Below are 72,089 nucleotides of genomic sequence, written 5' to 3' on the forward strand. Positions count from 1 at the left end.
GGAATACATACTGGACAATAATTTATTTTAATAGAGGCACTTCATTTGGAATGAGGGGGGGGCATATAAATTTCAGAAAGGGGTCATTCAACATAAAATCAAAATCAAAAGTTCAATTACCCTTTTTAAGAGTCAATTTTGAAAGCAGGGTAACTACCCCCCCCCTCCACACCCTCTTTTCCTCAAATGCGCCTGACCAAATTTTTTATATAGCTATTTTGTAAAGAATATTCAAAAGATCAGATAAAATAAACTACGGGGTCAATACAACCCCGGGAAGAGTTTTATAAGCGATTCCCCAGGGGTGTATAAGGTTTTATGGAGCAAACGGTCGTATACATTTTGGAAAAGTTTAATTTGATTGGATATTGAAAGTTCTAGCTCCTTTTTTAATAGTCAAAAGTTATCAAAGGGCAACCAGCCTCCCCAAGCCTACTTTTCCCAAATCGCATCTTGTCAGAATTTAGACATAACCATTTTGTTCAAAGTTTTCCAAAGCCGAAATAAATATGCTTCCAGGCTTGAGCCCCCCCCCATCCCCAAAGCAAGAGCCATAATTTATACAAGCTGCTTATTGTTGCTTAGATACTTTATTTACTTTGATTTACTCATTTACGGGGTGGCTTTGTTTTACGGCGCAAGAGCTGTGAGTTGTGCAAGTTACTTATTGTTACTTTGGTTAATTTGATATTGTATTTGTTTTAATACTTTGTTACTTTGATATCATAAGTTTGCCGCTATTTTTTATTCTCGGAAAAATATTTTTTTTTGAGAAAAAAGATGTTTAAATATTACGGATATAATAATAGTATAATATTCTATGTCCTCAAATAGGAATCAATAAAAAAAGTCTCCAAAAAGAATTTTTTACGAATAAATTACCTATTAAAATTAAGAAAAGCACTATTATATTAATAGACGCAATCAAACTCAAAACGACAAAAAGAGTAAATTTTGGAGAATTAATAAAACCATCAAAAAACATAAATAAAGTATATACTCATGGGAAATAAAAATAGAATAGTCAATAGTGTAAATGAATAAATTAAGATTAAAACGAGTCAAACTTAAATTAAATATACAAATCAAGCTTAAAACCAAAAAATCACCACAAACAAGAGTCATACTACTACCCCCGTCCCTAACTGTAAGAGTCTAAGGCCATGACACTGACAATTGTAAACTAACTAAATAATTTTTGTTTGGACAGAAATTCCAAGTTGACTATTTAAAAAAAAGAAGAACATACGGAGCCATTTCCAAGAAAAAAAATTATTCCTACATACGTAGATGAATCATACACTTTTACCAGTTTAAAGATCTGTACAGTATGAACACAAAACAGGAAATGAATTCATGACAAAATTTCTTAGTTCAGCTGAAAGTACTGATTTGCAAACCCCTGACTTGGAAAAAAAAGAATATAACAGTGATTATGCAAAAATGTAATATAGATGAGTTGTAGGACATTGGCATTAGAACATTCATCGTTGTTACAGAATTAGGTAACAATGCAATTAAGAGAAAAATATAAAAATTAGGGAGCATCTAGGAAAAAATTTTTTGGTATCTCTGACGTCAAGTAAAATATTGCATGTTTAAGAATGAATCCAAACAGCTAAGGCAAAAGGCATAGAAAAATGGCCGAGGTAATGAAGCACGAAAACGAAACAAAACGAGAATGTGGCTAGGAGACATGCGACAATAAGTATCACAACGAGTCCTAAATGAAAATAATGGACGAACAAATTTATGGGTAAAATATATGCGATAGTAATAATCACATCAATTAGTAAACGAAATCTGCAGTTAGAAGAGAAGTCATATTAATCGGATGATTCTTTGATGCATTAACAAGAAGAAGAAATTGAACTCACGCTAGGAATTCTTAATTCAGTTGATATTTCTGATTTGTCACCTCATTACTTAAACTAAAGAGTAAACTAAAGAATTTTGATACGTTAAGACAGGATGATGGTATGGTTGTGGGACCTGGCAGGTCAGTCTTAATAAGTTAAATTTTCTTTCTTGTTTTTACACCCATATATATACCAATTCAGGGTAGCCTATATATTCACACATTAGGGGGGGGGTAGACCTTTTATTTGCATCAGAAATAAACTTTACCCCTTCCCCCTAATATGGAAATATCTAGGCTACCCTGAATCGGTATATATAGGGGTGGGGTAAAATTCATTTCCAACAAAAATGATAGTTACATTTTGAAAGAGTATAAAAAAGGCATCAAGTGGTACGTTTATTTCATTTGTAAGTCAATAACATGAACTGCCCAAAATTTACCTAAAAATCTCCTTTATCATTAATTATCACAGTTGCAACAGCATCTGTCATAGACCTCATTTCATTTCATTAAGGTGTCTCATCTAGCCTAGTGAAGTGACAGAAAGATTTGACAGTAAAGGTCAGGAGTTGTTGGGACAAAATCAGGGAAGCTTGTAGGGGCTTTTCTGCCATTACTGCCTGTTTGAAATATGTTTGGTATAAATGGAGAAAGACAGAACAGCCTAACTTTGTTAAAGCGTAGGTCCCTGCACCTGGACACCAACTGCAGTAAGTAAGGTCCAAAAACTACTGAGGTGAGACCTGTACTGAACATAAAATGATAAACGATGTTTGTCTTACAGATAGAAGATTATTTTACAGAACATTACCTTTTTTGAGAATTTAATGAGCTTTTTCTTTAAACATCACAATTTCCAAACGCTATCTATTATGTAGCGTCATAGATTTCTGTTAATATTGGCTTGTTGTTTAGGGGCTGGTGAGTGGTTGAAGACTACAACTATTTAGTTATATTTAGCACACCAAATAACTATTCTGTTTACCAACAATACCGCTTCTTCTGTGTCAAGAGCTATTACCCAACATTAGGGCCGTTTTTTCACTCATCAAAGTGCTAAGATCTTAAATCTTTTGTCAGAAAACGCTTAAAAGTGAAATATTTGAACAAAGATATTACATCTTTGGTCGTTTTTGTGCAAACGTCTTTCATCATTCTGCTCTGATCAGCGGTCTGAGAACAATGATGAGCATATCGTCAAAGTTCTCTCATCATTGTTCTATATGACAGAACAGTGGCAGTCTTCACACTTTTTGCTAACATCAGTGAGCTGTAAGATCTTAAAACAAAGATGAGTTAAAAAACGATAATCTATGCAGAAAGATGTAAGATTTTAGTGCTAAAAAACGGGCCTAATGATGAGTAGATCATCAAAGTTCTCTCATCATTGTTCTATATGGCATAAAGATGGCCTCTTTCAAGCTTTTTGCTATCATCAGTGAGATGTAAGACCTTAGAACAAAGATGAGTTGAAAAAACGATAATCTTTGGAGAAAGATGTAAGATCTTAAATGTAAGATCTTAGTACTAAAAAACGGGCCTATTGCTAGCAAGCTATTGAAGGGAGAAAAAACAGGAATTGCTTTCAAATGTTTATTTACATTATTCCTAACTGACAGAAAACTTATATACAATTTGCGTGTTTTGCATGGCCCCTTCATCGCTAACGCTACGTTGCTTACGCTCCGGAGATTAAGTTGATTGATTTTGCATTGAAACGTTGTGTATCACACCTAAACCTTCCTTAACTTCCTTACGAAAAAATTGTGTATACATTATTTGACTCTGAATACGAAGATGATTAAACAATATTTCAATATGCTTTTATCTAACAAAATTGGGAAGGTGTCTATGCTGCAGCTCATCTCAGACCCAATTGGCGAGCATTCACTGACGCCCTAGACGCCCCTGGCGGCTCAGGAGGATCTACGGTCTAAGGTAATCTAACAAAAGGATAACTCTGAAAAGAACGGGATAAAGAAATACTTTATTGACTCAAAATAAGACAAAATAATCGGCAAAAAAACAAAACCCCCCCACAAGGTTTTGTGGCCGGGAATGCGGAGAAAAAAAACAAAAAAAAAAACAAAAGACGAAACTTAATATGATTTAGAAAATCATATTAAAAAACCAGAGAAAACATTTTAGTTTTAAAAATTGTATTTTAATGTGAGTTCTTTTATATTCTTCGTTTTTCTTTTTCATTTTTTTTGCTGACGAAAACCCTTGGATATATGGTCAAAATATTCATTTAAAGTTGCATTCCATTGTCTTATATAAAAAAATTCCCTATTTTTCTACTTGTTGTTTAAATGTTACAACACACTTTCTGAAAATAAATTTACTTTTCGGAAATAATCTTTCGTTGTGTCCTTATGTTCAAACGAACCTTGTTTAAAGACACGCCTCATAGCTTGATTCTATAGAATAGACATTTATAAATCATCAGATCCCTCTATAACATAACTATACGCCTAAACAAAAGGAATTCTAGGTATAGGTCCTCATAAGTCACAAATATCAAATACAATTACGGTTTTTAAGAATTAAAATGAAGATATTTGTTGCATAAGGCATCTGTTTTCACTGTATGTTTTCCACGTGTATTTGGAGCGAAAACTGGATCTGTTTACATGAATCACACTTAAACAGCCTTTCCCACAAGAGGTATTTGTTGTCTAGATATATAGAAACTTCTGAAACCTTTCTCACTTATATCTCACTTTAATATTTTTTCGTCTTTATCCGTTCTTTGATATTCTAAATAAGTGACACTTTCGAGTGAATTTTTTCTGACACATATCACACTCAAAAGGTTGTTCAAACGGTTATTTTGATGCTCGTATAGAAGAGACTTCTTTATGAATCGTTTTTCACAAAAATCACACACATGAGGTTTCTCCTCGGTGTGACTTCTTTGGTGTTGAGACAAATTAGCACTAGAAGTGAAGCTTTTTTCACATATGTCACACTCGTAATGTTTTTCCCCAAAATGTATTCGTTCAACTCAGATAGTTCAGGGCTAGAAATGAAGCAGTTTTCACATACTTGACACTTGAAAGGCTTCCTAATAATGTGAATTCTTTAATGTATTGTTAGGTAAAAACTTTGATGGAGGCGTTTCATACAAATATACTACATTATCGGGTTGTTTCCTGAGCTACCTCTTTGATGCATATCCAAACCCCACTTTTGGGTGAACGTTTTCTTACAAACATCACATTCAAAAAACTTTTCTCTGGTACGAATAATCCTTTGTCTTGTATGAATCCTCATGTGTATTGACAAACGCCCATTTGGGTAAAACTTGCAACACACTGGGCACTTATATAGCTGCTTTTGGCTCGGCAATATTTTTTCCATCACATTTCCAACGTCTTTTGGCTCCTGCTCAGGTTCCTCCGGCTTTGAGACATTGTACTCATCAAAAACGGTGGTGCTAACTCTTGACTCACATTTGTAGTCTGATTCTATCCTTTGTTCTACACAAACATTTGAAAAGCCATGCACATAGAGACCAGCATGTGCTTGTTTGGATGGATTAATCAAGGGTGATGATGCGTTAGTGATACCTAGAATAAAAAATGTTCAACAAATTTAATTATAAATTTCAGTAATTTTGCTGTATATAATTTTACATACTTTTATCCATAATTTTTCCTTTCAAATTTACAAAGTGTACAACAGAATCAATTCAAAATTATCTATTTTCAAGTGATAAATTTAGGGTAGGTAGGGTAAAAGGTAAAGGATACGGCACTAGACCCTTAAATTCCAAACCGGCGGTGCTGATCTCAGTCTCAAGGCCCTTCAGCAAGGATGTGGAATGGGGGATGTAGGCCAGCCATCCTGTGCTTTTGCACACCCTTCCTGGGTCTGCGAAAAATTTAAGGTGACAAATTAAACATTTAATCTTGATTTTATCTACAATTTTTTTGCACACTCAGTCCAATAATTTTTCGAGTCATTAACCCAGAAAATGTCATTATTTTGGGGCCACTAGTCACTGAAAATTATTGCAGTTTTAGCCTCATACATCATCATAAATTTGAATCTTGAAGAATGTTAGGAATTCAAATATCAGGAAAAAACTAAAAACTAATTTTGCTTCAGAATGGTTCTTTGATCAAAAATAAAATGAATTCTAGTTACATTACTTAATTTTATTTTGATGACTTAGATATAATTATTCTTAATTCAATGGAAACCTGAGAACTTGTTTTTAGCCACCGTGTCACAAAAATTATAAGTAATAGTAAATTAATATTCACGAAAACTGACTTCTTGAATATATGCCCAGTCTGAACAAAGTGTCTTGACTTAAGTCTAAAGCTAAAACCATTCCTTGACTAAATTCCAAATATCAATACATTATATTCTGTTCTAGGATGGTCAAACTGAAAAGACTCATGAAAAAGACGAGGACTTCATGTTCTGTGATCAGTTGTTTTAATAAGATCAACGAATGCAACAGGTCTACTTGAATAGATAGTCATTGATGGGTGATGAATACCCAAGGTGTCCTCCAACTTTACTCAAACTTGATCCCAATCACTGAACACATAATTTGTGTCCTGTTTTTGGAATTCCTAGACCATTCCATGTTCTTCCAAGTAAAGAGGTAAGTTACATTAATCTATGTCACAACTTTTCTTCTTAAAAAAAGCTCTGGATACTTAATTTTAGGACAAAATTATAGTTTAAAAGAGCACGAAGCAGATTCAAGCAGTAGAGATATTTCTGGGCAAACAACCAAAACAATGACATCCCAATTAGGTGATTAAACAGGATTTGTTGTTCCAAAATTATCTTTATAATATATAACAATATGTTTCAAAGTCCTCAGAGAATATTACAGCTACAAATTTGACAAGCCCTTGCACATATTCGACGTTTGAACATAATTAGCGGTTGAGAAAGAAAATGTACTTCTCATGTCTGTGACCAAATCCTTTTACCTTACTTAATTTAACTTTCGAACTAAATTTGTGAATGTTTTTATAAAAAAAATTATTTAAAAAGTACCTTATATTTTCATTTCAGGTCTGTTGCTGATCGAAACTATACTGCTATGAGTTATAACAAATCTCAAAGTTATGTAAGTGAATTTTCTGGTAGTGCTATATCTTATATAAAACAAAAGACTAAACTTTTTACTATATTTTGGGTACAACTTTTCCGCGTCACCTAAACGTTTGACTTTGCCTTTGCCAATTAAAATATCGATAGACACAACATAATTTTCTCTTGGTATCACAAATTATTCAATAAAAATCTCTCCTTACTCTCCGGACAAGAGTTGAGTTTCAGAGGGTAAGAGTCAGGATCAAGGTTTTCAAAAATTCAAAGAGAAAAATCAAAACTGTTTCTTCCTGTTAAAATTTTTAAACAGAATTATTGCTTTCAAAAATCTCTTTATCATCATTTGAAACACGGCTTTCACTTTTTGAAAACAATTCTGAGAAAAGTAAAAATAAGTCGACTATATAAAACTTTGTTTAACATTTCGGAAATAAACTATAAGCCCTGTGAGCAATTTCCCTATGGACATTTATATGAGCATTTTCATTTATTAATTGGATTAACTTTTGTTCGTTTTTTTTACAGTTATGAATTCCCTTGGGATAATTCGCTTTAGCTCATTGTTGCAAATGCGTGGTTGCCAACAGAAGATTTATAATTTTTTCCGGTGAATCTCAAAGAAATTCATTCAAATAGCCAGAATAGTATAAAACTGAGCAAATATTCAATCTTTCTCTCAGTTGAAGGTGCATCAATAGTGCCGTGTGGATCTCTTGGGCACCAAACAGAAGAGGGGAGAAAACCTGCCAGAAACGCCGTTGGCACCCACCGGTTTTGAGCCAAATTGAACAATCTACCGAAAAAAGATGGGTAAAGAGAGGTTGTTGAGAAATGTTGCACTGAATTGTGTTTACCGTGCAAAAAAGGCTGGTAACCGACCGGAAAATATTGCGAAAACAGCTACTAATTTTCTCACTGCAGACGATTGGTAAAGCGAAAGATTTTTTCTGGATTTTTACGAAAGCACTGACTCACCCGCAGATAGATAAGAACAAAGTGAAAGAATATGTCCTTTATCTAATACGTTTGATTCGAAATTCTAAGTAAAAGAATACAACACTACCAAGATTTGTAATTTTTCAGACTGACAAAGTTTCCATCATCCTGGGCGGAGTCACAGCCAATCTAAGTCACAGCCTAAGCCTTCTTGTGCCCTGACCACGCTTTGGTATATTCACAATACCCCATCCACTATAAAGCCCACATACGCCGTAATTGTGAAAAAGCCCCTTCAAGTTCAACAACGCTAATGCTCGTAAAGGATACCTCAACCAGATCTGTTGAGGTTCCTCGCAGCCTATACTAAAGTTATGGCCGAGAAAGAATAAATGGCGAATGATACTCGGTGATAAGGTAGCTGCAAATTCACTTATGGAAACGTTGGCTACCTATAAACGACACTGAAAGCTACAATAAGTGGCCCCTTTCACCATGGCATCGTGCGATCTGTCCCCGATAACATTTCTCCAGACACATTGTACTTCATGATTAAGAACTGTGTATCAGATGAGAATATTCATTCTAATCATTCTCATAAGCTTAAGTTTAAAATGAAATCACAATTAAAGGAAGCCATCGAGTCCCCACTTAGATTCGCATATAAAAAGTTGAGGATTTCCGAATTAAGCATCTACCCATGCGATGCTACCATTATCAAACATATGGTCACTCAGCTAAAATTTGCAAGAATCCTGTCCATTATTCACACTGCGGCGATTTACATGAAAGCAACAAAAAGAACCCTTGTAATGGCATGATGAAATGCGCTCTTGCTATTCGGCAGATCATCCCTGTTATAGAGTGAAATGCCCTGTAGCTCTGAATCTTATGAGTCAGTAATGGCAGTCACTGCAAACACCCCTATTGCGTCTTGGAACATTAATAGTGCAGTGAAAATAAGATTTCGCTTATTGAAAGCATTTTGTACTGAAGTGACAGAATATGTCAGCAAGAACAATTCCTTCCGCGCGAATCATTAAACCTACTCCAAATGAGCCATTAAATTGAAGTTCTCGGTACTTCCAGAAGGCCAGGTGGTAGAGGGTGACCACCAGGTGGCGCTACATTGCTTGCAACTAATCAGTTACTTTTTTAACTGTATAAAGAGCGTGGCTTCTTTATAGCATTCCAAATTAAATGATCTGTTTTATTCTCACTGTAAATGCGCACTGATTAACCCGATAAAGCCTCTGAAGAAACATTTTACTGGGCGAGTGGCAGCCTAGCTAGCAGTATCATCCGCTGTATAAATGATAATGTTATATGTATTCTAGCAGACAAAACGAACTGCACACTGTCGACCACAGTAACCCTTGGTCACAAGTGTAACTCCCCTCCTTTTCTGTCTTGACGTTGTTACAGAATGACTCCTGTTTCACATATATCCACGATTCTGGTGAAACATCATCTCTGGATTTTATACTTTGTTCAGAGGAGCCCATGTCCCCTTGCCCTTCGCATATTCACACTTCGATATTTGTTTCTGAGATTTTTCCTATGCTCAACTCTTTCAATATTTATTTCCCTATGCCACAACCACAACCAAATCTGAAGAAATGGACGATTAAGGCCGATTGGGATGGGATTGATGAATTCCTGTACAAAGTCGTGCTTGATGAAATTCTGTCTAAAGTTAAGATACCATTTCAACTGTTGCAGTCTAATTCAGAGTGTCCCAAAAATTAAAACAAGCTTCTGGTCAACAAGAAATGCCTCCAAGATAACAAATGCCCTGCATTGCCCTGAAATGGTAGCTGTGCCTACACGACAAGTGAGTTATGGTTCTGAAGTCTTCCGTTGGTCCCAAAGCCTTGTCCTGTTGGAAGCTAGTAGTGCTTCTACGTTCAAGCATACATTATGGGTTGAGTGCGGTCGGTGTAGGCATGGTGTCCTCAATGACATTCAGCTCTTAACAGAAAGGCAGTTATCGAAGTGTCTTTTGCAGCACACGGCAAAAGTGATCGATGATAATAGCTAGGTTCTGCAAAGCGACCCTAATGCTGTGTTGAACTTTATAAAACGCAGAGCTCCTGATAACAGCCTCTCAAGTAGACCCCGAAGCCACGCCGAAAAGTCGGCGGCGCGCTGCCGAAAAAAGACGGTGGCGCGCCACCCAGCTTGTATCAGCGCACTGACACCGCCACTGATTCTATCGGTGGCGGCGTCACTAATACGCTGCCGCTTTTTTCTCTCTTTTTTTCTTATCGATATCGACCTCCGGGCTTCAACCGTCATCCCAGCTAATCTGTTTCTCAAAAATAAATACTGTGATTTTGGGCTCGCCATGTACATCGGTTCGTAGGAAGAAGAAGAAGAAATTTCTCTTGAAACAAAAATTCTACCTTCCACTTTGAAATTCTGTTAATTATTTCTTTCTTATTTTTTGGACGAAAAGAGGTAGGTAAAAGAGCATTAGGCAATTTAGGATATTTTCGGGAAAAGAGCTAGAGCTAGTATAGAAATATATCTACTGTATATCAATAGAAATGAAATACATTTTTTTTTGCACAATGAGCAGAGCACACTGAAGTTGAAGTAGCCTTAAACTTTGACTTGAAACTTCATAACTTGACCACTTTTTTCAGAAAATGATTTTGGAGGATTATTCAGTGTTGATAAGAAAAGAGGTTAAAGGTGCCGTTTAGTTCCCCCTGTAGTGTAGGGCGCAAAGGCCCTACGGTAAAGGTGCAGATTAGTTCTCCCTGATAAAACAGCTTATTTCAGCAGACACAAGGAAGAAGCCCATTTGCGGAAATCTGTGGGACCCCAAGGTCCAATGGTAGTATGGATTCAGATGCAAAATATATTCTTGGCAGAGATCTTGCTTTGCTGAGTGCACAGGATAATTTTCCTTACAATATTGTAGAAGGAATAGGCTTTTCACAGTTTTGTGCATTAAGTATGACATTGTTGCAGGTGCAGAAGACTTGCCAAGTGAAAGAAACATTGCCATTTCTTGCTTGCAGGACATATATGATGCAACGTTCACAACAGGGAAAAAGATCATTGGCAACAGGGCAGAGTTTAGAAGTGGGGCTATGGATATCTGGACGGATAACCACCGTCGATTTAGCTATCAGTGGCAGAGACTCATGTACATCAGTCCAAAGTTTGAGGTGAAGAATATAAATCTTTCAACCAACTGTTTTGGTGATGAGCGACATACAGCTGACAACCTTAGAAAAGAATATAGTACCTGTGTTATGCTTTTTGACATTGAAGGGAGGGACATAACTGTGGTGCGTGATAGAGGTGCAAATGTAGCAAGAACCTGTAGAATTCTGGATATGAAGTCAATAGGTTGTGTTACACATGGGCCTCACAATCTGATCACAGTTGATGGAGTGTCAAAAGTTACAGAGGTTTGTGATTTTGTGAAAAAGGCTAGACTTATTGTCAAAGCCTTGACTTACAGAGGCTCTAATTTAAGCCGTGAATTCCAAAAACAGAAATCCGAAATTTTTTTTGCGATTGAAGAACTGAGCAAGCTTGATCAGGTTTTAGATGCAGACTCAGAGCTGCCCATTGTTCATTTGGCCAAGGAGATACCCTGCAGTGGAAGAAATGGCCATTACAGGATGCTCAAAAGAGATCTTCTCACGCGGTAAAACGCAACATATACAATGTTGGAAAGTGTTTTAAACCATAAAGCTGTTGTATTGACTCTCCTTTGTCAAATTGGAAAACCTGACTTAGATTTGGACGAAGATGATCTCGAGCTCATGACTGCCTTCTGCTTTTCTTACTACAGTGCAAGCAATTAAGGGTGAGACCTTTCCGACACTGAACGTTGCTTTGTTATGTAGAGGAATGTTAAAGGCACAGATGGAAGAAAAGGGGGATGAAACTTCTCTAATAGCAGAGCTCAAGCAAAGCTTGAGGGCCAAGTTCAAACCAGTCAACAGTGGTTTCATCCAAAATGTGCAGGCATTTCTATTCAGGAGAGAAAACAATGTGGTGAGTGGTTTTGTTTAAACTGCCAGTCCCCCCGTTCCTTGAATAAGGACCCCAAATCAACTTTAACACCACTTTTTCTACCCCCCGGCTCTAAACCACGCTACACGCCCAAGTCTGCCACAAAACCTACAAACGCCGAAATCAGTTTAAAAAAATCAAGCTTGCCAAGTCCCCCCTTGTGTCCACTGTGTTAAACATCAAACAGCTGGCTGATTTCAGAGATAAATACAATTCCCAGTTAGAGAAGAATTCAGAGCATGAAGTAGCCATAGAAGATTTAAAAAAACAAGTTGACATTTTTCTCAATGACCAAAAAATTGGTAACGATATACTCCATGAACGCGATCTGGAAATTAAAAAATTAAGTGAAAATATCAACTCCCATAATTCCCACCGCCTTCTTATGGAAGATGAACTCTACAGTCTAGAAAACAATCAAGTGACCCTTAAATCGAAAATCACCAAATTACAAGAGGACTTAAAAAACAACAAAGAAATTATTACTACACTAGGGAATCAATTATCAGAGTTCAGCAAATCCAGCATTAATTGCAAAGTATCCCATAAGAGCATACAAACACCTAGTTGTAGTATGACTACTGATGACGCCCTTGAGTTCGTGAATAGTCCAGTGACTTCCGGTTTTTTACACAAATAATTAGGTAATAATGAACTAAACAAAGGGATTAACAAGGTTATGGAGAAGTCATTACCAGACGATGACATTGTTATTATTTTTGAAAAAAATTACGAAAGTGATGGATAAAAGTGAAATAAATATAAAAATAAGAAGAAAGGAAAATGTGATCTGCAAACATTTTGATAATGGTTTCTGCAAGTTTCCCAAACAATGCAAGTTCCTACATATTTGTCGTCATTTTATTTCGGAAGTTTGTGTGTCTGATAAGTGTATTTTTGACCATGTTGATATTTGTTCTGTTTTATCTTGTATTGATAAGTCGTGTACTTTTGCTCATGCATCTCCAGGATTGGAGCGCATGTTTAAAACACAACGTTTTTTAGAGCGACGCAGAAAGTATTCATGTCCCCCCCTCCCCTTGTTCGGGTTCCATTCGACTGTCAGTCTTATCCCCCTGCATACCCGATACAGAACAGTATACCACAGGAATCCATACCTCGAAACAATCCTCCGCCTCAAGTACTAAAGCGTGCCCAGTCAGTCCAACCCCTACAATCACTTCACTCAATGCGGACCATCCCCAAACCCCCCTCACTCATATTCCTCCCAAAAATCCACTTCCTTTCGACTCCTTTCTTCTCCGTAGTCCAAGAAGTTACCGGTCGGTTCAGTACTCCACCCGTTATTTGCCGAAACACACCCAACCCCTCCCCTCTCAGACACCCCCACCGTACGTCCCACCCTCAGCAACTTCTTGCCCCCCCCCCATTTAAAGAACACTCCCAACTTGACTTATTCCCAGATCACCAGGAAAACTTTCTCCCTTCCCTTGCACTTTATCCCCCTTGGCTACCCTACCAGTATGACTCTGGTTTAAGAGTAAGCAGGCAGAACGATCCTCTTTTAACACCTCCATGCAGAGTTTCTAAAACTTCAAGTAGTTACCGCTGTTTAGAGTCTCCGCTAGTATCCGCTCAGTTAAATGCAATTATATTTGAAAAAGATGGATTTGATCCCCCTGTCCCTTGTTCTCACTATCCAAGTTCAGCCCCCGTCAAGAATTCCACTGGAACCCCTGACCCCATCTGTGATATAAAAAAAGTAAAGTGTAAAAACTGTACCTTCACAAGTCGCTTTCGATTCCCCAAACTTTTGTTGAGCAACGCAGAAAGCCTTAACTTTGAAAAACTTAATGAATTAGACACCCATTATAAAATATATAGATTAGATGTAATTGCTATTATTGAAGTTCAAGCTCAAAATTTGCACATGTTAAAGATTAACGATTTTTCTCAATTTATTAAACTCAGACCAGAAAACCACCCTCTGGTTAAGAAAGGTGGCGGAATTCTGTTCTTTGTCCGTAATGATTTATACCCAAGTGAAATCCCAATTCCGTGTCTTAATCCCTTTGATGAAGTTATGTGGGTTTGTATCCGACCTAAAGTCTTGCCGTGTCCTTTTAATTTAATTGTCCTTTGTTGCTTTTATTACTCCCCTAATCAGAATCCGCAGACAAAATAAATTTTATTGAAAAATGACATGCAAGTGCTGACTTCATACTATCAAAATACCCAAATGCAGGAATTTTCCTGATGGGTGACGCAAACAATACGTGACTTGATTCTACATGTAACGCTTTTAATTTAAAACAGGTCGTTAATGTCCCTACTACAAAAGGCAATACTACTCTTGATTTAATTTGCACTAATCTTTCGAAGTTTTACAAACCCGTCTCCACTCTGCCCCCTCTAGGGGGTAGTTACCACTTTAGCCTTTTCCTATCTCCGCTGGCTAAAGTTAAACAGTCGTTTTCTATAACTGAAACCGTTTATAGACCTCTCACTGACTCAAGACTTTTCAATTTTGGCTCCTGGATTACTACTGAAAATTGTTCCACTGTGTATCAAACAAATGACGTTGACTACATGGCTTTGTCCCTCCAAAATTTATTGAGGAGCAATTATGAATTCCACTTCCCTGAGAAAAAATTTAAAACGTGTTCTACAGATAAGCCTTATGTTACTGAGTCTTTTAAAAAACTTGTAAGAAAAAAAAATCAATTTTTTTCAGTGCAGGTCGTATTACTGAGGCTAATAGTCTAAGGAAGTTCCTAAAGAAAACATTAAGAAAAGCAGCTTCTAATTATTATAATAATAAATTCAAAGATCTATATTCTAACAAGCCCAAGCAATGGTACAGAAAAATTAAAGAAATATGCGGAAAAAGTCCTTCCGAAATTGATTTTCATCTCCCTGAACCCCCTAATAAGACTGCCAACGATCTGAACTTGTACCTTGCTTCCATCGTGCAAGGTCTCCCCCCTTTCACTGGCTCAAGTCCAACTATTCTTCCCAATACTTCCTTCCCCTTTATTTCTTCCTCTGATGTTATAAATAAAATTCTTAAGCTTGGAAAATCAAGTATTTGTTCCTTGGACATCCCAGTTGACTTAATTAAAGCCTTTTCGGACAAAATTACTGAGCCTTTATCAAATATTTTCAACCACATCACAAAATTTGGTAAATTCCCAAGTTGCTGGAAACGAGGTTTTATAACACCTGTCCCTAAAAAATGCACCAGTCTGACTTTCGCAAACAGTCGCCCCATTACGCTCACTTCTGTTTTTTCCAAACTTTATGAAGGTTTCCTCTGTGACTGGCTTAAGGATAAAATTTGTCCGCGTATTGACACCCGGCAGTTTGGTAACTTAAGGAAAACTGCCACCACCCATTACCTTGTGCACTTAATGCATACCATCGTAAGTAACCTTGATAAACCATACGTTTGGCTAAACCTTGTCTTAGTTGATTTCTAAAAAGCTTTTGACCTGGTTGACCACACCACTCTAATTCGTTCACTATTGGTTAACTTTAAACTTAATCCTCTGTTAGGAAATATTGTTATATCGTTTCTTTCAAATAGACAAATAGATCTCAAGTTGTTAAATACACAAATATTTTCTCTAACCCGCTCCCTATATATTGTGGAATTCCTCAAGGAACCTTATTGGGACCACTTTTATTTCTAGTCATGATTAACGATATTGGTAAGGAGTTTCCCCTAAGGTGGAAATACGTGGATGACTTGTCGATCCTTGAAGTATGTCACAGGAATACTAAAAGTGACCCCCTTGAAATTCTAACCCACATTTCAGATGAAGCTAAGAACCTAAATATGAAAGTAAATTCCACTAAATGAAATATAATGACGATAAATTTCTCGAAATATACCCCCGCCTTCCTTGACCCCATCCCCCCAGATATTTCTGTGTCTTCCTTTAAATTACTTGGGGTTACAATTTCCTCTAATTTAAAGTGGGATATCCACGTGAAAGATATTGTCCGTAGAGCTAATGCGTCCATGTCTCTCCTTAAGCTCTTGAATAAATTTAACGTCCCCTCATCCCATTCTTTAAGGATTTATACTTCCTTTGTCCGCCCGCATCTTGAATATGTTTGTCCAGTTTGGCATCCTGGCATCTCCTGTGATGAATCAGATAAAATTGAATCTATTCAAAAAAGAGTCCTAAGAATAATTTTTAAAGAAACTTTGGTACCATATTCACTCCTTCTGAAAAATCCAAGCTGGAAACTCTTGAGCACAGGAGAGAAACGCTGTGCCTCCGTTTTGCGAAAAATGCAATAATAAACACTCGCACGGAAAACATTTTCCCCAATAGACACTCCCCATCCAGACACCGCCTGCCACGTACTGCTTCTGAGCCCTTCCCTATCTTGTCCCCCATCCGTTACTTAACCTCCAGGTATGAAAAAACCTTTGTCTCCTTCATTACTGATGAAATAAACCACTAGTTTTTTTTTTGTACTGGTGATACCCATGCTTATGTCCGTTTGGTTCTTCCGTTCCCTCCCCTTTTTATATAGTCTCTTTTAAACCTTTTTAACACTATTTTTATCTCAATTTTTTTGGGGGTTTTGTTTTAGTTTGTGCCTTTTTAACTTTCTTACATTTGACACTTTTTGTTTTTTAGACTAATGAATGGCTTTGCCTTTCAGATATTGTAGTTTTTGGCATTTTTTAGCCAGTTTTTTAGTTGTTGTGCTATTTCTATGTTTTTTTTTATTATATGACCCCGAAATGCGAATTCGGCCCTTCGGGGCTTGTGATAGTCATTTTTTGAAATGAATATCTTATCCTATCTTATCTATCCAAGTTTGATAAGCGTTTTCCTCGAGACGATTTGATGGTATCAGCAGTGCTATTGGATTTTGAGACCTTTAGACTAAAAAAATGATGAGCACCTCCTTGAATCGTCTCAAAACCGACGAGATTTACTCTTTGAAAGGATAAAAAAAATTTTGACAGAAAATGAGCTCAAAGAATTTGTTACAGAGATTGGTGATGGGAAAAATGTGGATGCTGCTGGTTCTAGCACCACTACTGCACAAGAAACAGAAAATGAAAACTTGAGTGATGTGGAAATTCCGAACGATAATGAGGCACAATCAGAACCAATTGCGAAAAGGTATATTCATCTGCTGGCACTGAGAAACTGTCCATAAAAAAATTACTCCAACAGATGAACGATCAGGATGTTCATTTACTTGCAGAACACGAAGGGATCAACCTGATAATTCGGCACCAGGTTGATCTTTATTTCTCGTTGGCTGTTGAAGCCAAGTGGTTGAATTTATTTGAAAATAAAAACCAGACATTAACCTTCTGGAAAAATACAGACATCAGATCCCGCGGGTGGCATTTTACGCTCGTCAAGTTCTGGCTGTACCAGCCACAAGTACACCAACTGAACGGCTTTTTAGCACGACAGGACTGATAGTGACTGCAAATAGATCAATGCTGGCTCCAAGTAGAGTCAACAAACTCACTTGTATCCATGACAACAAAAAACATGTTCAGAGTGTCATCTCAGAATTAACCTTCTTGTAACCGTTAATTTTAAATTTGGTGTTGTTAAGACATGGTATCTGACCTGTATACAGTGTTTTTTTGCTGTTGTTATTTGTTGTTGTTTTTTTCACTCCCTTTTCGTATGTATTTGATGAACTGAAGATGTCTGGATTTCAAACTTTGAAGGTTATACACACATTAGCCCAAATCATTAACAAGAAGAAAACATGTTATTTTATAGGAACAATGCGATGCTAAACATAAACACAACTTAGGTTTCCCTGAGTCTAGTGGCTAAAAATGGGAATTCTGCTTGGTCTGATCGACGGTGATCATTTGATCATTTCGACGGTGATTGATTAGGTTTCCACACGGCCCAACAAATTCCTGCATATTCTTCGTGTATGTTTTTAGCCAACCATTTAAAAATCCTTACCATCCATTGGTATAGATCCATTGGTAATCCTTAATCCATTTAAAAATCAAGTTGTGGTTGAACGTGCTAGGTGAAATGGAATTTTTTATTTTTAATCAGAAAAATCAGCGCGCCGCGGCGCGCCGCCGGTCAGAAATCGGTGACACGCCGCCGCCGATACTAAATCCCACATTCGCCACCGTCATGTCGGCGCGGCGCAGATTCGGAGACTACTCTCAGGGCACTCCAAATCAAAGCGATTGATTGAATATTTTACGATCAAGTTTGCACCTCCAAATGGCACCCTTGAGTGCTCAATATGAGTCTGAGCTTGATCAGTGGCTTGGCCTACCGCTTGTCAGTCCTGGTTACGGTGTTACAGTCCCTAGAGTATGTGGTGCTATTCTACTATTCAAAAAGAAGCATTGGAAAGGTATTAATAATCTTTGTGGGCTTCATCATGTCCACGGGAGCTGAAGTTTAGTGTGCCATTCAGAAATTCTATTTCAAATTATTTTTGATAGTCATCTTGCTCCAGATGTATTTTGTGCCAGTTTAATAACTCCTGTCATTAAGAAGGGTAAATCGCCCTCTGACCGTAGTTTGTATCAACCCACTACTGTTTCTGCGGTACTATGTAAGATCACGGAATTGCTTGTAATTAATGAGATAAAATCAGTGTGTTATGCACCTTATTTCCAGTTTGGATTCAAAAAGGTCTTAGTCGTAGCCATGTCTACGCAATCCATGCAAATTTGTTAATTAATGCGACTGAAATTAGAGGAATAATATACCTTGGAGGTAATGATGTGAAAAGGGGGTTTGATTCTGGTATGGACCGATAAATTCTAGTTTTAGCTCGGCAACGTGGTTTATTTGATCTATATTAGTATATCTTTATAGTAGGTATGGACTGCTTCGTGTTAGGCTGAAATTACCTTCACCTTATGGAATGTTCACTTCACAAGTTGTACTACCAGTGGGAAAAGGCCATCAGGGTGCGATTTCTTCGCCACCCCTTTGTAATAATGGCGCTGTGTCTGCACAAAAGAATTATGACAAATTTTATTTCCCGTGGTCTGGATTTATTGTTATAAAATTAAGCGAACGACTTTCTAAGTTTGAGTAGGTCGTTATCTCGAATAGAAGAAGAAAACTAAAATTTTGAGTGAAAAATATTCGTGTATCGTCCTGGAGTTCAATGCGAGTAAGAGGGAAGTAATGGGACTTCCTGGTAACCGTAATGATTATTGGCCGCAAAGTTTTGTACTACGTGATAAATTTATTGAATTTGTGAGTGCAGTGCGTTATCTAGATTTACCGATTTCGTCTTTTCTAAAAAGTGCTCATTCTACACTTCTTGAACATTTCAGTTCCAAAATTAGAAGCACTTGGATCACTTTATAAGATCTAAAGTTCTCTATTATCATACTGTGTTGGCCCGCCTTTATAGCAATTTTCAGATGCAACACGTAGGCTACTGTCTTCAGTGCCATTTTCAGAGCCTGTTTATGGAGAAGAATAAAAAAGTTTTTGAAGTATCCAAGGTTTTTGTTGGGGAATTCCAATTTGGGCTCGTAAACGAAAAATTACCTTTAGATGTGCAATAGCTGACCTGAGTCTCGTCGCATCAGAACGGATGATAACTTTTCGTAATTCGCTTGATCCAAATCATCGTTTCGTCAATGTAGTTCTCTAGATTGTTGTGTATATCTAGGCTAGTGTGATTGTTTTGTTGTTTCTTTTTCTTTATTTTTGTACAACAGAGCGTAACATTTTTATATTTTTAGAGGGTAACATAAGTAATTATTATGCTTCTTAAGAAATTGAAGTCATACTGCTCTTTACTTCTTAGGATGTACTTTCACACTACCTGTGGTAATGGGTATATTTGCTTAACTTTTAAAACATAATATTCAATTAGTATCAACAGACATTACTAAGTTTATTACATATGAAAATACCTGAATTAATTAAAGGCTTAGAAGCCATTTCATAGAAGCCAAATTCAGGGTCTTCCGAAGGCTCTAAAAGGGACAATGTGGCCTTGGGGGTATCAGCAGGATTATGTGGGGAGTTAAAATATATTTCTCCAGAGATATCATCCTCTACTTCGGCTTCTAAAAAAGAATACATATATATAAATACATATACATATATATAGCACTATCATCGCTAAAACTAAATGTTACAAAATTCTTCAATTCTTATAAACCTTCATTAGCTAAGCTGCTTTAATATACAAAAAATCCGTGGCCATTCATAATTACAAATATAAATTGCAAATCAAAGACGTTTTACGATAGTAACTTCACGGGGAATAAAAAACAACAACAAAAAATTGGTTTTTAACAACAGTTACTCCCTGTTTCTGACATCACATTAATAATTATTCCAAATATTGATCAGACTGCTGCTAGCCCAAATCGCTTATTTTTAAAATACAAAATCTGCCGTAGCATGATGGTATGTTGATTTTAGATAATAATCATCCCATTAAAGACTGCCTCCTATGCAATAAGAGAGGGGAGTTATCACCCCAGACATTTTTCACAAAAAGGAGGATGGCTAGATGACAAATGTTTCTTTTCTTTTTTTTAAGATTACTGATTAAAAAAACTTTTCCCAAAAAATAATTTTTTCAAAGAAAAGTAAGGAACTCCATTAAACCAAAAATAAGCAAAAATAAGATCAAATAACCTATCAAGCATGAAACTACCATAAATCAGCATCGATAAATAAATGAAACCCAAAACGAGCAGAAATTACAATAAATAACCGAGTCAAGTTCAAAACGAGCAGAAATTAACATGAGTTGGGCTCAAAACCCCTATGCCTTCCAAAGGCCAGAACATAATTTCCACTTGGCTGAAAAAAATACAAATGAATGAGCATTGTCAGTTTAATATACATATACTGATGTTTAGTAATCAAAATGTCAAGTTTCTACAACAAAGCTTTCAAAAAAAACATATATGCTCCCAGGACATAAACACTTACCCTGAGGGCTGTGGGGGAGTGTAATCCTCTTAGATGTATTTTCCAGGCCTTTCAAATACTTTGAACAAAATGGCTATCTCAAAATTTTGATTGGATGAGTTTGGATAAATGGTGGGCGTGGAAGGGGTGTTAGTTGCCTTCCAATCCTTTTTGACTATGAAAAAGGGCACTAGCCATTTCAATTTCCAATCAGATGAGCCCTTTTTGAAGTTTTTACGACAACAATTTCTACGAAAACCTTATTTTGCCCCAGGGCATAACTTAAAACCCTTGCCCTGAGGGTTGTTGGGGCGTTATTATCCTCAAAGACCTAGTTTCCAGAACTTTCAACTACGTTAAACAAAATGACTATCTCAAAATTTTGATTGGATCTGTTTGGGGAAAAGGTAGGTGTGAGAGGGGCGTTAGTTGTCTTCCAATGACTTTCGACTATTAAAAAGGGCACTAGCCCTTTGAATTTCCAATCGAATGAGCCCTTTTTGAAGTTTCTACGAAAACACTTTCTATAAAAACCTTATATACCCCCAGGGCATAACTTACAACCCTTGCCCCAAGTGCTGTGGGGGAGTGTCCTCTTCAAAAACATAATTTCTATGTGGAAATCAACTACGCTGAACAAAATGGCTACCTCAAAATTTTGACTGGATGTGTTTGGGGAAATGGTGGGCGTGGAAGGGGTGTTAGCTGCTTTCTAATCACTTTCGACTATTAAAAAGGGCACAAGCCATTTCAATTTTCAATCGAATGAGCCCTTTTCGAAGTTTCTACGACAACTCCTTCGATAAAAAGTGCCCTGGTATGGAAGAAAACAAAAAAAATAATGCATTGTGCCAACATCGTTCTTTACTTAGGCAGCGCGATTGCACTACCTATGATATAGGCACGCGATTAGAGACAAATACGCCACCATATTTGAAAGCTAGGTCTTCAAAAACTAGAAGGACTCACAAACAGAATTCAATTTTTCAGCACTAGATAATAGAAATCAGCCTATTGCTGAGGGACGATCTTTTTCATTATTTCCGCTTGAATGAGCCTTTTCACGAAATTCTGCATTGACTAGTTTAATAGATTCACTCTCGGTAAAAAAAAAAAATAGAATAAAAATAAATAAAACGAATAAAAAAATCTTCCAGGAGCATCCTTGTCACTATTTAATTTTTTTTTAACATGTTCAAAGAGAAACGGTTCAAAGGAAAGTCAAAAGCAATATTGAAGGCTAAAACAAACAGGAAGCAAGTCATTTGATAATTCAATCTCTAAACAAATCAGAAACTTCAATTAAGAGATAAATGAATACCAAACAAAACAAGAATTGGCATAATAATCAAGTCTAAATTAAAATGCCAAGAAATTAACTATATATTTATATTCAGTATTATTTCAACACAGAAGAATTTAGCTTAGTACTATACCAAATAACTGAGAAGCTGGGACGTAGCACGTTTTCAACAGCGTAGTCAAAACGACGCAGCTTCTACTTGGCTTCTTTCTGCACCCAGTTATCAGTTCTAATGTAGTTTTCCAATTTGAATTTAGGAAAAATTCAAGACTTAAAAGTCTTTTTTATTGAGTCCATGCATACGAATGGTTATTCAATTAAATGAATATGAATTGAATAGTTTGGTACCCAGTTTCAATGATTAAACTTCCAACCTGTATTGAAACAAATAGAAAATAAGTCTCTTTCAGGGTTTTATGATAGCCCATTCAAGAAATTTTTTATCAAGGTTGCAGTTCTTTTGGAGATGTTGGAAATTCTAGGAAATTTGCTATTTCAGAACTGAATCCGAAAAAAATCAGCCCAAATCCCACTCAAACCTTGATTTAAACAGAAAACTCCATGAGTCTAAAATAGAGAGGGTACAAAGTGTAAACACATCCCTTGTAGCACCCCTTCATTTTCATCTAATTGATATTTGAGAAGAAAATCAGGTACACAGCAACACCCTTATACCAAATTGAACGAATTTCCCATCTTTATAGTTAGTAAACCAAGGTGGGCACATAGTCATTGGTAATTAATTCTAGTTTGACTCGAAAATTCATTTTAATTAAATTTGTTTCAACTTCTCATCTTGTTAACTTTAATTTCTCCTTGAATAAGATTGCTTTTACAGATAGTAATGTCTGTTTGTAGTAACATTGCCTTATTATAAGACTATTTGTGATTATTTAGATTTTAATATTGATCTTTAGTTGTTTTTTAACCTTAGTTTCATTGGAATCCAAGAAACCAGTTGACATTTTAAAACTAAAAATACAAAGACAATTCACCAGATTTTTACTCAATAAAAGAACAATCTATCAATATAAACCAAAAGCAACTAGAAATCTGAAGAATAGAAGAGTTGAACAAAATTGGTAGCTTACCAAGCTTGATAGTAACAAATTCAAGAGGGTTGATCTGTTCTGTCATTTCATCAACTTTGAGAAGTCCAAGTTCCTCTTCAAGTCAAAATATTGCAACAGGTGACTTACAACTTTCAAATATTTAACCAAAAACTTGTTGCCAAAGCACAAAAAGAAACTAGCAAATCCCTAAAAAAAATATAAAAGGTTATGTCTAAGTCTGCATGTAGGATATTCTATGAACTATGCTTATGCTCTGACAAAGATAGTGTGGGCATAAAATATCAAATGATTTCCATTGGTGAACTAGAATCAGGTCTCCCCTCTATCATGAGCTCTTTTCTCCATCTTTATCCCCAAAATCAAAACCTTGCTTAAGCAGCCATTTATTAGCATCAGAGTAGACTTTGTCTCTATTTTTCTGCTTAAGAGTCAAAATGTTGGGTTATAAGTAGAATTACGGACAAAATCTAAATTTGTCATTGAAATTTTTGATGAACAGTAATTTTGTTTAATAAGTTATAAAATTATTCTTACTACGGAAATTTGAGGAGATGGAGATAGTTATCATTGTTCATACAGATGGGTATTCTACTTGACTTTGGATCTTTGATGCAACTGAAGCGATCGCAACCTCTACAATAGGGGTCTTTGATTTTTGAATACATTCAAACATTTTATATAAATTTGAAAACAGGAATATTAAAATTGCTGAAAACAAAGCTCCTATTACCACTTCCTTCCAGGAAATATTTTGGGGAGGTTCATGCTACCCCAAATCACTTTTTCTATCTCTGTACTGGTAGGTATGTAAGCATAATATTTTGTGAGACATAGAATCAGACCATTGTAATGGAAGGGGCACTGTTAGTTTTCCTTGCCACCAACAACATTAATGGTAAAGGCTTAGACAAAGATATTCCCCGAATATAGATAAAATATATAAAGATTTCAAACATCCTCTCCCCTTTACCAAAATTCATTTTACATTTATCCAAATGTTCAATGAGAGTTAGGATATTTGGTCAAGACAGTGTACTTTTGAGCCATATACCCCCCACCAACTGCATAAAAGAATTATTTGCTGTCCTTTCTTAATAACAGCTGATCTGCACTTACACATCACTTTACATGATTTATAAAATATAACACAAATCAGTTTACAATATCTATATCACAGTTTATATAATTATCCAGTATGATCAATCCCTATCTCACCCATTATAAAAACCCGGACCGGGGTGCGAGTGCTCCAGAGAACGTAGAAACATAGGCGGCATCAGATCTTTTCACGGGTAGACTTGCAAAGGTCTATCTCAGTTGAACTCGAAGGCGGAGCTAAGGCGCTCCTTTTGGAGTAGAATTAGCAGACAAACAAGATCTTTAGTTTTGCTTGAGTTTTCAACTAGGGCAGTCAAATCATCAGCATAATCACGGTTGTAGCGACAGCTGCAACCTAGTAAAGAGTGAACCACAGCCCATAGTAATATAAAGTTGTAAAACGGGTTTTCAAAAAAACTGCCTGGTGAGAAAAAATTGCCATCTGACACTGAATCAGGAATGGTAAGTCAGACACGAAACAATCGGAAACAAGTGGAAACCCGCTATTACGAATAATGCACTTAGTAACCATTTCTCATTGATAGACGCAAACACACTGATCCATAACTGCACAAAGAAGTGGGAGGAGCTTTTTGTTCGCACCGAGAACGAAGACCAGAAATGAACTACGATAAGCTTACTGGATAATTAAATAAACTGTGATCTATATATACAATCCATCTACTGCAATTGAGCACCACAGAATTATATTTCAACACAATTGCAAGTGACTTCTTTGAAAATACAGAAGCTTCTGTCTTTTTTTATCTTTGTTCTTTGTTTACATTTAGTGTCAACAACTTCGTTTATACATGTGAAATATCCATGTCATTTTAGCTTGTCTTTTCTTCTACTCATCATGGTCCCATTTGTTTCTTTATCTTGAGATTTTTTTTCTCTTTTTTTTGTCATGGCTGGCCAGTTTGGCTTTAGATCTTTCTTTGCCGAAGAATCTTATGCAATAAGCCCCAAGTCAATTCGAAGTCTAAAACAGTATTTATGAAAATGAAATAATGTTTTCTCAAAGCAGCCCAGATATAAATAATTATATATATATTATTGAAGTTCTCTTATAGCATTCCTTTATCATGTTTTTAATATGGTGATGGAAATCAGGTCCTTGGCAAAGCATGACATCTTGACAATTAATGTGGTTGCCTGAAGAGATTGCGATGTCATGTTAGATTTACATGATCAATAGAGAAATTGATTGATAGCAGATTTGGTCAGTGCAATGGGCAAAATGATTTGAGAGCATTTCTAAAAACAGGGAAAGTGAATTTTATTGCTTTAGCAGAGCAAGTTTAACTGTATTTCCTGTTGTCCAGAGAAATAAGTCATCAGCGTTTTATGTTTTTTATGAGAGGGGTTTATGTCTCAGGGGAAAAAAAGAATAAAAGGCAACTCAGGACTGCACCCTGGGGGGCTTGGTTTGTTGGAGTTCAGTGGAGTAGAAGCCGTATTAATCTGAACAAAAAGGTTAATTTTCAAGAAAAGATTTGATGAAAGATGAAGCCTTGGGTACTGTATTCCAACATTTATAAGACTAGAAATTAATATTTGGCAGTTCACGTCATCATAAGCATCATGAAAGTAAAAAAAAACAAAACAATAATTAGTGTCATTAATGGAACATAATCATTGACAGATTCTGTTAAAGAAACAGAAGCATCAGTGAATGAATGATGTTTTCTGAAACCAGCTGCAGTGGTGGCCTGAACTGTGTTTCTGAAACCAGCTGCGGAGGTATTGTGTTATCGTTCTAAATATAGGAGTCACTGATGGATCATCCTCTCTACGACTTTTCCAATCAATGGGGTTATTATGATGATTTTATGGATGATTTATTATTATAAAAATTTTTGATGATTTACTAACAAATATAATTGGATGTCTTTGAGGGAAAAGAGGTCCATGACAGGGGTATGTTGCCCACCATTATTTTGGTACTTGAAAAGGGCAGTAGTTGATTTTGGTTCAAATAAGATCTCTCCCAATCTTTCAGTGCCATTTATTTGATACGATCATCCCTGGTAAATACCCAGGGAGCACCCCTGGAAAAAAATACATAAACAAACCCATTATCTTTCTTCTAACAAAAAATAAAAAATTCAACATTTTGGTACAGTGGATCTTGAAATCTCTACAGTAGGATTCTCTGATATGCTGAACCTAATGGTGTGATTTTCACTAAGATTGCTGACTTTTAATAGGTATTTCTAGATATAAAAAAAGCAGATTATCTCAGGCTCATAACTCTTAATGGGTAGCATTAAACTTGATGAATCTTACATATTTCAAATCAGCATAAAAATCCAACTCTTTTAATGTGTTAGTTGGTATCAAAATTCCTTTTTTAGACTTTTTGCTACTATGAGGCTGAGTTGCTCCTTACTTAGAGTTTGCTGCCATTAAGTGTTTATAACAACTGCTCAAACACAACAACTGTTTAGATTGAAATGATTTTTTGAAGTACTTCAAAACCTTAGCATAAAGATCAAGAGGGTCACCCCTCATTAAAGAAATAACTTATATAAACATTACTTTCAAATTAAAGTAAGTAGCAGCATGAAAACTTAATCCAAACACCAATAATTCTGTATATGAAGCACTACACAAAGGGCAGGTATAAAACTGCAACACAAAGACCAGGGAGTAGGCTCCTTACTATATGGTTTAATTTCTTTAAGTTCTAAGTTCAAATGTTACGCCTTACTTTCAGTTGAAAAAACCTACTCTTTTTTATTTAATTTCTGATCAGTTTTCAAATCATATTCATGCCTATGAAGATGCGATTGGGCTACTGACCTTGCAAAACCCCAGCTTCTCACTGCTAAATTATACTTATTAACAATCATAAATTGATGTGTCTAATCTTAGAATGGTGGTATAAAAATTTGCAATTTCTCTGGTGCCTAATTTCTTGTACATAGTAAAAAATGACAACAGCAATCAAATGCTTTTGACCAAAAAAGGAATGGCAAACACTTTGCATCACAAAAAAACAGACAATACTGGCAGATATTAAAAGAAAATGCTATGCAACAATTTCTGCATAACTCTAATTTAGGTCCTCTCATATTCTGTCAATTTGTTGAGACAAACTAAAGTTTTTTTAATTTTTTTTTTTATATTGTCCACTAAGCTTATTCAAGCATCACTGGAGAAAAAACAGTCATGTGCCTTAAACAGCCTCACAATAATTTAAAAATTGAAGTTTTAAGGACCAAAAGCTTTAAATTTTAAAGGATCAACAATATTTTGTTTACAAACAACTGTGTTTACATAATTGGCAATCATAGACAGCACAATCGCACTGCATAAGTAAAGAACAACGTTGGCACAATGATTTTTTTTTCTTTCTTCCATACCAGGACACTTTGTATTGATTGAGTTGTTGTAGAAACTTCAAAAAGGGCTCATTCCATTGGAAATTGGAATGGCGTGCATTTAATAGTCAAAGTGATTGAAGCAATAGCCCCCTTCATGCTCACCTTTTCCCCGAACACATCCAATCAAAATTTTGAGATAGAATGACAACACCCCAACAACCCTCATGGCAAGGAATTTAAGTTATGCCCTGGGGGCATATAAGGTTTTCATAGAAAGCTTTGTCGTAGAAACTTCAAAAAGGGCTCATCTGATTGGAAATTGAAATGACTAGTGCCCTTTTTAATGCTCAAAAGTGATTGGAAGGCAACTAACACCCCTTCCACGCCCACCATTTATCCAAACATATCCAATCAAAATTTTGACATAGCCATTTTGTTCAAATTAGGTTAAAAGTCTGGAAATTATATCTAAGAGAATAACACTCCCCCCACAACCCTCAGGGTAAGGGTTGTAAGGCATGCCCTGGAGGCATATAAGGTTTTTATTGAAAGCTTTGTTGTAGAGACTTGAAAAGGTGCTCATTCGGTTGGAAATTCAAAGGGCTAGTGCCCTTTTTAAGTCAAAAGTTATTTGAGGGCAACCAACCCTCCTTTGATGCCGACCTTTTCCCCAAACACTTCCAATCAAAAGTTTTAGATAGCCATTTTGTTCAACATAGTTAAGTTTTAGAAATTAGGTCTTTGAGGATGACAAACCCCTCAGAGCCCTTGGGGCAAGGGTGGTAAGTTATGCCCTGGGGGCATATAATGTTTTTATAGATAGCAGGAGCATCATTTGGTGGTGGCAAGGGGAGCAGTTGCCCCCCCCCCCCAGTAATGTGGAGAAAAAAATATTATACATCCCATGCCCTTTGACTATCCAGATATGGACCCCTCTTGCCCCCCTTCCCTCCCCAATAAGAATGCTGGAGATTCGCCCCAGATAGATAGTGATAATGTAGAAAAATAAAAAAGGGATCATTTGATTGGAAATTAGAAGGTTTGTGCCCTTTTTAAAATTTGAAAGTGATTGGAGGATAACTAACACCCCTCTCACACCCACTATATCCCCAAACACATCCAATGAAAATTTTGAGACAACCATTTTGTTCAATGTAGTTAAATAGTATGGAAATTATGTTTTTGAGGTTGACACTCCCCCCACAGCCCTCAGGGCAAGGGTTGTAAGTAATGTCCTGGGCATATAAGGTTTTTTTTATAGAAAGCATTGTTGTAGAAACTTCAGAAAGGATTCATTTGATTAGAAATTGAAATGGCTAGTGCCCTTTTTATTGGTTGAAAGTGATTGGATGGCAAGTAATCCCCCTCTCACGCCCACCACTTCTCCAAACACATCCAATCAAAATTTTGAGATAGCCATTTTGTTCGACATATTTGAAAGGTCCTGAAATTATGTCTTTGATGATGACAACCCCCTCACAGCCCTCAGGATAAGGGTTGTAAGTTATGCCCTGGGGCATATAAGGTTTTTGTAAAAAACATTGTTGTAGAAACTTCAAAAAGGGATCATTTCAAGTTCAAGTTTTTGGAAATTGAAAATTTGATTGGAAATTGAAAGTTCTAGTGTCCTCTTTAAAAGTCAGAAATGATTGGAGGGCAACTAACCTTCCTCTCATGCCCACCATTTCCCCAAACACATCCAATCAAAATTTTGAGATAGCAATTTTCTTTGACGTAGTTGAAAGTTCTGGAAATTAGGTCTTTGAGGATGACACCCCCCCCAGGCCTCAGGGCCAGGGTTGTAAGTTATGCCCTGGGGGCATATAAGGTTTTATTGAAAGCATTGTCATAGTAACTTCAAAAGGGCTCATTTGATTGGAAATTGAAAGAGCTAGTGCCCTTTTTTTATAGTCAAAAGTGATTGGAAGGCTTGACATTTTTATAGTAAAGACTGATGTGGGTAGAATTTTTTATTTTTTTTTTTTCTAGATCAGGGTATTTCATACCAAAGGAGTTGTCTTAGGAACTTCAAAAAGGGCTCATATTTGATTGAAAATAGAAAGGGCTAATGCCCTTTTTAATAATCAAAAGTGATTCAATACAAATGAAGGTGTATTGTCAGTTTAATATACATATACTAATAATACAAAAGAAAGTGCATTGTCAGTTTAATAGACATATACAGATATTTAGTAATCAAAATGTTGATATTCATTGATTTATTAAAGTTATAAAAGTAAAAACATTTATATTTTTTTTAGTAACATTCAAATTATGTTCTGGCCTTGGGAAAGTATAGGGGTTTTGAGCCCTACTAATGTTAATTTTCTCATTTCAAGTTCAGTTATTTATTGTAATTTCTGCTTGTTGTGGGTTTAATTTATTTATTGGACATCCACCACATGGCTAATATGGGAGTAAAGTCCATTTGTGATACAAATGGATGTTGTATTTAGATTGAGGATGCAATTCTCAGCATATATTTGCACATTAGGGGGATGGGGGTATATATTCTGTGAATATATAGGTTCTAAGAAATTCATGAATGCCTTAGAGAAACTGGAAAAACAAGGAAAGAAGAAAAGATAAAGGCTCTCCCCCAACAAAATGTGTTAACTAGGATCATTCTGCATATTATGGAGTAAGAATTGTTTTCTTAATAAGGATCCTTATGTCCAACTGGACTCCAAGGCTTAACATATGGTTGGCTAATTTAAAGATTTGTATATATAGCCTATATATATATACTGTCAAATTAGCCATCTGGTGGTATCCCTTTATTGGTAAATATCTACCAAATCATATCATTGAGTTAGGAATAAAGTGAATACACAATTTGATGCCTTTTTTATGCTGATTACAAATATAATAAGCATTTCTATCGAAATTATCCCTTTTCTTGCCTTTAACTTCTGCAGTTACTTTAAACTTAGTCTACTTGATTTTTCAGCTGGAAACCTCTGAAATCTACTTTTGTATGCTCCCTCAGGGTTGCCAGAACGACAAACAAAAAATACGCCCGAGCCTTTGAAAACCATGACTGCCATCATGGTCAGTTCATAATGTTCTAAAATTGCCAAAATTTTCGGTGCTAGTCGAAAAAAATTTTGCGCGTGTCGCGGCGCAAGCCGCAACACGCACGTGGCCTGATAAGTTTAGTTGGATTAGTTCTAGATCAGTTTTTTTGTCCGGTTATTTCAAACTTAGCACCAATCTTTCGAAACAAAAACACGGCAAAAAGGTGGTCCTGGTGAAATCAAACTTTGCACAAATCTCTCCAAACAAATACGGAAAAATGTGGTCCAAACTTTTTGTTAATTCCTTAACCTTTTTTATAATCCTCATCATTTCGTCCATGACAAAATTAAAAAAATGTATTACGAAAATGCTACAAATTGAAACATGTGCTACAGTGCTACACATGATGACATAGTACTAAAATAGTTCTTCGTGGTAAAGTCAGAAAAAGTTAATCTAATTCTACTTTTACCTTGCTTGCTTACCCTTTGTTCATCCTCCTCCACTTCCACGGAAGAACAACGACTTATGTGATCCGCCAAAATTCATCTGATTTTAGCTGCAGTTTTATGCGTCATAATGGTTAAACAGCTGTGAACTCTTTTTGTTAACTTTTAGAATTTATAATGACTTATTCCAATGAATACGCTAGTAAAAACCACAAGCCAAAGACATACAATATCTTTGGTTTATTATCTCATAAAAATTTTTGGTACGCATTATTTGGTGCAGTTGCAACACAATATTTAAAGATAACTTTACGATTAAAGTCAGGCCTCAAAAAAAAACAAAAAAACAAAAAAGAACATGAGAACGGGGTTAATACAAAAGGTTCGTAATCCCAAGATGAAGTAATACCTACAGATAAAAAACAAAAACAAAAAAGAAAGGTACTTTCTTAAGACCATAGGCGGATGTGCCTTGTTTGCCTCTTTTTTAAATTCTTGATCAGCATGCCTAAGACTCTAGGCAGGCATGCCTTTCCAAAAACTAACCTGACAAATATGTGTCCAATAAGAGAGTCATTCATACTCCTGCCATTTACCCGTGCCCCAGCCATTTAAACATTTGCCTCTCAATTGCTTGGACTATCTGTCTTGGCTTTTCTCTGTCTACAATTACCCAGCCCAGTCTTGACGCAACCTATTGCCAAAATACTTGATAACTTCAATTCAACTTATAACTTCACTTCAAATTTCAGGAAATTTTGAATTGCATGTTCAATTAAATCATCAAGACCCTTTATGCATTCTGGTGGTCAAAATGGTATACCTGGAATATGCAAATTATTGTAGGCACCCCTAGTAACAACTGGGATACACATAGTGTCCTCAAGTTTAACACCCCCCAAAACAATCTCTGAGTGTTACAATCAGATATCCTTCCAACCCTACTCGTACAATGGGGAAGATATGCCGTTTTGACAACCTTGATACATATACTGTCTTTTGATTTCATTTAATATTAACCTTGCAATTCAACGAAAGTTTCAACACAATATCCGTAGCCGTTCTTGACATAAATACAAATATGTTCAGATATGTCCTTTCGACAACTTGGATGCACCTTAAGTCTTTTAATTTAGTGAGACATCTCAATCAATATTAACTGAAATTTACAATTTAATAGCCTTGCCCATTTGTGAGATGCTGTAGACAAGATCTTTTGACAACCTTAATGCACTGTGCCATGTTGATAAGTAGGATGCCGTTAAACTTTTTTGGTTCAGTTAAACTGGTTTAGTTGTAATAGTACAAGTTGTACTGGTATTTTCAGTCACAGTCGCACGAGTAGTAGTAGTAGCACTACAAGAAATAGCAGTCACAGTCACAAGCAGGAGCAGGTGTAGCCACGAGTTGTCACACTCTTAGTAAGTTATTGCACTTGAAGTTGTAAGTGGTCATAGTCATAGATGTAGTCATTGACATAAGTAGCAGCTGTAGCATTCCATTGACGTTCGCAGTCGCAGTCACTAGTAGCGGCAGTCGCAGTCGTAAGTTTTCGTGTTCACAAATAGTTTGTCCCGCAAGTATTTGTAGGCTTAATTACTCGCAGTCGCAAGTAGCCATAGTCGGAAGTAATCACAGTTACAAATTATGACCGCTGCAAATAGTCTCTGTCACAGTTGTAATCGCAAGTAGTCTGAGCTATGGTCATAAGTAATCGCATTCACTAGTATTCGTGGTCGCAAGTAGTTGCAGTCACGAATAGCAAATGTTGAAAGTAGGCTCAATAGCCTGTACAACTTGCTACAGCAGCAGTCATAAGTATTCGCAATTGCAAGTGGTCCAAGTAGTCAAAGTTGCACTTGCAAACAGTCGCAGTTGAAGTCACAGTAGTGTAGCAATAGTGCTCCTGAAAGTCTAAGCTATTGCCCTTAGCCGTCCCTAAGATATTGCAGATATACCCTTTTGATAACCTGTAAGATATTGTCAATATACTCTTTTGATAACCTCAATGCAGAAGAAGTCTTATGATTTAGTTTAACACCTCCCTTAGCCTTTCGATAAGAACAAGGCTAAATGTGCAAATGATCCCCTAAAGTTATACCATGATGCCCTTTGCCTTTTCTGACACACTCAGGATTAAACATTTTCTTTCTGTTCAAATGTTAAATCCGTTATTTGAATAATGAGCATGTTGCATAATTTACCAGCTTTTCCCCAGGGACTGTGGGGGGCATTGTATTCCTCAAGCCATTTCCCTTCTAAGTACTGTTCAACATGCCATAAAATTTGGACTTAATGCCCTCAGCCGTTCCTGAGATGTTGCTGATGCGCCCTTTTGACAATCAGCATGCACTCACTGTAATTCTGATTTTGTTTAACATGTCCTCAAAATACTCACAAATAGATGTAAATGCAGTTGCAGTCACAGATGCAAGTTGTCGCAGTCAGAAGTAGTAAACAATCACTGTCGCAACGTAGTAGAGGTGGCCTTGAAAATTACAAATTAACACCCTTATCCATTCCTAAGATATTGCAGATACGCCTTTTTGATAACTTGGATGCAGATAGTTTCTCTTGATTTAGCTCAGCATAACCATCAGCATTTCCCAAAATTTCACTTCAACACGCTTAGGCTTTTTCAAAATTTGACCAGTGATGAGGGAAGGGAACATCAAAAAATGGCAAGGGGGGCTGGTTGTCCTCCGAGGACTCTTGATACCCTTGGCTGTTCCTTCGATATTCCTGATACGCCCTTTTCACAACCAGCTACACACAGTGTTTTATTACGAGAGGAGGGGGCGGGGGTGAGCTATGAGATGAGAGGAGCTATGAGAGAGGGGGGGGGTATGTTGTCTCATAGGTCAGCATTAGCTTCAATAGAAATAGTAGTTGCAGTAGCATTAGTAGTAGCGTGCTCAAGTTGCCTTTTGGTCAATTTGTCTTCCCCTTAAGCATTCCCTGAAAGTTCCAACTTAATACCCTAAGCCATTTCTGAAAACCGTCCATTTGACAACCTGCAATGAACGTAGTGTATTTTTATTTAGTTCAACTTTCACCTCAATATTCTCTTAAATATTCACCATCATACCCTTAGTAGTACTAGTGCTCTTTTCCATCTTCTCTCTAGATTGACTGTTCTTTCAAAGGAGGAAACGCAACTATCAATCGATATACATTGCGTAGAAATTGACCATGCCATTCGCTGTGCTGAAAAAAGCTGCCATTCCTCTAAATAGACCCCGTCATTCTACCCTTCCTGGCTGGTCGGAAAATCCAGAATTAGCGGATACCCATTCTAAGTCTAAATTCTGGCTTCAACTTTGGATTTCTTGTGGACGACCCCGTTCGGGGGTAGTCAATTCAATCCGCCTGCTCACAGAAGGAAAATTCAGCGAAGGAGGTAAAAGCTCACAGAAAAAAGATGATTGATATCGAATCTGCAAGGGCCAAAATTAATCCTTCTCTCCTTTGGCGTTTTCTGTCCTCTAAAGGCGATGAGTCTTTGTCCGCATCTGCTATCACTGATTCTGAATTGTACGCTTACTATGGGTCAGAGTTTTTGCCTCCTGACCCAGCCCTCAACGAAAGATACGAAGCTTAGTTGGACAACTTCTTAGATAGTTGTCCTCAGGGTGATTATTTTGTAACAGAGGGAGCTGTGTGCAAGGCCATCTCTCGCCTTAAGCCTAAGCAATCTATCAGGATTGATGAAATCATCGTACTCCGTTTAAAAAGTGGCGAGCCTGCTCTCTCTAGCTACGTAACTCTCTTGATGCAAGTTATCCTCATTCAGGGTATTGTTCCAACCACTTTCTCAATTGGAGATCTTAAGCCAGTTCCTAAAAAAGGAAAAATTACCATGCAATGCTCCTCTTTCCGTCCAATCACGATTGCTACTTCTCTTTGCAAGCTATTTGAACTTTTATTCGTCCATGAGTTTGAGAAACTGTGTTACAGTCCGCCAAAACAATTCCGTTTCCAACACGGTATTGGTTGTTCTGAAGCTCTCCATGTCGGTGCATATGCACTCCTGGATGCACACAAATCAGGAAAAAGCCTAGCGATCGGTGGCTAAGACCTGCAGAGAGCGTTTGATTTATTGATTCATGCGCTTATGTTGCTAAACTCAGCTAAAAGAGGGGTGAACTCAAATATTATTTGGGCTTTCCGTGATCTTTACTCTCGCCTTCGCGTGCGACTCAAGCACCCTCCCGACAAAGGCCTTCCGCCAGCCCCACGATCAGCTTGGATACCAGTCCGCAAAGGTTCCCGTCAGGAGGCATTTTTCTCCCACAATTTCATCGACAACTACACTAGTGAGCCTCAAGACAGCTGTCCTTCATCGTGCAATTTCAGTTCCATTTACGTCTCCCTAGTATGCTATGCTGATGACACGCTGAATCTCAGCCGGACGCTTAACCGCCTTTCAGAAATATTCTCATGGCGGCAGTCCAATTACAAGAAAGTCGGTCTGAGATTTAACTCCCAAAGGTCGGAAGTTTTGCTTTACAATTGGAAGAATGACCCTCCTACTAATGTAATACTAGGTGATTGCTCAGTAAAACCAGTTGATAAAATAGTATATCTGGGGCTGCCAATAGGTACCTCATTACAGCATACCCGCTCCCTCCTGATCTCACATCTTGAACGGCGATTTTCCAGCTCCTCTGCTTTGATCGTTAAATCTACTCTGAGATTTAACCGTCCATTACTGGAAAGTATTTACAACGCCACCACTCTGCCACATATATTATATGTGACCCCTTTCTGGAAATTATTGGCAAACCGGGAAAAGTCTAAAATCCGCTCTTTGTTTTTCCGTTTTGCCAAGTACCTACTAAAATTGCCACCATGGGCAAATAATAGGTTTCTGACTCGGCACTACAGCTGTTGAGATACTTATTAGCCGACAAAAAATAAAACAGAAATTTTAAAGCAAGAGTGGGCAAGTTTGCTTGTTTAATTTTACCTCTTGTTTCGCTTTTTTTCTCCTCTCAGAAGTTGTTGTCTTTGCTGTTATTTTCACAGAAGTTGTTGTTTCTGTTGTTATTTTTGAGTATGTTTTCTTTCTGTTTCCTCTTTTCGTACTATTTCGTATACTATTTAAGAAGTTGTTATTTTTTAATATGTTTTCTTTTTGTTTCTTCTTTTTGCACTATTTTGTATACTCTGTCATTGTACATTTACTGTATATGACGGGTTTTCAATATATTATTATTAGTAGTAGTGGGAGTAGTCAAAAAATAAGTTTTGGTCAGTTGTTCATCCCCCTCATGACACCCTAGAAGTTTTAGCTTGAGACGTTCATAAGATATTGCTGATACGCCCTTTTGACAATCTGTATGCACATTACTTTTTGGTCATTTGATCTCCCTCCTTAAGTATTCCCTAAAAGATCCAACTTAATACCCCTAAGCCATTCCTTGGATACACGCTTTTGACAACCTTCATACACATAGTGTATTTTGATTTAGTTCAATTTTCCCCTTAATGTTCTCTAAGATTTTCTCCTTTGTACCCTTAGCCTTAGTAGTACTAGTAGTAGTGTTGCATTAGCATGAGCAGTAGCAGTGTTATTTGTAGCAGTATGCAAATATTGCCTTCTTGTCAGTTGAACATACCCCTAATGATGGCCTGGAAGTTTCAGTTGAATACGTTAAGCCATTCCTAAGAAATTGCTGATACAACTTTTTGACAATCTATATGCACATAGCATGTTTGGATTTAGCTCGATAATTTCAGTAAATCTGAACTAGCTCTTCTGAATTAAAGATTTTACCATGAGGCAAAAGGTTCCCAATAATATAGAGTATACATTTATGTTTTGAAAGCCGATTTGTCTATGCGTCAGTAAAATATTAAATAAGAACCAACTAATAATAGTGCTGTGGTCTGATAATACGTTTCTATGTATTTCTTCCCTGCGAAGAATATCCCATGTTTTCCAATATTCACTCAATTTATTGATTTGTATGTCTTGGCCAAAAGGCCTATATTCAATCCATGGAAAAGCTTCTTAGTTGACAGTCTTGGTCAATGGGCAGAAGTTACAGCTTATTACTAAATGCTCCTATTACAAATACTACCAAAGGCCAGCTTTTCCAGCATTTCCCTCCTAATCATATGTATGAGTCATAATATTGTCATACAATATGACAATATCAATACAGCTGAAGACTCCTCCTCCAGAGATAACACGCTGAACAAAAAGTATATCCTAAATATTGCAGAAAAAGCGAAATCTTGACATATTCAATTTTCTATGTTCATTTTTTGGAGACTTGGGAAACTTTTGTTCTGTTTTTCCTGACAAGTTCGAACGAAATGAGTAAGGCCTCTCCCTCAAGAAATAGTGCAATTCAAGATGAGTGCAATTCAAAGACAAAACAGAGGGTAAGGTCTCGTTTGAAATATATCGCCCTTTCCACCTAGAAAATTCTTTTGATTTTTACGATCATGAATCATATTACAGTTTCCCAGTTCCAAAGGCACATGATTTTAAAAACAAGTTCTTTTTTGAGCCAAACAAAACAAATTTTTTAATCTCCGTATATACGAGGCATGTTTTTTTAAGTAAGGTCCGTTTGAACACAAGTGAACAACGAAGATTATTTAAAAAAAGTAAGTTTATTTTCAGAAAGTACATACGTTACTCTATTTTTCGGCATAGTTATCTAGTTTTTTCAAACACTTATCACACCTCTCAAATAATTTTAAAGTAAACTCTTCATAAAAACTTGCCGCCGGCTCCAATAACCAAGAGTTCAATGTCATTTTTACGTCGTCGTCATCATTGTGACGGTTGCCACTGAGGTGGCAACCGCTTGAACAGGAAACGAAACATGGGTTTTGCATATGACGCCCAAATCGGGGCAACAAAACATTGAATGGAAACACACACACTCCCTTGAAAATTTGAAGGCCGAACAGACTCTCTTCCTTCACAAAATCATGGCGTCGGTGTTTTGAAATAGGCATAGTGTTTTTTTTTGGTCGACTTCATGCAGTGAGGAACCAATATTAATACAGTAGCCTACTGCCTAGCCCTCAGAAAGCTCCGCAGAGCGATTAAAAAAAAACAAAAAAAAAAAACAAACAAAAAAACATGGTATTCTGACAAAAGGAATTGTCATTCTTCATAACAATGCAAGACCTCACACTGCTTGTTAGACCCCCAATTTGTTGGACAGTTTTGACTAAGAAGTTTTAGAACACCCACCATACAGTCCTGATCTTGCGCCGAGTGATTACTATTCGTTTCTCCACCTCACACAGTACCTCAGGGGCAACTGTTATAATGATGATGATGACCTAAAAACGGAAGTGAATTCTTGGTTATCGGAACAGGCGGCAAGTTTTACTTTAAAATTAGTTGAAAGATATGATAAGTGTTAAATACCGACGAAGACCATATACGAATAATTTTAAAATCACGGATTTCCTAAACTTTGGTAAAGATATAACTCCAGTTACTCGCCAAAGAGGGGTTTATCAAATACCATGTGACTGTGGCTTCTACTATGTTGGTAGAACCCAGCAAAAATTAGAAAAGGCCTACAACAGCAAGATGACATAACTAAAGATTTAAATACTAATAGTACAAATATTTCTTTTGACTCGGCTCCAAGCAGTCATATTTTTGATAATCCTAGCCATAAAATGCTTTTTGAAGGAAAAACTTCCCTTATTAGCAATGATTTAGGCATAAAACAGGTTGTTCGGGATGTAATTGAAATTAGAATCAAAATAAATAGTAATGTTTCTTTAAATAAGGATTTGGGAGAATATTCACTTAATGCCTTATATACAAATTTAATTAAAAATGATTTAGAAAGTTATATTAAAAACAAATAAACAATACCGCTCAACCTGCTGTGGATACACCTTCTAGGCTGGCTGCCAAAAAGGCAAGATTAGCTTTAACGATAGCTTGTTGGTAAATGTTTTTTTATTCCATTTGAATGAATTGTATTTTTCACTATGCTTGATGTAGGCTACCAGTCCTGGTTCAACTTTCCTGAAATAATGATGCTAGGCCTGTTTTGAGGATACATTTTATTTTTAAAGATTTTATTTTAATGTGAGTTCTTTTATATTCTTCGTATTTCTTTTTCGTTTGTTTTGCTGAAGACGGCCCTTGGATGTAGGGTCGAAATATTCATTTAAATTTGCATTCCAATGTCTTATGTAAAAAACTTCCCTATTGTTCTACTTGTTGTTTATGACAAATGTTACAACAGACTTGGCAACTATGCTGTTAAACAGAGTAAAGTATGTACTTTTCTGAAAATAAATTTACTTTTTTGAAATAATGTTTCGTTGCGTACTTATGTTCAAACGAACCTTACTTAAAAAACACGCCTTTGTAGCTTGATTCTATAGAATAGACATTTATAAATCATCACATCCCTCCGTAAAATAACTATACGGCTAAAGAAAAGAAATTCTAGGTCTAGGTCCTCATAAGTCATAAAAATCAAATACAGTTACATTTTCTAAGATTAAAATGTAGATATTTGTTGTATAAGGCATCTGTGTTTTCACTGTCTGTTTTCCCCGTGTTTTTGGAGCGAAAGCTGGATCCCTTTACACGAATCACACTTAAACAGCTTTTCCCAGATAAGGTATTTGGTGTTTAGATATATAGAAACTTCTTCTGAAACTTTTCTCACATATATCTCACTTTAATTTTTTTTCGTCTTTATGCGTTCTTTGATGTCTAAATAAGTGACACTTTCAAGTGATTTTTTCTGGCTACATATCACACTCAAAAGGCTGTTCAAACGGTTTTTTTGATGCTCGTATAGAAGCAACTTGCTTATGAATCGTTTGTCACATTATCGTTTGTCACAAGTGATGTCACATTAGTGATACCTGAAATTAAAAAAAATCTCAGCAGATTTTCCGATTTTTAAATGTTTGAAATGTTTTAGGTTTTTTTTCGTGCTAAGCCTAATAAGAAAGAACTACAAACTGATGAACCACCAATGAAAAACTTGGACCACTAAATTATAGATTTAGTTCTTGCATAACTTAAAAGAATTGTTTCATGAAATTTTTATGAAAATATTGAATTTGATTAATCTAATGCAATTATTTTTAATGAAATAGTCACAGAATTTTGAGAAAAAACAAAGCTAGACTAAAAAATCAGACTAGTGTTCAAAAGAAATCATGTCGTCCAACTCATAGTAAAATGATTGGGGTCAAAACCTAACCAAACTGCCTTCATACCTCCAGAACACGTAAAGTAAGATAAAACAGGCAATATAAGTTTCAGTTGCCTCTTCGGCAGTTTTCTACAACTTAAAGCAAAACTTAATTATCGCATTGTTCGAAATCCATGATGTACAACAATTACAATAAACAAAAATTCACTCAACCAGCTCTGGAAATCAACTGAAAAGCCACATCTTGCTCAAATTCTACACCGAATCAAACAGTTCGTGGTAACGAACTGTAGGTAAGGAGCGACCCGGCTCAATGGTAACCGAAACTCCAAAAAACGGAATTTTGATACCAATAGATACATCAAAAGTAGTAAATTTTAATGCTGATTTCAAATATATAAGTTTTATCAAGTTTAGTTCTATTCACCAAAAGTTACGCGTCTAAGAACATTTCACAGGTTTTAGAAAAAAATGGGAAACACCCGCCTGAAATTATATAACCTTAATGAAAATCCCACCATCATATTCAGCGTATAAGAGAACCCTACTGTAGAGGTTTCAAGCAACTATTCACAAAAATGTGGAATTTTGCATTTTTTGCCAGAAGAAAGATCACGGATGCGTGTTTATTTGTTTTTTTTCTTTTTCCCACGGGTGATCGTATCGACCCAGCTGTCCTAGAATATCATGGGAGGACTCATTTAAACGGAAATTAAAAGTTCTGGTGCCCTTTTTAAGTGACAAAAAAATAGAGGGCAACTAGACCCCCTCCTACGCTCATTTTTTTCCCAAAATCACCCGATCAAAATTTTAAGATATCCATTTTGTTCAGCATGGTCGAAAATATGATAACTATGTCTTTTAGGATGACTTAATCCCCCGAAGTCCCCGGGGGGAGGACTGAAAGTTATGAACTTGTGATGAAAAAAAACAACTCACGATGAATGTAAAATTCTTACCCGCAACCGCTGAACGTAACATCCATTTGAGGTAATGCGTCCTATAGTCTAATCCCTTGAGGTTATATATATATATATATATATATATATATATATATATATATATATATATATATATATATATATATATATATATATATATATATATATATAAAAAAAAAAAAAAAAAAAAAAAAAAAAAAAAAAAAAAAAAAATATATATAATATATAAATATAATAATATATATATATATATAAATATATATATATAATAATAATAAATATAATATATATATATATAAATATATATATATAATATAATAATATATAATATATATAAATATATATATATAATATATATATATATATATATATATATATATATATATATATATATATATATATATATATATATATATATATATATATATATATATATATATATATATATATATATATATATATATATATATATATATATATATATATATATATATATATATATATATATATATATATATATATATATATATATATATATATATATATATATATATATATATATATATATATATATATATGAAAACTATTGCGCTGCTTATGATAATATATATATATATATATATATATATATATATATATATATATATATATATATATATATATATATATGTTAGATGTGATGAAAAAAAACAACTCACGATGAATGTAAAATTCTTACCCGCAACCGCTGAACGTAACATCCATTTGAGGTAATGCGTCCTATAGTCTAATCCCTTGAGATATTAAGTATAAAAAAACAAGTTTTTTTTTAATGAAAGTAAGGGACGACGTTAAAATTTAAAACGAACAGAAATTATTCCGTATATGAAAGGGACTGTCCCCCCTCAACGCCTCGCTCTTTACGCTAAAGTTTCTTATGGTTTAAAAAAAATAGAGTTGTGAGAAAGTCAAAATGTAGCGTAAAGAGCGAGGCGTTGAGGAGGAGACAGCCCCTTTCATATACGGAATAATTCCTGTTCGTTTTAAGTTTTAACGTCGTTCCTTACTTTCAGTTAAAAAAACTTTTTTGTTTTTTTTATTAATTTTTGAACGTTGTTGAATTAATGCAGGTTTTGATTTTGGCTCACCGTACATGAATAATTAAAAAAAATTGCATATTAATTTTACTTTTATTTGGTTAAATGACTTTCTCGAAACTGGTTTAATTTTATTCACGAACGTTTTTATTAGTAATAAATATACATAACTTACGAATTAACTTACGTAACGAACTTCTATATTCATAGATTTTTAATACGTATATTAGGGGGTTCTCTCTCTACTAAATACTTTACTCTTTAAGCTAAAGTTTTAGTTTTGTTACACTTCTTACAAAATGACCGCTTAATCACAAAGGCCGTTAATTAGAATAAATAGCTCTTATATGTACTAAAAAATCTTTGGCTTAACGAGCGAGGTATTGACTAGGGGGTGAACCCAATCATATACGTAATATTTTCTGTTCGTTTTAAGTTTTGATGTTGCTCCTTACTTTCAGTTGAAAAACTTTTTTTTTTAATTTAATTTCTTATCTTTTTCTTTAATAATGATGGAAAATCCGGCGCCCCCTTCATAGCAATGTCCCTTCCCCCATGAAAACTTCCTTCGTGGAAAGATTCTCCCATATAACCCCTGACCCCCTCCCCACCCTCCACCTATCAGAAAAAAACCCTGAAAACGTCTTTATACTTCCCAATAACCAATACTATATGTTAACATTGGGTAGAGTTCATAACTTTCAGTCCTCCCCCCGGGGACTTCGGGGGATTAAGTCATCCTAAAAGACATAGTTATCCTATTTTCGACCATGCTGAACAAAATGGATATTTTAAAATTTTGATCGGGTGATTTTGGGAAAAAAATGAGCGTGGGAGGGGGTCTAGTTGCCCTCTATTTTTTGTCACTTAAAAAGGGCACCAGAACTTTTAATTTCCGTTTAAATGAGTCCTCCCATGATATTCTAGGACAGCTGGGTCGATACGATCACCCGTGGGAAAAAGAAAAAAAACAAATAAACACGCATCCATGATCTTTCTTCTGGCAAAAAATTCAAAATTCCACATTTTTGTGAATAGTTGCTTGAAACCTCTACAGTAGGGTTCTCTTATACGCTGAATATGATGGTGGGATTTTCATTAAGGTTAATATAACTTCTATGGGGTTTTTCCCCCTTTTTTCTAAAATCAGCCAAATTTTCTCAGGCGCGTAACTTTTGATGTGTAGAACTTAACTTGATGAAACTTATATATTTGAAATCAGCATTAAAATATGATTCTTTTGACGTGTCTATTGGTATCAAAATTCTGTTTTTTAGAGTTTCGGTAACCATTGAGCCGGGTCGCTCCTTACTTACAGTTCGTTACCACGAACTGTTTGATTCGGTGTAGAATTTGAGCAAGATGTGGCTTTTCAGTTGATTTCCAGAGCTGGTTGGGTGAAGTTGTGTTTATTGTATTTGTTGTACATCATAGATTTCGAACAATGCGATAATTAAGTTGAAAACTGCCAAAGAGGCAACTGAAACTTATATTGCCTGTTTTATCTTACTTTACGTGTTCTGGAGGTATGAAGGCAGTTTGGTTGGGTTTTGACCCCAATCATTTTACTATAAGTTGGACGACATGATTTCTTTTGAACACTAGTCTGATTTTTTAGTCTAGCTTTGTTTTTCTCAAAATTCTATGACTATTTCATTAAAAATAATTGCATTAGATTAATCAAATTCAATATTTTCATAAAAATTTCATGAAACAATTCTTTTAAGTTATGCAAGAACTAAATCTATAATTTAGTGGTCCAAGTTTTTCATTGGTGGTTCATCAGTTTGTAGTTCTTTCTTATTAGGCTTAGCACGAAAAAAAACCTAAAACATTTCAAACATTTTAGAAACGGAAAATCTGCTGAGATTTTTTTTTAATTTCAGGTATCACTAATGTGACATCACTTGTGACAAACGATAATGTTACAAACGATTCATAAGCAAGTTGCTTCTATACGAGCATCAAAAAAACCGTTTGAACAGCCTTTTGAGTGTGATATGTAGCCAGAAAAAATCACTTGAAAGTGTCACTTATTTAGACATCAAAGAACGCATAAAGACGAAAAAAAATTAAAGTGAGATATATGTGAGAAAAGTTTCAGAAGAAGTTTCTATATATCTAAACACCAAATACCTTATCTGAGGAAAAGCTGTTTAAGTGTGATTCGTTTAAAGGGATCCAGTTTTCGCTCCAAAAACACGGGGAAAACAGACAGTGAAAACACAGATGCCTTATACAACAAATATCTACATTTTAATCTTAGAAAATGTAACTGTATTTGATTTTTATGACTTATGAGGACCTAGACCTAGAATTTCTTTTCTTTAGCCGTATAGTTATTTTACGGAGGGATGTGATGATTTATAAATGTCTATTCTATAGAATCAAGCTACAAAGGCGTGTTTTTTAAGTAAGGTTCGTTTGAACATAAGTACGCAACGAAACATTATTTCAAAAAAGTAAATTTATTTTCAGAAAAGTACATACTTTACTCTGTTTAACAGCATAGTTGCCAAGTCTGTTGTAACATTTGTCATAAACAACAAGTAGAACAATAGGGACATTTTTTACATAAGACATTGGAATGCAACTTTAAATGAATATTTCGACCCTACATCCAAGGGCCGTCTTCAGCAAAACAAATGAAAAAGAAATACGAAGAATATAAAAGAACTCACATTAAGATAAAATCTTTAAAAATAAAATGTATCCTCAAAACAGGCCTAGCATCATTATTTCAGGAAAGTTGAACCAGGACTGGTAGTCTACATCAAGCATAGTGAAACATACAATTCATTCAAATTGAATAAAAAAAACATTTACCTAATCTTGATATAAAAGCTAATTGGATTAAAAGCTAATCTTGCCTTTTTGGCAGCCAGCCTAGAAGGTCTATCCACAGCAGGTTGAGCGGTATTGTTTATTTGTTTTTAATATAACTTTCTAAATCATTTTTATTTAAATTTGTATATAAGGCATTAAGTGAATATTCTCCCAAATCCTTATTTAAAGAAATATTACTATTTATTTTGATTCTGATTTTATTTGCCTCTCAAACAACCTGTTTTATGCCTAAATCATTGCTAATAAGGGAAGTTTCTTCAAAAAGCATTTTATGGCTAGGATTATCAAAAATATGACTGCTTGGAGCCGAATCAAAAGAAATATTTGTAGTATTAGAATAAAGCTTTAGTTATGTCATCTTGCTGTTGTAGGCCTTTTCTAATTTTTGCTGGGTTCTACCAACATAGTAGAAGCCACAGTCACTTAAACCCCTCTTTGGCGAGTAACTGGGGTTATATCTTTACCAAAGTTTAGGAAATCCGTGATTTTAAAATTATTCGTATATGGCCTTCGTCGGTATTTAACACTTATTATATCTCTCAACTAATTTTAAAGTAAAACTTGCCGTCTGTTCCGATAACCAAGAATTCACTTCCGTTTTTAGGTCATCATCATCATTATAACAGTTGCCACTGAGGTACTGTGTGAGGTGGGGAAACGAATAGTAATCACTCGGCGCAAGATCAGGACTGTATGATGGGTGTTCTAAAACTTCTTAGTCAAAACTGTCCAACAAATTGGGGTTCTAACAAGCAGTGTGAGGTCTTGCATTGTTCTGAAGAAGGACAATTCCTTTTGTCAGAATACCATGTTTTTTTGTTTTTTTTTTAATCGCTCTGCGGAGCTTTCTGAGGGCTAGGCAGTAGGCTACTGTATTAATATTGGTTCCTCACTGCATGAAGTCGACAAAAAAAAACACTATGCCTATTTCAAAACACCGACGCCATGATTTTGTGAAGGAAGAGAGTCTGTTCGGCCTTCAAATTTTCAAGGGAGTGTGTGTGTTTCCATTCTCATTTTGTTGAAAAAGTTTTTTTTTAAATTAATTTCTGTTCGTTTTATATTGACATAGTGTTTCTCAGGGAGACAGAATGAGCATCTTTTAAAGTTAAACAACCATCCCTTCCATAAGAACCTTAAATTCCCCTGGTTATAGCTTACAACCCTTGCCCCTAATCTCCTGGGATTGTTTCAACCCTAAAGGCATTGTTATATGATATTTAAACTATTTTGAATAGAATAGCTATCTCAAAATTACTATTAGATGCATTTTGGGACAATACGATATGTGTGTGTGGGGGGTTAGTTGCCCTCCGAACACTTTGACTCTTGAAGAGCACTAAAGCGTCTGATTAAAAAATCCAAAGAGCCCCCTCCGAGGTTTATATGACCACGGTTTCTATAAAAATTGTATATATCCCCAGGGCACAACTCACAACCCTTACCCCGAGGGCTGGGGGTTTTGTTATTCTCATAGAAACACTTTCCAGACCGTTCTGATACGCTGAACAACAAAATGGCTATATCTAAATTTTGATTGGAAGTGTTTGGGGAAATAATGGGCGTGGGGGGTGCAATTGCCCTCTGATCACTTTCTGCTAATAAAAAGACACTAGTTTTTTAAATTTCCAATCAAACGAGCCTTTTTTGAACTTTCTATAAACACCTTATATGCCCAAAGGGCATAACTTACGACCCTTGTCCTGAGGGCTAGGGAGGAAGGGTTTTCATTCTTAAATACATAGTTTGAAAAACTTTCAACGATGTTAAACAACATGGCCATATCAAAGCGTTGATTGAATATGTTTTAGGAATTTATTGGCGCGGGGGGGGGATCTTTCCCCCAATAACTTTTGAAGGCTAAAAAAAGCAATAGCCCTTTCAATTTCTAGTTAAATAAGCCCCTTTCTAGGTTTTTACGACGACGATTTTATAAAAACATTATATACCCCCAGGGCATAACTTACAACCTTAGTTCTGAGGGTTGTGTGTGGGGGGGGGGAGAGTGTCTTAAAGTTTTGATTGGATGTGTCTGAGGAAATGGAGGACGTGAGAGGGGGTTAGTTGGCATGAAATCACTGTCGACTATTAAAAGGGCACTAGCCCTGGCGATTTCCAATTGAATGAGCCCTTTTTGAAGTTTCTACAACAACACTATCTATAAAAACCTTATATGCCCCCGGGACGTAACTTACAATCTTTGCCCTGGGAGCCTTGGGGGGTTTGTCATCCTCAGAGACATAATTTCCAGAACTTTTAACTAGATTGAACAAAATGGCTATCTCAAAATTTTGATTGAATGTTTTTGGGGAAATGGCGGGTGTGAGAGGGGGGTTAGTTCCTCTCCATTCACTTTCGACTATCAAAAAGACCACTAGCCCTTTCAATTTCAAATCAAATGAGCCCTTTTTGAAGTTTCTACAACAACACTTTCTATAAAAATCTTATATGCCCCCAGGGCAAAACTTACGACCCTTGCCCTGAGGGTTCTGAGTTGGTTATCATCCTCAAAGACTTAATTTCACGAAATTTTAACTACGATGAAAAAAATGTCTATGTCAAAATTTTGATTTGATGTGTTTGGGGAAACGATGGGTGTGAGAGGGGGGTTAGTTGCCCTTCAATCACTTTCGGCTATTAAAAAGGGCACTAGCCCTTTCAATTTCCAATCGAATGAGCTCCTTTCGAAGTATCACTTTCTATAAAATTATAGAAAGTGAGGCCTTGCCCTGAGGGCTGTGGGGGAGGGAACTGTCATCCTGGAAGACCTAATGTCTAGAACTTTCAACTACGTTGAACAAAATGGCTATCTCAAAATTTTTATTGGATGCGTTTGGGGAAATTGCGGGCGTGAGAGAGGGGTTAGTTGCCCTTCAATCACTATCGACTAATAAAAAGCCCTTTTTGAAGTTTCTACAACAACATTTTCAATAAAAACCTTATATGCCTCCAGGGCATAACTTACAACAGTTGCCCTGAAGGCTGTAAGGGGGAGGTTGTCATCCTCAAAGACATAGCTTCTGGAACTTGGTGGAAATGGTGGGCGTGAGAGAGGGGTTAGTTGCCCTTCAATCACTTTCGACTATTAAAAAGAGCACTAGCCCTTTCAATTTCCGATCGAATGAAACCTATTCGAAGTTTCTACGACAACCCTTTCTATAAAAACCTTATATGCCCCCAAAACATAACTTACAACCCTTACTCTGAGGGCTGTGGGCGGGGGGGGGGGGTGGTGGTGAAAAATGAAAAATGGCTACCTTTGGAGAAATGGTGGTTGTAAAAGGGGGGTTAATTACCCAACAATTATTTTCGACTATTAAAATGGGCACTAGCCCTTTCAATTTACAATCAAATCAGCCCTTTTTGAAGTTTCTACGACAAAACTTTCTATAAAAACCTTATGTTCCCCCGGGGCATAACTTACAACCCTTTCCCTGAGGGCTCTGAGGGGGTCTCATCCTCAGACCTAATTTCCAAAAATTTCAATTACGTTGAACAAAATGGCAATCTCAAAATTTTGATTGGATATGTTTGGGGATATGGTGGGCGTGAGAGGGGGGTTAGTTGCCCTCCAACCACTTTCGAGTATTAAAAAGGGCACTAGCCCTTTCGATTTCTAACTGAATGATCCCTTTTTGAAGTTTCTACGACAACGATATCTATAAAAACCATATATGCCCCCAGGGCATAACTTACAATCTGTGCCCTGGGTGCTTGGGGATGGGGGAGGGGTTTGTCATCCTCAAAGACATAATTACCAGAACTTCAACTATGTTGAACAAAATGACTATCTCAAAATTTTGATTGGATGTGTTTGGAGAAATGGTGGGCGTGAGAGGGGGGTTAGTTGCTCTACATTCACTTTCGACAATTAAAAAGGCAACTATCCCTTTCAATTGCTAATCAAATGAGCCCTTTTTGAAGTTTCTACGACAACTTCACCCTTTCAATTTCCAATCGAATGAGCCCTTTTTGAAGTTTCTACGACAACCCTTTCCATAAAAACCTTATATGCCCCCAGGACATAACTTACAATCCTTACCCCGAGGGATGTGGGGGGGGGGTGTCATCCTCAAAGACATAATTTCCAGAAAATTTCAACTAAGTTAAAAAAGGCTATCTCAAAATTTTAATTAGATGTGTTTGGGACAAATTGTGGGAGAGGGTAATTACCTACCAATTCGACTATAAAAATGGGCACTAGCCCTTTCAATTTGCAATTGAATCAGCCCTTTTTGAAGTTTCTACGATAACACTATCTATAAAAACATTATATCCCCCCAGGGCATAACTTACAATCCTTGCCTTGAGGGGTGTGGGGGGTTTGTCATCCTCAAAGACATAATTTCCAGAACTTATAACTACGTTGAACCAAATGGCTATCTCAGATTTTTTTTGGTTGTGTTTGGGGAAATGGTGGGCGTGAGAGGGGGTTAGTTGCCCTCCAATACCTTTCGACTATTTAAAAGGGCACTAGCCCTTTCATTTTCCAATCAAATGAGCCCTTTTTGAAGCTTCTACGACAACGCTTTCTATAAAAACCCTATATGCCCCAGGGCATGACTTACAGCCCTTGCCCCGAGGGCTGTGAGAGGGGGGTCATCCTCAAAGACATAATTTCCAGAGCTTTCAACTACGTTCAACAGAAAGTCTATCTCCAAATTTTGATTGGATGTGTTTGGGAAAAAGGTGGGCTAGTTACCCTCTAATCACTTTCGACATAACTTACTTACAACACTTGCTCTGAGGGCTCTGAATGGGTTTATCATCCTCAAAGACCTGATTTCCAAAGCTTTCAATTACGTTCAACAAAATGGCTATCTAAAAATACTGATTGGATGTGTTTGGGGAAATGGTGGGCGTGACAGGGGGGTTAGTTGACCTTTAATCACTTTCAACTGTTAAAAAGGGCACTAGCCGTTTCAATTTCCAATCGGATGAGCCCTCTTTGAAGTTTCTACGACAACACTTTCTATAAAAACCTTATGTGCCCCCAGGGCATAACGTACAACCCTTGCCCTGAAGGCTGTGAGGGGGGAGGGGATGTCATCCTCAAAGACATAATTTCTAGAACTTTCAACTACGTTAAACAAAAAGTCTATCTCCAAATTATGATTGGATGTGTTCGGGGAAAAGGTGAGCTAGTTGCCCTCTAATCACTTTCGACTATGAAAAAGGACACTAGCCCTTTGAATTTCCAATCGAATGAGCATTTTTTCAAGTTCCTACGACAAAGCTTTCTATAAAAACCTTATATATCCCCAGGGCATAACTTACCACCCTTGCCCTGAAGACTGTGGGGGGAGTGTCCTCCTCAAAGATCTTTAGACTTCATTGAAGAAAATGGTTATCTCAAAATTTGATTGGATGTGTTTGGGAAAATGGAGGGTGTGGAAGGGGTGTTAGTTGCCTTCCAATTACTTTCAACTATTAAAAAGGGCACAAGCTCTTACAATTTCCAATCTAATGAGCCCTTTTCGAGGTTTCTACGACAACACTTTCTATAAAAACCTTATATGCCCCCCGGGCATAACTTACAGCCCTTGCCCGGTGGGCTGTGTGGGGGGGGGGTGTCATCCTAAAAGACATAATTTCCAGAATTTTCAACTACGTTCAACAGAAAGTCTATCTCCAAATTTTGATTGGATGTGTTTGGGAAAAAGGTGGGCTAGTTACCCTCTAATCACTTTCGACAGAACTTACTTACAATCCTTGCCCTGAGGGCTCTGAAGGGGTTATCATCCTCAAAGACCTGATTTCCAAAGCTTTCAATTACGTTGAACAAAATGGCTATCTAAAAATACTGATTGGATGTGTTTGGGGAAATGGTGGGCGTGACAGGGGGGTTAGTTGACCTTTAATCACTTTCAACTGTTAAAAAGGGCACTAGCCGTTTCAATTTCCAATCGGATGAGCCCTCTTTGAAGTTTCTACGACAACACTTTCTATAAAAACCTTATGTGCCCCCAGGGCATAACGTACAACCCTTGCCCTGAAGGCTGTGAGGGGGGAGGGGAGGTCATCCTCAAAGACATAATTTCTATAACTTTCAACTACGTTAAACAAAAAGTCTATCTCCAAATTTTGATTGGATGTGTTCGGGGAAAAGGTGGGCTAGTTGCCCTCTAATCACTTTCGACTATCAAAAAGGGCACTAGCCCTTTGAATTTCCAATCGAATGAGCCCTTTTTCAAGTTCCTACGACAAAGCTTTCTATAAAAACCTTATATATCCCCAGGGCATAACTTACCACCCTTGCCCTGAAGACTGTGGGGGGAGTGTCCTCCTCAAAGATCTTTCGACTGCAGTGATGAAAATGGATATCTCAAAATTTGATTGGATGTGTTTGGGAAAATGGAGGGTGTGGAAGGGGTGTTAGTTGCCTTCCAATTACTTTCAACTATTAAAAAGGGCACAAGCTCTTCCAATTTCCAATCGAATGAGCCCTTTTCGAGGTTTCTACGACAACACTTTCTATAAAAACCTTATATGCCCCCAGGGCATAACTTACAGCCCTTGCCCTGAGGGCTGTGAGGGAGGGGGTGGCATCCTCAAAGACATAATTTCCAGAATTTTCAACTACGTTCAACAGAAAGTCTATCTCCAAATTTTGATTGGATGTGTTTGGGAAAAAGGTGGGCTAGTTACCCTCTAATCACTTTCGACAGAACTTACTTACAATCCTTGCCCTGAGGGCTCTGAAGGGGTTATCATCCTCAAAGACCTGATTTCCAAAGCTTTCAATTACGTTGAACAAAATGGCTATCTAAAAATACTGATTGGATGTGTTTGGGAAAATGGTGGGCGTGACAGGGGGGTTAGTTGACCTTTAATCACTTTCAACTGTTAAAAAGGGCACTAGCCGTTTCAATTTCCAATCGGATGAGCCCTCTTTGAAGTTTCTACGACAACACTTTCTATTAAAACCTTATGTGCCCCCAGGGCATAACGTACAACCCTTGCCCTGAAGGCTGTGAGGGGGGGGGGGGATGTCATCCTCAAAGACATAATTTCTAGAACTTTCAACTACGTTAAACAAAAAGTCTATCTCCAAATTATGATTGGATGTGTTCGGGGAAAAGGTGAGCTAGTTGCCCTCTAATCACTTTCGACTATGAAAAAGGGCACTAGCCCTTTGAATTTCTAATCGAATGAGCCCTTTTTCAAGTTCCTACGACAAAGCTTTCTATAAAAACCTTATATGTCCCCAGGGCATAATTTACCACCCTTACCCTGAAGACTTTTGGGGGAGTGTCCTCCTCAAAGACATAGTTTCAAGATCTTTCGACTGCAGTGATGAAAATGGATATCTCAAAATTTGATTGGATGTGTTTGGGAAAATGGAGGGTGTGGAAGGGGTGTTAGTTGCCTTCCAATTACTTTCAACTATTAAAAAGGGCACAAGCTCTTCCAATTTCCAATCGAGTGAGCCCTTTTTGAGGTTTTTACGACAACACTTTCTATAAAAACCTTATATGCCCCCAGGGCATAACTTACAGCCCTTGCCCTGAGGGGTGTGAGGGGGGGGGGTGTCATCCTCAAAGACATAATTTCCGGAATTTTCAACTACGTTCAACAAAAATTCTATCTCCAAATTTTGATTGGATGTGTTTGGGAAAAAGGTGGGCTAGTTACCCTCTAATCACTTTCGACAGAACTTACTTACAATCCTTGCCCTGAGGGCTCTGAAGGGGTTATCATCCTCAAAGACCTGATTTCCAAAGCTTTCAATTACGTTGAACAAAATGGCTATCTAAAAATACTGATTGGATGTGTTTGGGGAAATGGTGGGCGTGACAGGGGGGTTAGTTGACCTTTAATCACTTTCAACTGTTAAAAAGGGCACTAGCCGTTTCAGTTTCCAATTGAATGAACCCTCTTTGAAGTTTCTACGACAACATTGTCAATAAAAACCTTATTTGCCCGCAGGGCATAACTTACAACCCTTGCCCTGAAGGCTGTGAGGGGGAGGGATGTCATCCTCAAAGACATAATTTCTAGAACTTTCAACTACGTTAAACAAAAAGTCTATCTCCAAATTATGATTGGATGTGTTCGGGGAAAAGGTAGAGCTAGTTGCCCTCTAATCACTTTCGACTATTAAAAAGGACACTAGCCCTTTGAATTTCCAATCGAATGAGCCCTTTTGTCAAGTTCCTACGACAACAGCTTTCTATAAAAACCTTATATATCCCCAGGGCATAACTTACCACCCTTGCCCTGAAGACTGTGGGGGGAGTGTCCTCCTCAAAGATCATTTCAGAACTGCTACGTTGAAGAAAATGGTTATCTCAAAATTTGATTTGGATGTGTTTGGGAAAATGGAGGGTGTGAGAGGGGTGTTAGTTGCCCTTCCAATTACTTTCAACTATTAAAAAGGGCACAAGCTCTTCCAATTTCCAATCGAATGAGCCCTTTTCGAGGTTTCTACGACAACACTTTCTATAAAAACCTTATATGCCCCCAGGGCATAACTTACAGCCCTTGCCCTGAGGGCTGTGAGGGGGGGGGGTGTCATCCTCAAAGACAAAATTTCCAGAGCTTTCAACTACGTTCAACAAAAAGTCTATCTCCAAATTTTGATTGGATGTGTTTGGGGGAAAAGGTGGGCTAGTTACCCTCTAATCACTTTCGACATAACTTACTTACAATCCTTGCTCTGAGGGCTCTGAATGGGTTTATCATCCTCAAAGACCTGATTTCCAAAGCTTTCAATTACGTTGAACAAAATGGCTATCTAAAAATACTGATTGGATGTGTTTGGGGAAATGGTGGGCGTGACAGGGGGGTTAGTTGACCTTTAATCACTTTCAACTGTTAAAAAGGGCACTAGCCGTTTCAATTTCCAATCGGATGAGCCCTCTTTGAAGTTTCTACGACAACAGTTTCTATAAAAACCTTATGTGCCCCCAGGGCATAACGTACAACCCTTGCCCTGAAGGCTGTGAGGGGGGGGGGATGTCATCCTCAAAGACATAATTTCTATAACTTTCAACTACGTTAAACAAAAAGTCTATCTCCAAATTATGATTGGATGTGTTCGGGGAAAAGGTGAGCTAGTTGCCCTCTAATCACTTTCGACTATTAAAAAGGACACTAGCCCTTTGAATTTCCAATCGAATGAGCCCTTTTTCAAGTTCCTACGACAAAGCTTTCTATAAAAACCTTATATATCCCCAGGGCATAACTTACCACCCTTGCCCTGAAGACTGTGGGGGGAGTGTCCTCCTCAAAGATCTTTCGACTGCATTGAAGAAAATGGTTATCTCAAAATTTGATTGGATGTGTTTGGGAAAATGGAGGGTGTGGAAGGGGTGTTAGTTGCCTTCCAATTACTTTCAACTATTAAAAAGGGCATAAGCTTTTCCAATTTCCAATCTAATGAGCCCTTTTCGAGGTTTCTACGACAACACTTTCTATAAAAACCTTATATGCCCCCAGGGCATAACTTACAGCCCTTGCCCTGAGGGCTGTGAGGGGGGGGGGGGGTGGCATCATCAAAGACAAAATTTCCAGAATTTTCAACTACGTTCAACAAAAATTCTATCTCCAAATTTTGATTGGATGTGTTTGGGGAAAAGGTGGGCTAGTTGCCCTCTAATCACTTTCGACTATTAAAAAGGGCACTAGCCCTTTGAATTTCCAATCGAATGAGCCTTTTTTCAAGTTCCTACGACAAAGCTTTCTATAAAAACCATATATGCCCCCAGGGCATAACTTACAAACCTTGCCCTAAAGACTGTGGAGGGAGTGTCCTCCTCAAAGACATACTTTCCAGATCTTTCAACTACATTGAAGAAAATGGCTATCTCAATATTTGATTGGATGTGTTTGGGGAAATGATGGGTGAGGCAGGGGGTAAAAGAAATCTCGAAACCTTTTCGAGGTTTCTACGACAACTTCTTCGATACGAAGTGCCCAGGTGTAAAAGTTATAAAAAAAATAATACATTGTGCCAACATCGTTGTTTACTTAGGCAGAGCTATTGCGCTGCTTATGATAATATATATATATATATATATATATATATATATATATATATATATATATATATATATATATATATATATATATATATATATATATATATATATATATATATATATATATATATATATATATATATATATATATATATATATATATATATATATATATATATATATATATATATATATATATATATATATATATATATATATATATATATATATATATATATATATATATATATATATATATATATATATATATATCGGTCTTATATCAATTTTAAATTCTTGGTCAACATGATGCCTGAGACGTTGATTTTGAATTGAAGTTATCAAGTATTTTGCAGTAGGTTGCATCAAGATATGGCTATTGTAGACAGAGAAAGCCAAGACAGATAGTTCAAGTAATTGAGAGGCTATATATATATATATATATATATATATATATATATATATATATATATATATATATATATATATATATATATATATATATATATATATATACTATCTTTATATGTGAGCAATAATTGTATATGTGTCAGTTCTCGAAAACTGCTCCATATTTTTTTCGAAAAATTGGTATCTTGAAATATTTTTGCATAAAAAAAACATCTAGAAGTCAGAAGTCAGGGAAAATTCGTTAAGAGCCTTAATTTTGTTTTTTTTTTGCAAATGACGTTATGTAATAAAATTGCAATGACGTCATGTACATAACCACATCATATGATGATGCCACGTATTGCAAATGACACCACCTAATAAAAATTGCAATATATATATTTTCGCATAAAAAAAACATTTTCGCATAAAAAAAACATCTAGGTCAGAAGTCTGGGAAAATTCGTTAAGAACCTTAATTTTGGTTTTTTGCAGATGACGTTATGTAATAAAATTGCAATGACGTCATGTACATAACCACATCATATGATGATGCCACGTATTGCAAATGGAACCATCTAATAAAAATTGTAATGACGACATGTATGTAATGTACTTCACGACATCATATAGCGACGTCATGTAATAAAAATTGCAATGTCGTCATGTATGTAAAATACTTCATGACGTCATTTCTCTCTTTCTTCTCAGATAGCTTGGCACTGGAACATTGTAGAGAGCTGCTTAAGGGCTCATTTTAAATAAAATTGATGTGGTTAAAAAATCTTTTGTAATTGTAAAAATTAATTTTTAAAATATAGTAAACTTTTTACGAAAAACTGGATTTTTCTATAACACACTTTATAGCTCATTTTATTCACATAAGGAATTTGTCACATCTACGTGCTTTTGTAATTAACAAAACAATATTTAAAATGAAATTAATATTTTTACAAAGAGCTTTTGCCATTATAAGAAGCTTGTAGACATAGTTATTATAAAACTAGAATAATTCCTGAAAATTTCAAAGAAAACAATTTTATTTAACTGCAAACTGCAAAAATATTGATGGTGGCAGAGCAATCATGTTAGTTTTTTAATTCAAACCACCTTAAAGTACCTGCAAATTTAGAAATTAGTTTGTTTTTCCTTTTGCTTAAAGTAACTGGTTACGTCAAGCTGAGATTCCAAATGTAGTCATTCATTCATCCAACAAAATGTCCATTGGAAGGCAAAAAAACGAAAATTTGCAATTGCAGTTATTATAAATGATGATTCTTTGGAACCAACCAACACCTTAACTATCAAACGTGATATGATGTGAAAATCGACAACCAGGACCATCAATAGCGGGCAATACGGGCGGCTATAACACCAATAAGGGCAGCTAAAGCAAAGGCCATTGCGAAATTGTCAGAAGCATTCAAAATCCAAAAACGTGACATATTACACCAAACATGTGAGCGAGTCAATGAAAATCAATCTTGACAGCAAGAATAAAAACGTGTCAAAATTGAAAATGATAATGATGATGATTGGGTTTGTGATTTTGACATGGAAAATTTGAAAACTGCCAAGTAGCATTGCTATTCTGCTACCCAGATTTTTCCATGACGGGCCCCCTCCATCTCAAATCAAACTTGTGGCCCACTTAAGTTAGAATGCAAGATTGAGAACCCTGCAAATTTAAAACTAAATCAGAAAATAAAATCGTTAGCCCATAGAAAAAGGAATACATTGGAATAATTTCTAAGCAATTTGAAAACAAAGATTTTGGGTCTTTTGAACAAACTTGAAAATCCTGATTATTATACAATTCAGTTTTAGACAAAGTAGACCTGTTTCTTTTGATATTATCCATTTAAGAAGTTTTTTTCCAGCAAAAAAGGAAAGTAGGGGTAAAGTATTTGGACAGTGTGAAGTCAGAAAATAATTCTTAATTGATAATATCAGAATAGTTGCAGCTAACACATTTTGCATGCAGACCCACTGTACTTTACGCACAGCCCCCTAATGTGCAAATATATAGACCAAATTTGTTTCTAAAGTATTATATTTTTATCGTACTTGGGTATATTTTATTATGATTAACCTAACACTCCTTGAGCGGGAGGGGGTATATCATACAAGTACCAAAAATTCTTTCAATAAAAGCTTACCATTGTGCCTGAAGGTCTTGTTGCTGTCTATAAACGAAGGTGCTTTTCATAAAATGGGTTGTTAGATGTTAATTCCGAATTAAATGAATCTAATTGGACGATAAGTATTTATAATTACTTGTGAGAATAATGACAACAAACCAATGAGTTTCCAGCTTGTATTATTAAAATCTCACTAAACTCCTACATACACTCTTTGATGCCCTAAAAAATTGTTCAAATCAAAAATTCTAACACAGATTACATTTAAAAGGTTTCTAACCTGTGTACAGTCTTTGATCTGTATTCAAAGAGCATACTAGTTTTTTAAATTTCTATTTTTGTTCTTACCATATGCTCCATCTATGTTTGCAACTTTTATGAATTTCTAGTGCTCTACTATTTGTCAGTTTCCTGAAATACATCTTGTATATAAACTCATTCAAAACTTTCATCACCAACAGAACATTGATTTATTTTTTCACTAGTATACATTCTTTGGCGCTGCTTCAAATTACCTACTTCAGAAAAGGCCTTCTCATATACATCACATTTAAAACGTTTTCTCATCTGAATGCAGCCTTTGATGCGCATTCAAACTTGCTGCTTGAGAAAATGTCTGGTCAAATCCATCTTATTTAAAAGGCTTTTAACCTGTATGCACTCTCTGGTGCGTCTTTAAAGTATACGAACGAGAAAAAGTCTTGTCACATACATGACATTTAAAGGGTTTCTCACCCGTATGCACTCTTTGGTGCCGGTTCAAACTTTGCGCTTGAGAAAAGGTCTGATCACATCCATCACATTTAAAAGGCTTTTCACCTGTATGCACTCTCTGGTGTGTTTTTAAAACATGCAAAAGAGAGAAAGTCTTGTCACATACATGACATCTAAACGGTTTCTCACCCGTAACTCTTTGGTGCTGCTTCAAACTTCCTGCATCAGAAAAGGTCTTCTCACATACATCACATTTAAACGTTTTCTCACCTGAATGCAGTCTTTGATGCGCGTTCAAACTTGCTGCTCTAGAAAAGGTTTTGTCACATACAACACATTTAAAAGGCTTTTCACCTGTATGCACTCTCTGGTGCGTCTTTAAAGAATTCAATTGAGAGAAAGTTCTGTCACATACATGACATTTAAACGGTTTTTCACCAGTATGCACTCTTTGGTGCTGCTTCAAATTTCCTGCTTCAGAAAAGGCCTTCTCACATACATCACATTTAAAACGCTTTTCACCTGTATGCACTCTTTGGTGCGTCTTTAAAACTTGCGAATGAGAAAAAGTCTTGTCACAAACATGACAATTAAACGGTTTCTCACCCGTATGCACTCTTCGATGCGAATTCAAATGTGCTTTTTGAGAAAAGATCTTGTCACATACCTCACATTTAAACGTCTTTTCTCCTTTATGTGATCTTTGATGTCTTTCTAATTTTCTATGCTTTTTACTTTGCAAGCTAATTTTCAAACATATTTTATCATTTTCGAAGCCTTTTGCTTCAGATTCCAATGCAAATGGATTTGAGAAACCACTCATAGACGAGTTCTTTGAAACAAGTAGTGACGTATTTCCCTGTAAGTCTAGTCCAGACACGTGTGATGAAAAGCGACCTAAAAAATTCTACTGAGTTAAAAAAGAAAACAGTATATCTTTCGATAGATTTTAACAGAAAATTTTATTTTCGACCCCTCTTCTCTAGCTCTTGATGGTGCTTATATTACCTATTAAAATTAGATATTCTGATTAAGTAAAGAGCGAAAATGAAACCTTAGATGACCAAAAAATACACTCTGGGTTAAATCTAACCATAAGTGGAAAAGAGGCAGTATTACAACAAATATTAAAATTTTTCTCAACTAAATGAGGAAGAGAGAAGAGATTGTAGATCATTTGTAGAGGTTTAACAGTTTTTGGGTCACCGCAAAGCTGAATATTATGTCACCTTGGTAAACAATATGCTTATCCTTTTTAGAAACCATGGTTGTAAAATCAGTATTCAAGTTGACTATTTATATAGCCATTTGAACTATTTCTCAGAGACTTTAGTCACCGCTAGTAATAAACAAGGTGAAAGATTTCACTAAGACTTAAAGACTATGGAGGACTGTTACCAATATGGATACTATGCCAAAAAAGGGTGACACTAAAAGGCTCATTGGATAGAAAATCAGAAGTTTTAGTGCCCTTTTTAGGAATAAAAAAATATCGAAGGGTAACAAGCCACCCTCCACGTCTTTTTGATTGATTGAAAAGAAATGATTAAACTACATGAGCGATCGCTATGTAGAGTTTCAACTTGGATGCATGAAAACAAACTTTCAGGTCACCGAATTAATAATACTTTTAATCATTCTCAATAACATCCAAATTCACCATTTAAATAGCCATTAAAACTTTTTTTCAAAAATTGAGGTACCGTTTGTGGAGAGCAGAGTGAACGACTTCACCAAGACGTAAAGCAAATAGGGGATATCTAAAAAGAAGCATCAGATGTTTAATTGATGGTAGTTTACTGTTTCAGTTTGAAAAGAGAACATTACAGCAAACTACATTATAGAAAATCACAACTATCAACTATCAAGAAATATGAGATGCTCATGTGATGACAGATTGATTTGTCAGTTTCAAGAGAGCGTTCTAACAAAACAGATTTAAGAGTACAACACAAAAAAGCTACTAAAGATTCAAATAGTTGTTTTAGGATAACTTTTTAAGGTTCATTTGTGACTGAACGTTTAATTTAGTTTCTACAAGGATTCCTATGGTTTTGTTTTCCTGCTCTTCTTAACTCTTAAATGTGTAAAATGCCCTCTTCAATAAATTACTTCTTCAAATAAATTACTATGGGCTGGAGTTCGTTCTTTACCATAGCCTTTTTATAATTAACTATACTAATCCTATCATCACTTACTATGGCCTATAGTTCGTCCTTTAATATAAAAACTTATATATAGAAAATCAGCATAAAAATCCGGTTCTTTTGATTGGTATCAAAATTCTGGTTTTTAGAGTTTCGGTTACTATTGAGACCAGTCGCTCTTACTATACAGTTCAATACCGCGGACTGTTTGTATCATTTTGTTAATTTTACAACTTCAATTATTGACGTCGTGGTGCAAGTGGCTAGCCCGATCGACCGCTAACCGAAAGGTTGGTGATTCAAGGCCACCCAGAGTCGATTTCTTTTAGTTTGTAATTCAGCTATCAATAAAACCATGATACCGATGATACTTACAAAATTACCATTTACACTATCGATCCAGTATGTATTAATTAAAAAAAGCTTTTTCCACAAAATAAATTTTTCAAAGAAAAGTAGGAACTCCATTAAACAAAAAATGAGCAAAAATAAAATCAAATAATCTACCAGGCGTGAAACTACCGCAAATCAGCATCGATAAATAAATAAAACCCAAAACGAACAGAAATTACAATAAATAACCGAGTAAAACTCAAAACAGACAGAAATTAACATAAGTTGGGCGCAAAACCCCTATGCCTTCCCAAGGCCAGAACAAAATTTGCACTTTACTGAAAAAAATATAAATGCTTTTACTTTTATAACTTTAATAAATCAAATAATATTAACATTTTGATTACTAAATATCAGAATATGTACATTAAAATGACAATGCAAATTCATTTGTATTTTTTCAGTAAAGTGCAAATTTTGTTCTAGCCTTGGGAAAATAATACTTTTAATCTTTTCGGTTTTTTAAGACTTTATAGTTTTGCCTGCTGTTTGTATGCTGGAGAAACATTTTCAGCAATTTTTAACAACATACACCCTTTTAAAAATCTGGACACAAATAGTACTGTTTAATTTAGTTTCATACCTCCTAGTGTGACCTGAAATGGAAAACTTGATACTATTCGCAAAAAATCTGTTTACTTTCTTTGATAGCTTGGATACACTTACGCTATTTTGATTTGGTTAAATTCTAAGAGCAAAAGTAGCCACGAAAATCTTTAAATCTTTTCGTTTTTTTAAGACTTTATAGTTTCGCCTGCTGTTTGTATGCTGGAGAAAAATTTTCAGCAATTTTTAACAACATACACCCTTTTAAAAATCTGGACACAAATAGTACTGTTTAATTTAGTTTCATACCTCCTAGTGTGACCTGAAATGGAAAACTTGATACTATTCGCAAAAAATCTGTTTACTTTCTTTGATAGCTTGGATACACTTACGCTATTTTGATTTGGTTAAATTCTAAGAGTAAAAGTAGCCCCGAAAGTTTGAACATTATACGCTCAATCGTTCTTGGGATACTGCTGAGATGCTTTACTGGGAATTAGCATTAACACAGTGCATTTTGATTTAATCTTAAGGCAACATTTAGTTTTTAAACATAATGAGCAAATGCGAGGGTGGGCGTGGGAGGGTGGGAGTGGGAGGGGGATTAGTTGCCCTCCAATCAATTTCGACCATTAAAAAGAGCATCAGCCCGTTCTGTTTTCAATCGAATGAGCCATTTTCGAAGTTCCGCCTCGCTCTTTACGCTAAAGTTTTTTATTGTTTTAAAAAATAAAGTTATGAGACAGAGTCCAACTTTAGCGTAAAGAGCGAGGCGTTGAGGAGGGGACAGCCCCTTTCATATACGGAATAATTTTTGTTCGTTTTAAGTTTTAATGTCGCTCCTTACTTTCAGTTTAAAAAACTTATTTTTTTATTTAATTTCTGATCGTTTTTTAGTTAATGCAGCTTTTAATTTGGCTCACCGTCATTGAATAATTAAACAAAATTTGCATAAAAATTTTACTTTTCTTTTGCTAAATGGATGTCTCTAAATTTGGTTATGACGTAATTTTCAAATTAACTTACGTAACTAACTTCTATATTCGTATATTTTTCTTCTGGCAAAAAATACAAAGTTGCAGATTTTTGCAGATATGAGCCTAGCAGATATCTTGAAACCTATGTAATAGGGATTTCAGATACGCTGAATCTGACGGTGTGATTTTCATTAAAATTCTTTCACTTGTAGGGGATGTTTCCCCCATCTTTAAAAAATCGGGTAAATTTTCTCAGGCTCGTAGCCTTTGATGAGTAATACTAAACTTAAAAAAATTTATATATTTAGAATCAGCATTATAAACACATTCTTTTGATACATTTATTGACATCAAAATTCCGTTTTTAAAAGTTTCGATTACTATTGAGCCGCATCGCTTGTTTTTTTTTTATTGTTTTTTTATTACGTATATGTTATTACGTATATGAGGGGGTTTTTCCCTTAGTCAATACCACGCTCTTTACGTTAAAAGTAAAAAAAAAAAAAAATTGATTCACAAACCCCTGAATCACAAAGGCCGTTTAATTAGAATAGATAGTTCTTTTGAAAACACTAAAAAAACTGTAGCGTAAAGAGCGAGGTATTGACTTGGGGGAGAACCCCCTCACATACGTTATAATTTCTGTTCGTTTTAAGTTCTAATGTTGCTTCTTACTTTCAGTTGAAAAAACTAGTTTTTTTATATTTAATTTCTGATCGTTTTTTAAATAATGCTTGGGATTCCGGCGCCCCCTTCATAAAAATGTCCCTTACCCCAAAGAAACATCCTCAACGGAAAGGTTCTCCAGAGTAACCCCCTCCTCTAGCCCCCCCTCCAGAAAAAAATCCTTCCTGAAAATGTCTGTATACTTCCCAATAACCAATAAATAATGCTGGCAAGTCCGGCGCCCCCTTCAAGGCAATTTCCCTTCCCTATGAAAACTTCCTTCATGGACAGATCCTCCAGCATAACCCCTGACCCACCCCCCACTATCAGAAAAAAAACCTCCTGAAAACTTCTGTATACTTCCCAATAACCAATACTATATGTTAACATGTACGAGTTTAGTATCTTAACTAAAAGGAACTAACTTATGAACCTAATCGGATTATCTTTTGTACTGTACTGTGTTAGATTGCGCAATTAACTTTTCGAATAATGCAAATTAGGAAAGCTGTTTTTCTTATAGCCAACGTAAATTTTGAACTTGTTTTCAAGCAGGACGAGTCTATTGATATTTACTTTACGTCTTCTCAGGCGGCAGACCATGTCCTGTCAAAATCCAAAGAAATAATCCTTGATGGCTCGAAAATTTTAGCTACAAAAAAAAATGTGAAAAAGTTAAACAAGTATGTGCTTTATTGTGTTGATACCAGTGTAAAAGTGGAGGAAATACAAACTGAACTAATAGATTCTTCTGGCCTTCTCATAAATCCTTCAACTGCAATAAGGCTAATTTTTAAGAAAGAAGGAGTCCTTCGCCCACGCAGCTCAATCCTCATGCCCTGAAAAACTGATCTAAACAGTAAAATATTCTTGTATAGTATGTCCCTTTTTCACAAGATAAATAAGCTTAAGCCCCTACAGTGCTCTACTCTTCTGTCCTATAGCCAAAGCTAAAAAACAGTGCACACTGTCCCATCTGTCTTGCCTTAAGTGTGGGAAAACAGGCCACGCAATTAGTGAATGCCCTGAGTCAGACCCTTTCTGCAGAAATTGTAACCGTAAGGGACACAAAGCCCTCTAAAAAAAATCTTGCTCGGCTCACCAAAAGCAAGTCGTAATTCTTAGAACATCGGATAAAATGAACCTACCCTACTCAATTGTAGCTCCAAGAATCCCTCGGCAACCCATACCCCATCGGCCCAGTAGAAGCCAAGCAACAGCTGTTGTAGAAGATGCAAATACAGTATCATTTCTTAAAGAGGCAAAAAATGTTCATACTCAAGGCGTTAGTCAGTCCCCCTATCCCTTACCTAAGTTTACTTCAACATCCTGCCCCCCTAACGATTCATCCGAAAGTTGCCAGGAATGGCACAGACTTGCAACTGATCTCACAGTCAGTCACTTAATTGTGGTTTGTAATGAACCAGAAGGAACCACACCTATACTGAAGAAACGAGCTGTAAACAACATCCTAGTTGATGTTACATTGCAAACTTATATAACATAAGTGTTATTCATCAAACAGGATATAGATTGCTAGTCCATTTTAAAGCAATCTAAATCTGGCAAATTAATTGTACATCTAATCGATTCTATTGTCCTAGTCAAAAGCAAGAAATCTAAGAAAAAAACGGCAAAGTTTCCATCCCAGTCCAAAATTACCACCAATGATAAATCGTCGGCTGAAGAAGAATTTCAATATTCAAATCAAGCAAATGATGAAAATTCGACCACAATAGATATTTAAATGTATACTATGCAAGATTTTACGTTTCTCACGAAATTATCACTGTTCAATAATGTTGTTTTTAACTATTACGATGACCAAAATTATTTGCGCAACAACCCCTTAGCTAGCCCTGATAGCCCCTTAAGCCATATTAACTGTGAGTATCTCGACACTTTTGATTTTGTAAATAATGTAAAACCTAAGCTAATGGAAGAGACAAAACTTAATATGATCTGCTTTAACATCAGAAGCATAAGAGATAAGTGGACTAATTTTAAACATTTTATTTTAATTAATGGTTACTACCCTTTCGACGTAATTGGAATAACGGAGACGTGGCTTTCAGAAATTGATGATACTAATGAATTTTCACTCCCTGGCTTTCAAGTTATTCATATTGAAAGAAAATTAACCATGTCCTCTGGTGGCATTTCTATTTACATCCGGTCAAGTCTAAAATTCACCAGGATATTAAACTGTGAATCCTTATTCTCGCAACCTATTAACAATAGATCCATTTATTCAATAATTGTTGATATAAGTGTTGACGACAATTCTTTTATTTTTTCATTGTTTTATAAACCACCCTCATTTCCAACACCTTTCTTTTGTAACATTTTTGATAACTTCTCAAGTTTTATTAATTTATCACAAAAGAAGGCAATAGGTTTTGGGGACTTTAATTGTAATTTACTTAATGTTAGCAGTAATAATGATTGTGATACCTTCTTTGAAACATTTACCCCAAGTGGTTGTCTTCCAACAATCTTTTTTCCTACTAGAGTTGATCCTATGCGGTCTACCGCTACTGTAATTTATAAAATCCTTGTATCCACTTCCCTGGGAAACCACCTGTCCTCCAAAATAATATTCTCTGACCTGTCAGACCACTTTCCAATCTATCTCTCCCTACCCTTCCAACCAACTACTAAACACCCTAGAACTAATACCCCTACGTCTAATAGAATATATAATATTGTGAATATGAACCGGTTCACGGATCGTTTGAAATCATTTGACTGGTCAAAGGTTTTGGATTGTCAGGATGTTAATTCAGCCACAAATTGTTTTACACAGAGACTGAGTGATCTTGTCAGCTCAACCTTTCCAGTCTGTGAATCAAACTGAAAAACTACCAATATTCGCCCCTGTATGTCCAATAGCCTGATAATCTCTTCATACCGTAAAAATGACCTATATAAGTTAGCTTGCAAAACCAGTAGCGTTATTGACCAAACTAATTATAAAAATTACAAAAACTTATATACCAAACTCATCCATGAAGCAAAAAAAAATTATTATTATTCAAAAATCACTCACTGCAAAGGGAACTTGCAAAAAATTTGGTCAACAATAAATAAAATTCTTTAAAAAAAAAGTAATTCAAGATCTATCCCTATTAACCTTGAGGACATCAGTGGCAGATTAATTGACCCAATTTCAGTACCGGATGCTTTTAATAATTATTTCCCCAGTATTCCAAATGCTAACTCCTGTTCCCCCTCCGAGTCAGTACACCCTAGGAAGAATCCCAGATCCATATTTTTCTCTCCAACTGATAGTAATGAGGTGCTTCAAGTTATCGAATCTCTCTCTAATAGTAGTACACCTGACTTCCTTGGGATAAGTAATAAGCTTCTTAGAACTGCATCTTCCTATGTTTGTGAGCCCATTGTGCATATAGCAAACCTGTCTATGATCAATGGAGTCTTCCCAGAAATACTTAAATCAGCAATTGTTATCCCGATTCATAAAAAAGGCGATCCGTCTGAGATAAGTAATTATCGTCCAATCTCACTTCTCCCAGTTGTATCCAAAGTGCTTGAGAGAATTATCTTACGACGTCTTTCTTCCTTTTTATTTGGGATTAATCCTTCTGATTCGTTGATTTCTTCTCATCAATATGGCTTCCATTCCAAATTTTCAACTGCTCATGCACTAATCGACGCCACACAGTTTATCCGTTCCCAGCTTGACCTTAAAAATACTGTAATTGGCTTATTTCTGTATTTTTCTAAGGCTTTTGACATGGTTGATCACAGTATTTTATTAAGTAAACTGAAGAACATAGGGATTCGTGGAATTCCTTTCTCATGGTTCGGCTCATATCTCTGGTAGAGTACAGAGTGTGAGTCTGGGCGGCATGACCTCGCATCCCCTACCTGTCCGGAGGGGCGTCCCGCAGGGCTCTGTTCTTGGTCCAATACTTTTATCCTTTATATTAATGATTTGGTTACAGGCCTGGGTCCAACAGTGCACCCAGTACTTTTTGCTGACGATACCAACTTTTTCATCACCGGCCCTAATTTACCATCCGTCATCACCTCTGCTCAAATTCTTCTGAATAGAGTACAGGAATGGTCTTTCGTTAACTGCATGACCATTAACAGCAAGAAAAGTCAGGTTGTATTATTTCGAACCCCTTACAATAAAAATGAAGCTCAGCAAGCACTTGGCCTAAAATATTCCACTAATCTCCTCCCGCAGGTCGAAGTTGCCAAGTTTCTTGGTGTCCACATACACTCCTCCCTATCATTTGTGTTGGAACCCTTGGTCCCAGTTTTGTCAGATAAATGTCCCTCCCTGATTCATTTCTTTCGGCCCCTTAATTATTTTCCATCTTTTAGTGATAAATATTAATTTTCCTATTATTTTTTTGACGCCATTTTGGTTCCTCTTAACTGTGTACGTGCTTATTAGACCACGAGGAAAAAATTGCGCAGTTAGGGCGGTTGACCAGTAAATTACTAGTTCTAGTATTGGCTGGAAAGATTCATTTACCACCCTAGTAACCCCCGCCGAGCACGCGGCTAGCGAGCTAGCAGGAAGTGTCCATTTTTTTAGTTAGTTCATTTTATAACGCGTGACTGTGAATATAGTAAGAATTTTCTATGTACTCTTTTTAACTTTTCAGCTTAGGTCGAAACTAAAGGGTTAATTAGAAAATCTTATCGGTAAACTTTGGCTTTAAATGTGGCCATAGACCATCCGATCACGTTAGTATATAGGAACCGTTGGAGTTCACGCGGAAATCCCACTAATTTGGGGCCAAAGAGGGATCGTCCCCCTCCAGTAAGTGGCATAGCAACTCTTTGCCCCTTTTTTGCCTTTAAAAGTGGTGACCCCGCAAAATAAACATCCAATAAGTGGTGTCAGCGGTACTCACAAGTCCAATAAGTGGCGGCAGCGAGTTTAGGTCCTATCACTAAATCTGATAATTAAAAGAATTCCGCGCTTTCGAAGAGACGATTAATTTGGCCTAGACAGTATCCTATTGTGGTGGCATATAAAAAGACAAAATTACGCATTTAATTAATAAAATTATGAAAGTCTATAATGGGCTGTGGGCCTTGTTAGACAAAAATAAAAAAGAATAACGTGAAATTAATGAGTTGAGTCTACAGTGGGAGAATCTCCGTATTTAAAAGTATTACAGGGTTTGAGGACAGATAAGAAAACGTTGAAAGTTGGGTTATTAATTGAGTGAAGTGGCGGACTTAGATATAATCTTCAGTGACGAAGGTTATAAGAGCATTGAGGACGGCAAATTAGGAGAATTTGTCAATTTGAGCGCGTATTGGACAAGGAAGGTGGAAGGCACCTGTCCTATTGAGTAATCTGCCCAGGAGGAGATTATATTTGGAATACGAGTATCCAGGGACGATACGTGATTTGTTTTGCAGGGTGTTCCCCTGTTTGAGTTTAGTCCAGCTAATTCACTAGTGGAATATTCGCGCGGTTTTTCTGATTATTTTCTCGTCCAACCCCTGTTAATTCGTTTTTCGGAGATACATTTCACTCACATAAACTACTTGTTGTGAAAGAAGTCGTTATTCCCCAATGAAGTCTAGACAGTCCGGTTATTTGAAAAATTGTTGAACCTCATTACATGGAGCTGATAATTCACAATAGTAATTGCGTACCTTAATTTTTGCGTGACAGTTTTTGAACTTACCAAGATTGACTAATTGAATAAAGAGATAATATAATCAAAGAGAAGTAGACGCGGTAAAATGAGGGGGTACGAAAAAAACTTAGGAAGGATATATGAAAAAACAAAACAAACTAACCCCTCAGAGGCTGTGCCAAATGAAGGGGAATTACGAATAAAAGAAAATACGGATAGAGATAGGACAGATATAGAACAAATAAATTCAGAAAAGGAATTGCAAAGAAATAATTACAAACGAAATTTTGAAATTATGTCGGACAGACATGAGATTAAAAGGGCGAGTGAAGCCCATAGAAAAAAAAGAGAGAGAGATAGAAAAGAAAGGGAGAAAGAAAAGAGACAACAAATATTAAATTTCATGAAGGAAATGAGAATAGCCAAAGAAAGAGAAGACGAAAGAGATAGACGAAAAAAGGAGAATGATAAAATAGCTAGAGAGAAAGAAGAAAGATATCACCAAGAGTTTAAAAGAACCATGATAGGCCTAATAGAAGCCCGCTGGGGAATTCCAGAAAGGGAGATTTTATCAAAACTAACTTCTAGGCTGTCAAATAGCCATAATAATTTGTCTAAGAATCAATTGGGAGAAAATGAAAATTACCAAACATTAAACACTTTTAAGAGAAAATATAATACTTCGCTAACTACGGGGGGAGATGAACCGGCCCATAAAACAAATGGGAAGGCTGTGCCACCCTGTTGGAAAAACGAAATACTTGATACGCGGGTTCAAAATGTCGATAATCCACAAAGGGGTGCGGAGATAAATAGACAAGATAATATTGAAAATAAGACGCGCAAAATTGATTTTTCAGGAAAATTTGCAAATAATAGAAAACTTGAAAACACTTTTAATGAATATGAGACGCTAACAAGTATAGGCCAAAATGAAACACCGATTGTACCAGAGAAAAAGGAGACAAAATTTATTGTACAGGCTTTTCCTCGGAAGGTTCGAGAAATTTTAGTAGAATATGAAAAACCAAATGTCGGAATTCAATTCCCATTTGATGACGAAATATTGGTTTCTGAGGTAAGAATAAAGAGAAGTAAAAGAGAGAAAAGATATATTAAACGGAGATACAATGAAGAAATGCAGTCAAGGATAGTGGACACTGGAGTCCAAATCAGATATAACGATGATTTATTATTTTTCACGAATGACAGAATTGAGAAAAGTAGAGACGAAAAGAGGAATGTAAAGAAGAAACAAAATTTGGAGATTCAGCCTGCAGTGGCGAAAAATAAAAAATGTTGGATGGGCTTTGCCTTGAAAACATAGACAATAAGGGGGAAAAAGAGGTCAAAGACCCATGGAGAATAAAAGAAGATAATTACAAAAGAGAGATGAATGACCTACAACGGGTTGGGGGAAGGTTGGGAGAAATTGAATGTCGAGTCGGACTGGAAAAATTTGGAAATTAATCTGAGATTAGTATTATCAATTCAAAAGATATGTCGATCCTTTATGAGGGGGAGGAATCCCTTGCGGAAGATCCTCTGCGGGAAGTCGCAAAAGATAGCCATTTTCCTCAATGTACAACTGGCGGACAAGTTGTGATCCCTTTACCGAGATCTTGCCTTTCTGATCTGGAGTCCTTGGGAGATACTCTCTCTTAGTTACTTCATACTTCACCTAAACCGTTGTCCAGTAACCCTATTCATAGTTGTTATTATTCATGGGAATCGACAATTATTTCCGGCAAATTGTATTCAGTGGGAGATGTATCCGAATTTCATTTTCAATTAGCATCAACGTATATTCTTCAGTTAATTATCCCGGGGGATGGGACCCAGAAAAAAGCGATTCATGGTTCGCTAAGATTTTTATTTCACTTTCCTGAACCCTTATCGTTTTCAAAGGTCTTTGCATTTTCGGCCTTAAATTATTTGAAATTATGCCAAGGGGCAATTTACTTTTTTATCGAGATTTGGGGTTGTTTCCACATATGGAAATTAAAAGGCTAGTGCAGCCAATTTTTCACGATGGCTGGCATCATCACATGTCCCAGAAATTGATTCTCTGCTCCTCTCAAATGTAAATTCGTGAGAGCGAGAAAATTTGTTGTTTTTGATTTGTGCTGTGCACAATGAATTCCTACGAATTTTGGGGACTTGGATTTTCAAAAACCAAATGCGCATGTTAGACTATCTAGACCATGGTGGTCCTACAGGAGAGACCCGGCGGGGACGATCGATCCAGAGCCAAGCAGAGGAAGCACAGGCATTGGTAGAAGAGAAGATAAAAAGGAAATTTAGTGTTTATTTTAATTTGATATCGTGTTAGAATTTCCAGCCAATCCAACGGGGATGTGGGCCATTTATCTTAGGGGGGAGGTGTTGGAACGCTTGGTCCCAGTTTTGTCAGATAAATGTCCCTCCCAGATTCATTTCTTCAGGCCCTTTAATTATTTTCCTTCCTTAAGTAACAAATATTAATTTTCCTATTATTTTTTGACGCCATTTTGGGTCCTCTTAGCTGCGTACGTGCTTAATAGACCAAGAGGGAAAAATTGCGCAGTTAGGGCGGTTGACCAGTAAATTAGTAGTCCTGTGATTGGCTGGAAAGATTCATTTACCACCCTAGTAACCCCCGCCGAGCACGCGGCTAGCGAGCTGGCAGGAAGTGAGTAGAGAGGGGGTACCAATCCCATTGCTCACCCAACTGCTGCCACCTAAAACTATTTTGGAGATGGTTTTTGTCAGTGAGAATGAAAAAACAGGATTTTTCTCACTTTGATGTATTTCTAAGGAGAATTGTCTCCGGGCATGTTTATTAATGTCTTTGATGTTCGTCCAGGAGAATTGTTTCTAGGCGAAGTTTTTTAATGTCTGACAGATGATGTCAAGGTTGATTTATCTGTTGTTGACAGCAATTTATGCGTGTTTTATGGTTTTTGTCAGTGAGAATGAAAAAACAGGATTTTTCTCACTTTGATGTATTTCCAAGGAGAATTGTCTCAGGGAAAAGTTTATTAATTTCTTTGGAGTTCGTCCAGGAGAATTTTTTCCGGGCGAAGTTTATTAATGTCTATGGTGTTCGTCCAGGAGAATTGTTTCTGGGCGAAGTTTTTTAAAGTCTAACAGATGATGTCAAGGTTGATTAATGTTTTTGGAGTTCGTCCAGGTGAATTGTTTCCGGGCGAAGTTTATTAATGTCTGACGGATGATGTCAAGGTTGATTGATTTGTCACGAAAGAGGAATTATATCCGGGTGAATGTTTCTATCTTAGAGATGAAGAGATTAACGCGGGACAGGGTTTCATAGGAATTTCAAATGTGACAGCGCAGGGATGTCAAAACAAAAGGAACACGCAGAAATTACGTTTAGGGGTTATT

General features: G+C 36.2%; 2 protein-coding genes across 2 annotated transcripts; both read right to left on the reverse strand.

The window, feature by feature from the left end:
• Positions 1-4,996: 4,996 nt before the first annotated feature.
• Positions 4,997-30,557, reverse strand: LOC148947888 (uncharacterized). The gene is made up of 4 exons (XM_089096034.1): positions 30,534-30,557; positions 23,200-23,367; positions 19,791-19,946; positions 4,997-5,433 (listed from the first exon to the last, which is right to left on the reverse strand). Exons 2-4 carry the CDS (start codon positions 23,243-23,245, stop codon positions 4,997-4,999), a joined length of 639 nt encoding a protein of 212 aa, XP_088952160.1. The 5' UTR covers positions 23,246-23,367; positions 30,534-30,557.
• An 8,965-nt stretch (positions 30,558-39,522) lies between these two features.
• On the reverse strand, positions 39,523-59,241 carry LOC148947889 (uncharacterized). Its single transcript, XM_089095129.1, has 2 exons — positions 57,975-59,241; positions 39,523-39,952 (listed from the first exon to the last, which is right to left on the reverse strand). Exon 1 carries the CDS (start codon positions 59,161-59,163, stop codon positions 58,273-58,275), a length of 891 nt encoding a protein of 296 aa, XP_088951255.1. The 5' UTR covers positions 59,164-59,241; the 3' UTR covers positions 39,523-39,952; positions 57,975-58,272.
• Positions 59,242-72,089: the final 12,848 nt, after the last annotated feature.

This window comes from Artemia sp. Qi Xiang Cuo, chromosome 10 (genome assembly GCF_049724085.1).
Source record: "Artemia sp. Qi Xiang Cuo chromosome 10, ASM4972408v1, whole genome shotgun sequence".
In the NCBI taxonomy this organism is placed as follows: Eukaryota; Metazoa; Arthropoda; class Branchiopoda; order Anostraca; family Artemiidae; genus Artemia; species Artemia sp. Qi Xiang Cuo.

Coding starts and splice junctions, on each gene's coding strand:
- LOC148947889 (XM_089095129.1), bottom strand. CDS start 59,163: ATGAGTGGTTTCTCAAATCCATTTGCATTGGAATCTGAAGCAAAAGGC.
- LOC148947888 (XM_089096034.1), bottom strand. CDS start 23,245: ATGACAGAACAGATCAACCCTCTTGAATTTGTTACTATCAAGCTTG. Junction 19,947..23,199: donor ATTTGTTACTATCAAGCTTG/GTAAGCTACCAA, acceptor ATTCTTTTTTAG/AAGCCGAAGTAGAGGATGAT. Junction 5,434..19,790: donor TAAGCCTTTAATTAATTCAG/GTATTTTCATAT, acceptor TTTTTATTCTAG/GTATCACTAACGCATCATCA.